The sequence below is a fragment of the Pituophis catenifer genome, unplaced genomic scaffold, assembly GCF_029215685.1.
Source record: "Pituophis catenifer annectens isolate HBS135680 unplaced genomic scaffold, rPitCat1.0.hap2 SCAF_2, whole genome shotgun sequence".
NCBI lineage: Eukaryota > Metazoa > Chordata > Lepidosauria > Squamata > Colubridae > Pituophis > Pituophis catenifer.
Window position 1 is genome coordinate 41800355 of NW_027256882.1, and position 71837 is coordinate 41872191.

General features: G+C 42.4%; 3 protein-coding genes across 3 annotated transcripts; all 3 read left to right on the forward strand.

Annotated features, from left to right (window-relative positions):
* Nucleotides 1–15813: 15813 nt before the first annotated feature.
* LOC139309425 (zinc finger protein 773-like) lies at nt 15814–23457 on the forward strand. Its single transcript, XM_070933491.1, has 6 exons — nt 15814–15874; nt 16469–16949; nt 18281–18407; nt 19036–19161; nt 19956–20081; nt 21405–23457. Exons 2-6 carry the CDS (start codon nt 16488–16490, stop codon nt 22463–22465), a joined length of 1902 nt encoding a protein of 633 aa, XP_070789592.1. The 5' UTR covers nt 15814–15874; nt 16469–16487; the 3' UTR covers nt 22466–23457.
* An 11950-nt stretch (nt 23458–35407) lies between these two features.
* LOC139309426 (zinc finger protein 773-like) lies at nt 35408–45250 on the forward strand. Its single transcript, XM_070933493.1, has 6 exons — nt 35408–35470; nt 36714–37200; nt 38030–38156; nt 40832–40969; nt 42449–42574; nt 44068–45250. Exons 2-6 carry the CDS (start codon nt 36733–36735, stop codon nt 45129–45131), a joined length of 1923 nt encoding a protein of 640 aa, XP_070789594.1. The 5' UTR covers nt 35408–35470; nt 36714–36732; the 3' UTR covers nt 45132–45250.
* A 5009-nt stretch (nt 45251–50259) lies between these two features.
* On the forward strand, nt 50260–57618 carry LOC139312163 (zinc finger protein 737-like). The gene is made up of 5 exons (XM_070936729.1): nt 50260–50329; nt 50980–51415; nt 52290–52416; nt 54345–54482; nt 56072–57618. The coding sequence occupies exons 1-5, from the start codon at nt 50322–50324 to the stop codon at nt 57616–57618; spliced, it is 2256 nt and encodes a 751-aa protein (XP_070792830.1). The 5' UTR covers nt 50260–50321.
* Nucleotides 57619–71837: the final 14219 nt, after the last annotated feature.

Sequence of the window (71837 nt, forward strand, 5' to 3'; positions counted from 1 at the left end):
CCTGATAGCTGGCATCCCCGTGGTAGACTCAAGATACAGTGGATGGGTTGCATCAAGGAGGACATGAAATGCATGGTTATCACCCCTGAAAATGCCCTGGATTGAGCCAAATGGAGATGGATGGACAAGCAGACCCTGCCATAGTGCAGGAATAACGTTAGGAAGAATGAATCTGTTTGGATTTTGGAATGGAACTATTTGCAGGTATTTTACCAACAAGGAAAAAGAAATATATGGAATTATGGCCTGAGACTGCTAGGAAGAGCTGCTCAATGCGAGTTCAGGAGGACTGAGATGAAGTCTAGTGGATGAAGGTAGTGGCCTGCACACCTAAAGGCATGAGAACTAAAACAGCAGTAGTTCATCTTTGGTAGGTGCCTGAAGACTTAGCTATTTCAACAAATGGGCTGATTCAGATTCTTGGGTTTTATTATTTATTATTATTTTATTTTAACTGGTTTTAATTCGGATTTTTATTGTATGTTTTGCTTGTGTTCGCCACCCTGAGTCCTCTGGGAGAAGGGCGGCATATAAATACGTGCAAATAAATAAATAAATAAATAAATAAATAAATAAATAAATAAATAAATTCTGTAATTGCAATTTTATTTTATAATGTTTGGCTTATTTCAATACAATACTTGTTTTGCAGCTGTCTTTCATAGTATTCTTTTTAAATTTGGATACTGTCCTATTTGTAAGCAAATTGCTAGTCTACAAGGACAGATTGCTTATCTGGAGTCTCTAGTCTGTGTTCTCCAGGCAGAAATTAGATATCCAACTCATCCATTCTGTTTTATTGAGCTGCCCTGCTATCAGCCTCCTCTACCATAAAGATCCTGCAGGAGAAAGGCAATATGGGCAACAGTGGGATCTGGCAGGTTGAGAGCTATGAACCATAAATACAAAGCTTTTGGTATCTCCCTATATAATAGATACACTGCTGTTGCTGAACTTAATAGGGATACTAAGGTGGCAGGTCAAGCTGTTTGTGATGATGATGATAATTCAACCGAGCAGGAGATTGTGGTCCGAGAGGAAGTAGTTGTTTTGGATAGGGGAAGGCGTGAATCAGGTATTACACATCAGTCATTTGAGGTGAGCAAGGTATCTAAAAAGAGAAGTCACCTTCTGATTGGTGATTCAATTGTAAGAGATGTCAATTTAGGAAAGGATGTGGAGGTTCTGAAGAGGTCAGGTGTCTGCCTGGTACTACTGCCAGCGGAGAAAAGAGGCACCTTGTTAAGATACTCAAGAATGCTAGTAATGACTATGACTATGATGTTGATGTTGTTGTACATCTTCACACCAATAACCTATCTGAAAAAGATGTGCTTTCTGTGCAGAATGATTTCTGTTATTCTGTTAACAGCTAATCTGTCTCCTGTCCGGACATGGATCATTGAAGGAATGGAAGCCACTTTGAGATCAAGATATCCTGAACACCAACCAACAATTTGTTGACCTCTCACCCAGTCTATGCCAAGCAAGAGAGAGAGAGAGAAGGTTTATACAACTCATGTGTAAAAAGAAGAACCTGCCTTCCTGCTGATGCAAACACTATAGGAACAGACCTGAAAATGCACAATGACATATGGTACGTGGATGGACAACTCAATAAGAGATTTGGCACCACTAGTTATAGATGTATGGTGAGTGTTAATAGAACCCTGGCTCCCCCACAACAATGGCTAATGTTTGTCTTTTGATTTGGTAGACTTCAATAGGAGAAATTGCAGTCACTTCAGGAAGAGTTCTCCAAGCCATTGAAAACTAAACAGCATTGGACTTGGTTAGCCTTTACTGACTAAATTGTCTGCCCGAATTTCTACTGTTGGTTACCATAAACACCAAGACCGGCCTACATTGCCAAAACTAAACAACTGATTGAATTCTTACTAGGACTCAATCTGTGTTAGGGTAAAGGAACAAAGGGTGGGTGGGAAAAGAGGTATTCTTCTATATGTTTGTAATTATTGGTATACTTCAATATTGCATCTACTACTGCAATGCTCTCTACTTGGGGCTGCCCTTGAAGACCACTCGGAGGCTTCAGCTGGTACAGAATGCGGCCGCGCAGGTTGTGATGGGAGGGTCCCGATACTCCCATATTACACCTCTCCTGCGCGACTTGCATTGGTTGCCAGTTGCCCTCCGGGTGAGATTCAAGGTGCTGGTGATGACCTATAAAGCCCTACATGGCTTAGGCCCAGGATATTTGTCGGACCATCTGCTGCCAGCAACAGCTGCCCATCGCCCGGTGCGTTCTCACAGGGAGGGCCTACTCAGGGTGCTGTCAGCTAGACAATGTCAGCTGGTGGCCCCCAGAGGTAGAGTTTCTCTGTGGGCGCGCCCACCCTTTGGAATCAACTCCCCCTGGGGCTCCGGTTGGCCCCTGACCTTCGCACTTTCCGCCGCGAACTAAAGACATGGCTGTTTAAATCGCCCAGCCTGGACTGATGGGGTCTGATTATTTTAATGAGTTTTAACATACGTTTAATTTGTATTTTAATATGTTTTTATCTGGTTTGATTTTAATTGTTGTGAGCCGCCCTGAGTCCTATGGAGATAGGGTGGCATACAAATCGAATTAAATAAATAAATAAATAAATAAATAAATAAATAAATAAATAAATAAATGCCAGGTATCACATATATGTGCAAACAAGACCTCAAGTAAAACTCCAGGGAAAACCTGTGGAAGACTAGATATGGCAGATTGTGAGGGTTGTAATTTATTGGGATAATTGGCCTTGCTTGGAGCCTTTCAAATTATTTTCTTCCCAAAAACATTTCTCACTTAACAGAGGATTGCACAGCTTGAAGCATTCTAGTCAACACTATACTATCCTTTTTTCCCTTCTAACAATGTTAGTAGTGTACAAGTATATTCTTTTCCATATATATATATATATATATATATATATATATATATATATATATATATGTACAACACAAGGATTGCAGGAAGTTTTATATCAAAATATAGTATTTCTTATACTGTCTCCATCTGAGACACTCCCATAAGGGACTGAAAATCAGCATCTCCACTAGATAATTGATGGTCAAGCTGAAACTAAGTTTATCAAGTAAAAGTAGCAAACGGGAAAATCTTTTACTCAAACTTTCTTAAACCCAGACTTAATCCACACGTCAAAGAAGGTCTGAAAACACAAATAGAGTTATATTAAAACTGTCTCCCAGTGGTGTTGCATCTTCACTAAAATAAACATCCTAGATGACCTGTACCTGGAATGCCCACACCCCGCAAGTGTCACCCTAGAACTAGCACATACGCCCCTCCACACCCATCGAGGCCCACACCAAGGACAAGCTCCCTATAAAGGAGATCATTTTTGTATCTCATTTTTTGTAGCCACACACCCCCACAGGCAAATCTCACAGCTGTCATTCTGATTTGTTCATGTGCAATCCCAGGTTGACTTGGAACCCCAAATTATTCTTCTGACAGGAGTTTGGTTGGCAACTGTGGAAACAGTTAGGCCAGGGGTCTCCAAACTTGGTAACTTTAAGATTTGAGGACTTCAACTCCCAGAATTCCTCAGCCAGCAAAGCAAAGCTGGCTGAGGAACTCTGGGACTTGAAGTCCACAAGTCTTAAAGTTGCCAAGTTTGGAGACCCCTGAGTTAGGCAGATAGAAAGGTGTCAAATCCATGATGTTTATTGAATTTGCAACATTTGTATATATTTTAAACATTAAGATTTTTTTCCCCCGTAAGTTTATAAACACCAAATTTCTGCCGACATACAGCTAGGTCAACATGTAAGAATCTTTTAATCCAGCCTCAGGAGAGACAATTATTTTTTAAAAAAATCTTACCTAGGCATTGCATTTTCAGCATCCTGTCTCTTCAGAATAGAGCCTTTTTAAAGAGATTTTTACTATACGATTTATTTGGCCGTCTCCAGGAATGCTACAGGGACTCAGAATTCTCAACCAACCTAGCCATTGCCCCCTATCCCACCCAGTAAATTGAGTACTTGAGTAGTTGTCAAACATCTAGGAGAACAGGTCATGGTTTCTGAGTGTTGTTAATGACATTAGGAGTCTAGAATATTTCAAATGCCCTAAACTTGAAGGTAGTGAAAGCTAGCTTTGCTTTGTAAACTCAGATACATTAATTAATAGGTCTCCTTAGAATTGTAGCATCACTGGAAGCACATTTTTTCTTTGAATCTGAAATATTGTATAGACCATATGTTTAGTAGGAACTCACACAAATGATTGTATCTTCATTTTATTACAAACTTATTCAGAATATTTATTATTACCTGGAGAAATTTGTCTGAGGTTCTATATTAGTGTAGGACTCTAATTAGAAATGGATACACAATGCCCAATGTCCAATTAGATGTCTAATTAGTACTAGTTAAGCTTCAGTAGAAGAATTTGCCCAAGTCTCAAGTCAATAAGTACAAAGTAATTGCATCAGTTATGAATTTCTTCTCTTTAATTCTCTGTAGTGTCTGAACTTCTCAAAAATAAAGTAATTCCCCAAGGACAAAACATTGAATAAAAAAAAGTTAATGGTTAATTGTGTCTCCTTGAAATCAGAAGAGGGCAATCTCAGATCAAGGGCTGTGAGTCCCCTGAAACGTGTGTGTGTGTGTGTGTGTGTGTGTGTGTGTGTGTGTGTGTATGTGTGCATGCGCATGCATGTGTGTCCCAGAGATACCATTGACTACAGTTTATTAAAATTGATGCCATAATATCCTAACCATTCTGAGGTAGAAAACTCCCAAGTCATGCTTTAAATCATGGGTTTTCCAGCAACAACCCCAGCATCCTGGGTGGGGAATTCTGGAAATCTGGAAGTTGAAGTCCACGTATCTTAAAGTTGCTAAGGTTGAGAAACACTGATTTAGAGGCATTCTGTTGGATCCTAATCCTATTGCAACTATCTTAGTGCTCCTAAAGTAGGTCATTGAGATTTCCTAGAAGTATTTTTTTTAATGCCAATCAACTCCTGGTAACTGCTAATCTCTGCAGTCTGTGCGCTCTGCTACACATATACAAAACATGAATATGAAAGACCAATTGCCTTGTTTTGTTTACACTACTTTTTTTCCCAATTGCCTTGCAGTACAATTCCGGTATATTAACAAAGAATATCTAATAATTCCAAAGGGAGGGAGGGATAAAGGTCACCCTAAGTTTAGTGGTCAAGTGGAAATGGCATGCGAATTTTTGGATCACTAAGGAGAAGAAAGGAAATCTTCCTGGAGCTCAGGATCACTGCTGCTAGATTGGTAGTGGAGAAGAAACAGCCATGCAATTTTCCTTCTCTCTGTTTTCCACCTTCCAGTGTCAGAGTCTAGGGGGCTCAGAACCTGAGTTCTCTCAACAGTTCCAGCTGGCCAGAGGACTCTAGTCTTACAGAGGAGCCAACAGAGATAGGCACGGTGCCCATGATGCTACCTGATAAGGGAATTTTTTATCTAAGCTCCAGGTGCATTCTTAAGCATCCATGATCCCTAAAAAGTCTTCCAACATCCCTGTTGTGGTCCACCAGCAGCCCACGGAGCTAGCAGCGGAGTTGGAAAATGAGGAGGCTGGGGAGGACCATGGGCCAGTCCTGGAGTCAGGGGAAGGCCCAGACGAGGGCTCTGCCTCGGAGGCAGAGATGGGGCCAGGGCCATCTGGGAGTGATGTGCGGACTCCAGAGCCTCTAGAATCGGACAACAAAGAGGCAAGAAACAGGAGGAGCCTGTTCCTAGTGCACGCATGCGCAGAGCTGCCAGAAGGCAAGAGCAGCTAAATCAAAAAGGACGACTCGGGAGTAAGGCCAGGAGATGATTGGCCCCTCCCATAAGGCTTAAAAGAGCAGCAAAGACTCTTGGGCTCTTTGTAGGAAAGCAATGTTGCTAAATCTGTTTTCCAGTCGGCGTCTCTTGTTTCTGAACTTCATGGGGCTTTGCCAAGAAAGGCCTTTGGCAGGGTGCCAAAGAAGATAAAGGTTTGTAATAAGCCCGAAGGACTTTTTCTGAAGGACTTGTTTTGGAATTAATTTGGACTAAGCTGGGAATGAAGTAATTCTCAGCTGTTATAATAAAATAGTTTTGTTTAAGACTAATTGTGTCCTGTAATGATTAAGTGAGCCTAGGTCACAACAATCACAAACTTAGCCCTGACACAATAATAAAGTGGTCATTGCATTGGTGTCAAGCCCAGCTTCAGCTCAACACATCGTTATATAGGGGAGCATCAAACCACAGAGAAGCAAGAACGAACCTCTGGGGGAATGGGAGCAAGTAGCATGGAGCACGGGTGATGGTGATGGGTAGTAGGTTGATGGGCACGCTGCAACAGGGAGAGGAGCATTGTGAGAGACCTGACACTGGTGAATGATATCACGGCAGGCAATGCCCGGGAGGTGCTGTGCGGTGCTGACCAGGGCCCACACAGGGTACAAGTGACACAGGACATTGGAGAACAGGGCCCGAGAAAACAATCCAGCCATCATTGCGTGGATGGCAGGAGTACAAGCGCTGCCAGAACAACTGAGCAGGGCCCTATATGGGTTCCAGGGACATGGCCACAACAAACGCTTTGGGGTCCACCACCTATTCAGGCCACCTTTGAAGGGAGCCCTGATAGGGTGGCGCTTTTTCTGAGCCAAATTATAAGCCACATGGACTTGTATGGACGACTCTACCCATCACAATGGGCAATGGTTGTGGCTATCACCACTGTGCTGGCAGGGAAGGCAGCAGACTGGATGGCCAACCTCTACAGCGACCATGCCAGGGAACTGGCAAATGTTGGCTTGTTCTCTATAAATACCCCATATTTTCACATCCTTCACATAACATGATTGTATTTGCAGGTATGATCACCATTCCAATTCCACCCTTGTTCTTTTAATTCTAATCTGAAAGCATTAATATACCCAAACCTCATTAATTTTGAAAAAATCGTATTCTACAAAGATATTTTGAATGAAAAAAGCGAATTGAAAACTAGACAGCAACTACAGAACCAAGGGGTGCAGTTAGATTGGTGGCTCCAGAAACAATCAAGATGTGAGAAAGATGTTAAAACATGCAGTGTAAATAAAGAACCAACAGCACTTGATAAAATATTGATGGGGACAGATGAAAAATTGATAAAGAAAATGTATAATTACTTACCAACATCTAAAATGAAAGAGGAACAGGTCAAAGAACCAATTATTGTATGGGCAAGAAATTTTGGTTATAACATTGAATTAGAGAAATGGCAAAAATTATGGGATAGAATTATAAATTGACTGTGGCCTCGACTTATAAAGAAAATCTATACAAAATGTTTTACAGGTGGCACTTACTCCCAGCAAGACTGGCAAAAATGTTTATCTACAAAATACTGGAAATGTAATCAGTCCCCAGGCACATACTACCACATGTGGTGGATGTGCAGCAAAGCAAGGAAGTATTGGGAGAAATTACATAATTGGCTGGAAGAGATAACTAAACAGAATATAGATTTGAAACCAGAATTATATCTGTTGGGAATAATACCAGAGGGTTACGTTAAAGGGACCACATATTTAGTTTTACGTATACTGACAGCAGCAAGGATTATACTTGCTAAATACTGGAAAAATGAAAACACTCCGCCAGACGGAGAAGTGATTTGGAAAATTTTAGAATGTGCTGAAATTGATATGTTAATTTTTAAAATTAAAGATAAAGAAGATTCAGAATACTACCGGATATGGAACAGTTTTTATGAGTGGCTAGAGAAAATGGGTAGGAATTAGGAAAAAAAGATTATGAATGTCTGTATTAAAAAAGAGATGTTTTAGCCAATGGATGGAAAATGAAAGTAGCTGGAGAAGGTATTGCAGATTGTTCATTTATAAATGAGCAGTTACCAATGTTGTATATACCTAAACTAAAATTCAACTTATTATCTGTACAATCATTATTACAAGCTGGATTTGTAGTAACCATTAAGGGAGATAAATTTTTAATAGAAAAGGAAGGTAAGAGTGTTACTGCAAAGCTAGAAAATGATTTGTTTATATTGAAGGATGATCCAGCAATTGTGGCTAATGCTAACTCGGTTTATGACAATAAGAAGCCACATGATGAATGCATTCATTTGCTTAATCGGCGATTAGGACATATGAATTTTAAGGTGTTGAGAAGGACAGTAGAATTATCTGAGGGGATAAAGTTAAAACCATGTAACAAATACCTCAATTGTAATGCCTGTAATCAGGAGAAGAGCAAGTTAACCCCAGCAAACAGACTAAATGGTTTCTCAACTAAGGAACCATTAGAAGTAGTGTTTGCTGATATAATTGGACCTAAACAACCAAGTTTAGGTGGGGCCTGCTATATATTAAGCATTATTGATGTTTTGATATTGAACTTGTTCCTGTTTTGAAACTCAAGAAGAACTGTATATGAAAATGTTAATTTACCACCAGGCGAATGTTTAATTGGTTGTAAATGGGTTTATAAATTAAAAACTGGAGTTGATGGAACTGTAACCCATAAAGCACGATTAGTTGCTCAGGGATTATATAAACAGTTGTGAGCCAAGGAACAGATTTTATCAATGGCTGGAAGCACGAGGTGGGAGTCGGAACACGAAAAAGTTAGGCTAAGTAGACCCGGAATGAAATATTATTAGAATGAATACGTTGGTCAAAAATAATTGTACAAGACTAGCACTGTGTAAGTAGTATACACGTTATTTGTCTTTTACTTTGGTTTTTATGGCGGATGAAATGCCAGGACAGTCACACTGTGTTTGATATACTTACATGTAAATAATAAAAATATATTTTAAAAAAAATCTAAGGGGCTGATTTGGACAAAACTCAGCAGCACCTTTTCGTGCGGCTGTTGATAAAAATAGGATTGCCAACGTCCAATGGCTGTTATGGCTCAAGAACAAGAACAAGAATAAGAACAACAAGAACAAGAAGAAGAAGGAATGAAACAATTTGGTGGATGGAGATAAAGTACTTAACGGAGCACCTTTGCTCACTAAAGTACAGGGTGCTATAATTGCAGAGGTGCTTTCAGGATTTCATGTATTCATCAGAGTGACCAAAGCAGCACTGCATCATAAGCTCTGCTTGGTTTTTTGAGATACATGTGACTCCCAACAAAGGGACAGAAGGAAACAGGGCAAACCTTGGGTGGGATCACTGCTAATCATCAGCCTTCGCTTGACATGCACACACCACTGATGCCTCTATGATGGCATGTTGCGCATGCGCAATATGGTGGTTCCCCGAAGTGTCAGCTGAGTTCGGGGGATGAAAGGATGAGCGACGGGAAACCGGGGGAGGCCGTTTTTCCATTCTTCGGCCCCCTGCCCGATATGCTGAGCCTCTGGCAGTTCAAATGAGCCGTCTCCGGCAAGAGACGGCTCTCGGAGACCTGGGACTAGTGAGGAGAGGATTGCATCAGCTGGGCGCCGCTGGGAGGGCGGCGTCAGCCTCTGCAATAGCGCCGTGGCCTTAAAGTTCCATCAGCCGGATCGGCGCTACCCAGACGCGGTTTGCTTTGCTCTCGGCGCTACTGGATTGGGGGGGCTGCTACAGGCACTGCAGCTGCTGTAAGATCGTCAGTCCCCCCTGGAGGATCTGCTGAGGCTAGAACAGCGGTGTCATGGGCAGTATGGAGGCCTTGTCGATGGCGGAGAGTGCCATACTGAAGGTGCTGGGAATGACCCAGACGACCATTCTGCTGGGATTACATCTAATTGCCCTTGAAGGGCATGAGGCCGGGAAGATCTGGGCTGTAATAGCCCTGCGAGGACAGGCTATGACTGCGGGGTGAGTGGAGCTGGAGAAGATCTGGGGGGTGGGAGTTTGCCAGAGGGGAAGTGGAACATCTTGCTCTTCCCTGGGGCCTCCCCCCCCCACTTTTGATGGCCCCCCCGGACTACTGCCTGGCTCGGTTTGGCCCACCCTGCCTTTTCATCTTCAGCTGTTTGTTGGGACCTTTGTCATCTTCCTCCTTATTGATCTGCTATCTGATCCCTGGCTTTTCTCCCATCGTGATGTGTTACATCTCATACTTTTACTCCGTATTACTGCCTTTATTGGACTTGGTGTATTGGACAGAGATATGGAGCCTCAGGCTGAAGAGCCATGAGTCCTGGTGGACTGCTGCTGCATTATGTTCCTAAGAACTAGGAACATCAACTAGCTGGGCTGGCTTGAGCTAAATTTTAAATTGATTTTAAATTGGGTTGTTTTAATTTACGGCCAGAATATCTAATTATTTTAATACTGTTTCTTAAATTTTGTATGCTTTGTTTTTACTTAGGCTGTGCACCGCCCTGAGTCCTATTTGGAGAAGGGCGGTATAGAAATTTAAACAAATAAATAAATAAATAAATAAATAAATAAATAAATAAATAAATAAATAAACTGTTCTATGACTCTGCTGGCGGTTGTTCTCCGCCTAGCCGCCGTGAGAGGACGGTTGCGGCCAGTTCCGTTGGACCTATTCACTGCAGCTGTTCGGACTCCTCCACCGCTGTGAGAGAGTGGTGGTTATACCGGCCTGGTTTACTCCTATCTTGACATTATATCTGCCCCTCTTTTTACCATCTTGGTTCCCTGTCGCTGTCTTACATCCAGCTCTTATGTTTATTCTGGCGTACACTTCAGCGACCTTCCTCACTCTGCAAGATGCTCCCCTCTTGCAGACATGGCCTTCGAATTTATTGAAGGCCTATGTCAAGGACGGGTTTTGGAACCCCGAGTGGTGGCATGCCTTGAAGCATGGTCTGAGGGGCTTTTTAATTAAGGCTTTTAATCAAATTTTAAGGGGACCCGGGAGGCGGGTGGTGACCAAAGGAGATGGGGGGGGGGGGAAATCCACTAAGGTCGGAGCCCAGCACAGGGTAACGGTTTGGAGGGTGCAGGATGAGGGATTGGGGAGGGGATGGAGGGCTATCCTAATGAGGGATGTACCATCAGCACGGTCGATGGAAGGGGCAAATATGACCAGGGGCCATATCATGTGTCGGGGGTGCGCACTCGCTGTTTGAGAGCTATTGCATGCCCCAGTCCCCAAGGCTCCTCTCGGATGCTAGGTGGCACAGATACTCAGGATCTGGGCCTTCGGCTGATGCTATGCAACACCAGGTCCATGGTAAATAAGGGCCCCCCGTGGATAAGGCCTCATCCACGATCTCATACAGGAGGGGGGAGCGGACCTGGCGGGTATTACCGAGACCTGGTTGGGCCTGGGGGGAGGGGTCCCCCTGGTTGAGATGTGCCCACCAGGTTTCAAAGCATTCCACCAGCCGAGGGCCCAGGGGAGGGGAGGGGGGGTGGCGGTCATTATTAAAGAAGGTCTCAGACTGCCGGATGTGAATCCCTCTTTGTGAGATGGGGTCATGGGGTTCAGATGGGCCTGTTGCTTATGTACCTGGCTCCCTGCCACATGGCAACGGCCCTGCCCGAACTACATGACATGATAGCCACGGTGGCAGATGATACACCCAGTCATATGGTCATGGGTGATTTCAACTTGCCGTCCGTTGGTGAAATGTCTGAGATGGCTCGGGAGTTCATGGCTTCCATGACGGCCATGGACCTGACCCAGTTAGTTCATGGCCCAACCCACGGGAGAGGGGTCACACTCTGGACTTGATTTTTGTCTCTGGCCAGTGGTTGAGTGGTCTTGTTATAAGGGATATAGACATGGAACCCTTGTCATGGTCAGATCACTCGCTCCTTCGCCTGGACCTTCGAACCGCCATACCCTGCCGCAGGGAGGCAGAGCCAATAAGATGGGTCCGCCCCAGGTGCCTGATGGATCCTGATAGGTTCCAAATGGAGCTTGGGCCACTTCCTGAGGATCTGGCGCATTACTCGGCCGAGGACCTGGTGGCCACCTGGGACCAGGCGGCTGGTGGGGCCTTGGATCGAGTTGTGTCTTTGCAGCCTCTGACCTGGTGTCAATCCCTCACGGCTCCTTGGTTCACTGAGGAGCTGAGGGAGATGAAACGCCAGAAAATATGCCTAGAGAGCGGTTGGAGGGCCAATCTTGCTGAATCTGATCGAACACTGGTAAGGTCGCATATTAAGACCTACCTAGTGGCGATAAAGGCGGCAAAGTTTAATTACTTTTCTGCTCTTATTGTGTCATCAGAGAATCGTCCGACCGTCCTGTTTAGGGTGACCCACTCCCTCCTCCACCCGGGAGCATGGGAGGACCCCCTGGAGGGCAGGGCTGAGGATTTCAGACAATACCTGTATGACAAAATCACTCAGATCCGGGGGGATTTGGACTCTGACTGGATAGATTCAGGCAGGGTGATGAGGAACAGTCCTGAGAACGTTATCTGGGAAGAGTTTGACTCTGTGACTCCTGATGACATGGACAGGATTCTGGGGAGACTTAGTGCAGCCACATGTTTACTGGACCCGTGTTCCTCCTGGTTAGTACTGGCTTCCCGGGAGGTTACACGAGGCTGGCTCCAGGGAATTATCAATGCTTCGTTGAGTGAGGGTTACTTCCCCACTGCCTTGAAAGAGGCAGTGGTAAGGCCTCTCCTCTAGAAGCCTTCCCTGGACCCGGCAGTATTAGCCAACTACCGTCCTGTCTCCAACCTTCGCTTTGTGGCGAAAGTTGTTGAGAGTGTGGTTGCGCGACAGTTTCCACAATTCCTGGAGGAAACGTCTTATCTAGATCTGTTCCAGTCGGGTTTCAGGCCTGGGCACAGCACGGAAACGGCATTTGTCACATTGGTAGATGATCTCTGGAGGGCGCGGGACAAGGGTTGCTCCTCTGTCCTAGCCCTGTTAGATCTCTCAGTGGCTTTTGATACCATCGACCATGGTACCATGCTGCACCGGTTGGAGGAGTTGGGGATGGGGGTCACCGTGTTACGGTGGTTCTCCTCCTTTCTCTCAGACCGGTCGCAGTTCGTGTTGGCAGGGGGGCAGAGGTCGACCTCAAGGCCTCTCATTTGTGGAGTGCTTCAGGGGTCGGTCCTCTCGCCCCTTCTGTTCAACATTTATGTGAAGCTGCTGGGTGAGATCATCTGTGGCTTTTGGGTGAAGTACCATCAGTACGCTGATGACACCCAGCTGTACATCTCCAGCCCAGGCCACCCCAACGATGCCCTTGAAGTGATGTCCCAGTGCTTGGAGGCTGTGCGGATCTGGATGGGGAGGAACAGGCTCAAGCTCAACCCTTCCAAGACTGAGTGGCTGTGGTTCCCGGCATCCTGATATAGTCAGTTGACTCCATCACTGACTATCGGGGGCAAGTCTTTGGCCCCCGCGGAGAGGGCGCGCAATCTGGGAGTCCTCCTAGATATGCAGCTGTCCTTGGAGGAACATCTGATGGCTGTAGCCAGGGGGACCTTCTGTCAGGTTCACCTGATTCGCCAGTTGCGGCCCTTTCTTGATCGGGATTCCCTGTGCACAGTCACTCACGCCCTCGTCACCTCGTGCCTGGACTACTGCAACGCTCTCTACATGGGGCTCCCCTTGAAGAGCACCCGGAGGCTCCAACTGGTCCAGAATGCGGCTGTGCAGGTAATCACGGGAGCCACCTGGCACTCCCACATAACACTGCTCCTGCGTGAGCTGCACTGGCTCCCGGTGGTCTTCCGAGTGCGCTTCAAGGTGTTGGTTACCACCTTTAAAGTGCTCCATGGCATAGGACCTAGTTATCTTTGAGACCGCCTGCTGCTACCGATGACCTCCCACTGACCTGTGCGCTCCCACAGAGAGGGCCTCCTTGGGGTGCCATCAGCCAAACAATGTAGGCTGGTGACTCCCAGGGGGAGGGCCTTTTCTGTGGGGGCACCTACCCACTGGAATCAGCTGCCCCCAGAGATAAGGAGAATCCAAGACCTCTGTGTCTTCCGCCGTGCCCTTAAAACTTTCTTTTTTCAGCAAGCCGGGCTGGCTTAATAAATTTTTTAATTTTTTTTAATTGGTTTGTTATTTTAAATTGGGGCCAAATTAATATATATCTTTTTAATTGTTTTTAATGTTTGTATTGTATATTTTTATCTGGCTGTACACCGCCCCGAGTCTCTCGGGAGAAGGTGCGGTATACAAATTCGAAATAAATAAATAAATAAATAAATAAATAAATAAATAAATTGAGAGCGTGGGAGAGAAATATCGGGCATAGTTTGAACTTTAACGAATGGGAAGAGGCGTGGAATAAAAATTATAAATTAACTAGAGCAGCCACGTACAAGGAAAATCATTATAAAATGTTTCATAGGTGGCATTTAGCACCTGCAAGATTAGCACAGATGTTCCCCAATGTACACCCAAATTGTTGGAAATGCGGTCATGGTCAGGGCACCTTCTTTCATATGTGGTGGACATGCCCAGAAGCAAAAAGATACTGGAGCAAAATTCGGAGATGGTTGAAAGACATACTCAAAGAAGAAATTGATTTGAATCCAGAAATATTTCTCCTGGGAATGGTAAAGAAAGGGCATGGAAAGGAAAAGGTCCACCTCCTAATACACATAACTACAGCTGCCAGACTGGCGTACGCTCAATACTGGAAAAAGAAAGACCTACCACCAGACGACCTTATAATTAGCAAAATATTAGAGTGTGCAGAGATAAGTAAATTAACCCACGAGATAAGTGATGATGAAAATTCAGATTATGATACGGTGTGGGGAAGATGGTACGAATGGATAAATGATAGAATCAAGGAAGGAGTTAAAGGTGCAGAAATTAATTAGAAATGTATAGTATAAATGACACCAGATATTTTTTCATGTATATATGTACAAACACTGCGAATCCGATGTCAAACAAAATTGTTATTATATTTTATCTGTCTTAAAAAAAATCAATAAAGTGTATATAAAAAAAAAATTCGAAATAAATAAATAAATAAATAAATTTTTCAGTCTTAGTCAAACTCTCCGATGTGTGGACTTCAACTCGCAGAATTCTTAAAGTTGCCAAGGTTGAGAAACGCTGCTCTGAAAAATGTTTTATAGGTGGCATTTAACACCAGAGAGATTGGCTAAAATGTATACAAATATGAAACTGGAGTGCTGGAAGTGCAAGCCCAAGGATGGAACATTTTATCACATGTGGTGGCAATGCCCCAAAGCAAAAAAATATTAGGAACAGATAAGGAGATGGAGAACAAATTGAATTCAAAGCTGAACTATTTTTATTAGGAATGATTAACCGAAAGATCAAGAAGCAACTCCAATACATTATTTTACACATAATAACTGCAGCGAGAATTGTCTACGGCTCAATGTTGGAAACTAGATAATACACCAGCCAATGAGATGATTACATACAAGATACTAGAATGTGCTGAGATGCATAGGCTCACGTTAGAAATGAAAGGCAAGGAAGAAGCAGAATTTTATGAGGTGTGGGATAAGTGGTTAGAACAGAGAAACAAAAATATATAGGAATAAATGTAAAATACCTGTAAGAGACACATGACACAGTACTGTTAAAAATGTTTGTTATGTAAATTGAAAATAAAAAATTAAAATTAAAGAGAGACAGAGAAACGCTGCTCTGTGCCAAGGAGATAAAAACCCTTGCCCACCGAAGCAGGACGGGTGGCAAAACTAGGAAACACGTTCGGTTTCTTTGCCCACGAGAGGGCTCTCTGGTCTTTCTTTGCTAGAACCGAAGTACCCGCTAGTTTTTCCTCTTAGCTGCGAACAGCATATGCAAGAGTCCCGTTTTGTTTTCCGGGTTATTGGGAAGTTTCTGTGATTGCTCCGCTTACACGGCTGTCTTATTTCGATGCAAGGACGTCTAAAAGCAGAGACCTCTTCCTCCTTTTTGGCCTTAACCCTAAAGGAAGAATTTTTTCCCTTTGATATTCAGCTTAAAAAAATCTTCTTGACGCGGCTGAATCTGAGCAGGTAGAAAGCTGGTGTGTGTATGTGTGTGTGTGTGTGTGTATGTTGTGCCCGGGTGCCCATCCTTCCGTCCGTCCGCCCACCCGCCTGCAGATCCAGCTTTGTGGGTGTATTGTGCAGCCCCTCCTGGAGTCTCTTCTCAGCAGCAGAGAAATCGGCCGGGTTGCAGGTCAGTTAGAAAACAGGGGGCGGAAAGAGGATTTGAGATGGAGGGATTGACAAGCACAACGCCCGGGGTTCTCTTTTGAGCCCTGGGCTTTGCTGACCAGCTTTTTTCTCCAACCTGGAAAGGAGGAACTGGATGAAGATTTATTTTTTATTATAGAGGGGGGAGGATTCTGCAATGCAAAATCGGTTTCTTTCTCTCTGGGGGGAACATTTTTATAGGCAGGGGAATACTCCAGGCAGCATCTGATAGCAAGCAACCTGACCCTCTTAATAACAGGGAGAATAAGGTAGTAGAACTAGAAGCAAATTGTGGTGACATTTCTCTTTGGAGAGGGCAGAATGAGCCAAAACAGCAAGTGTGTGACTGTTTCTATCAATTATGAAATGTTTTACATGATTTGTGTCTTGCTTGTTTTCTCCTATAACTAGTTGCAAAATTTCCTTTGAGATGGACCCCCAGACACTTCAGCTTTCCCAAGTCCCGGTAGAGGAAGCAATTTCTTGGGATCCACTGGGCGACTGGTGTAGAAGAAGATCCGTTTGGTCTGTCTCCAAGAAAGATCCAGAAGCCCATCGCTTTAGGAAAGAGGAACCAATTGGCATCCCTGAGGAGGTCAAGGTGGACTTGGATGCCCTACTCAAAGACATTGAGGAGCACAACAGGCAGAGGTTTCGTTCTGATGCTCTTCCTTTGGGAGAACGTCCCTGGCAGACTCTGTTCCAGCTGGGAGAGGCCGCTCAGAGATGGCTAAGACCACAGGATCGCACTAAAGGACAGATTGTGGATGTGGTCATCTTGGAGCAGTTTCTGCATGTGCTTCCTTTGGGAATGCAGGCTTGGGTGAGAGCCAGGAAGCCAAGTACCAGCCAGGAGGCAGCTCAGCTGGCTGAAGTTTACCTGGAGCAAAAGGTAAATTCTTTCTAATAAGAAAGGGACACACACACACACAGAGACAGATTCTTGGTCTAATGCTAGGACTTTTGCTGTTCCTCTGACCACAAGCACTAACTAAGTAAGAAGGGGCCTTGGGCAGGTTGGCTTCTGAATTTGTCCTGCAATAGGTTATAAAAGGAGTTGGCAGTAGAATGAGGGAAAGCTAAAACTTCATCTCCTTTAATAACAATTCCCAGCTTTCTAGGAAAGCCTGTTCTTACTTGGAGAGCTACAGATCTAAAATATACCCCAATATCTGGGTTCATACCTTGCTAATTACAAATCCTGGGTTGGTACCTCAGGTTCACGTAATGTCTTATAGTTATATTGTAATTTAATCCAATGGTCTGGTTAACATAATAAATCAGTGGCTGGTTTTCTACAGCTTGCTGAACCACGAATCACAACAACAAATGAAAACTGAGTTGGATCCCAGTCGTAGGACTGTGGTTAAATTTCTAATCTTTGTCCTGCTACTTTTTAGGGGAGACCTTGCTTCAATATTATGCTTAAATATCAACTACCAAAGAGCTTTATATAAACTTAGATAAGGAATTACAAATTCAAGATGCAGCACATATTATTGAATATTTTTGCTAAATGGCATGGTTACCAGTCATCAGAATAGTAGACAGAGAAACTAAATGTTGGAAATGCCATCAAATACCAAGATCTTATTATCATTAGTGGTGGACATGTTTGGAATCTTAATTCTATTGGAACAGAATTAAGATTTGGTTAGAGGAAATAACCGAACAACATATTGATTTAAAACTGGAGCTGTTCCTACTGGGTATCCTACCAGAGAAAATTAGTAAAGAAAATGTATTTTTGATTATTCATATAATAACTGTAGCGAGGATAGTATTTACACAAAGATGGAAAGTAAAGAAAATCCCGTTGGAAGGGGAAGTAATTAAAAAAATTTTAGACTGTTCAGAAATGAAGAGATTAACCTTGATTAAAGAGAGGGAATATACGGAATATTTTAAGATATGGAGGAAATTTTATAATTGGTTAGAAAAGAGAAATAAAGATTTTGATAACGAAATAGGAGAATATTATATTAAATGTATTATACTTGGGGGGAAATATTGTAATAGAGAAATGGAAATTATAAGGGAAGAAATGAAGATAGGAGGAGTAATCAAAAAGAAGAAGTTACTGAAGAAACACCGAGATGACACATGGAATACATTGATGTATTATGTATTTGTTTGTGTAAAAAATTTTTTAAAAAATTTACAAAAAAAAAAAAAACAGTAGACAGAAAAGCATTAATTTATTCCATTTCCTTCCTCTTATAGTGTCCTATGGCATTCCAGGATGTGGCTATATATTTCACCCAAGATGAATGGGACCTTCTAAACGAGGAGCAAAGAATATTGTATTACACCGTCATGCGAGAAAATTCTGAGAACATAACCTCTTTAGGTAAGGTTTCCATTCCTGTAAGATCATGGAATCCTTTCTGAAGCTGTCAACTCCATTTTGTTTATATAATAGTCCTTGTGAGTTTTTATTATTTATTTATTAAGCCAATCTAATAGCCTGGGAGCAAATTACATTTTATTTGGGAATCTTTTATTTTATCTCTAAAGCAGACCTTTGTGTTAGATTGGACTGAGCAAGGTTCCCCGAGGTTTCCATGGCTTTTAGGGTGAACTTTAACCTGATTTTCCCTAAATCTAGCCCAGCATTTCAACTACACTACATTAGTAGACAATTCTAAGCTATTTGGTTTCTTGGTATTCTCTGAGCTTGGTTGTTCTCCCACAAATAACTCAGGTAACCTAGAGGTTCAGTATCATTTTGCACAATGCAGGAAGCAGTACCAAAGAAACAATTAAGAAAGGAACAATGTTCTCATCAGGGCACTATCAAAAAAGAAATTAGATTCCAACTTGTCATCTATCTACCTTTATGAGGTATACCTATATTGGAATTTTGAGCTAGCTAACTTACCCAGCCTGTCCCTGGATAAGACACATTGTGTTAGTTAGCTATAAAGAAAATCAATAATCTTCCTTTTATTTTGTTGTGTTTCTTTCCCTTCCTCTAGAGCTTTTGATTTCGAAACCAGATCAGTCTCTCCAATCTGACTGGGACGAAGAGGCACAGAGGGCCTTCAAAGGGAAAGACTCTATTGTTGAAGGAGTTGTGAACTGGGAGGACATAACTGTGGTCGGTGAGAAAGTCTTTCTGTAACAAAAGAATCCACCTATTTTAAGTCTTATTGGGCTAACATATGTTACTTTTTTTCCAAAGTCAAGCACTTTGAATCACCTGTCTCACATCCAGACACACAGCAGTTGGATGAGACAACATTGATCAGAATGTCCTTTAGTACATAGTTTAGCTCCTATGTTGGTGGCTTTTCCCACCATTAACTTAACTGTTGCCCAGCTGATTTCATTACTTCCCTCTGTCAGGGACCTGGGTTGGCTGTACAAAATCAGAGACGTGTTTCCAAGGGCTCAACATTAACCACTGAACCATTCCCATGGATGCCCTCAGCAGAATCGGGGGTGGGGGGGTGGGGGGGTGTCCATTCTGATTCAGTAGTCTTCTTTGCCCATTTTAATTGGCCCATTACAGCTGCCGTAACACTAAGTCCCAGTAAATCTTAACTCCACCCAATAAGGTAGTCTCTTGGTGTCCACAAACCACAAAAAGTTGCACACACACTTGGACACCTCACCAAAACTGTGACTTAGGTGCATCTGGTAATCAGTAGAAAAGATTTCAGAGAGCCCCATTGAGAGTATAGTGGCCACCAAAACATCCCAGGAGGACTTGAGTGTTCCCCTAAATAAACCCTAGCCAGTTCCAGCATGGCAATATGTTGAATTAAAGCCTGAGAAAAACTGGTCTCCAGTCAAGGTAAAGACTGAATGACTTTTAGACATCTAGTACTAGTCTTTTTTTTTCCCTGCATTGTTTCCAATATTTCCTCTGGCTTCACTTTTTTCTTTATTTTAGAATTGCCACCCCAATATCCATATGACTGCCTGCATAACGGTGAACCTGATGTGATCTTCCAGATCGGAAGAGATGGGATGATTCAGGAGTCTGAGGAAAGGAGTAATCTGAGGCATTCTTCTCCAGGTAAACTGTTAGGATTAGAGTTTGGGGGGGGTTTTTTGAAGCCACCTGGGAAGGTGAGGATGGGAAGAAAGAAGAGGAGAGATGATTCTGTAAGACAGATCCAGGTTCCTTTTGAATGAGTAAAACATAAACCTTCGGGAACCAAACATTCTAAACAATGAAGAACTTTGTTTTCCTGCAGGCCGGGCCTATCTGGCATTCCTGGGGGGCGGTGTGTGTGTGTTAGCCCAGCAGTTTTCCAGTGTTCTTCAAAACATTCCAGTGCCACAGCAGTTCATTTTTCCAATTTATTTTCCATCCTTGTTATTACTTCTGTATCTAGAATGTCAGAGGAAGTAAGGTCTTTAGTACTCTGTTAGTATATCAAATTGTGAGGAAGGTACTTTTATTTTTGATAGTTCCCTTCATGGCTTGGGACCAGGTTTTCTGAGGGACCATCTTTTGCCAGTCACATCCACCCAACCAACTAGAGTGGGGAGGCAAGGTCCTGTCCCCTAAGGAGGTACATCTGGTGGGACCCAGAAGAAGGGCCTTCTCCGTGGTGGCTCCCTTCCTCTGGAACATTATCCCTCCAGAAAGTAGACCAGACCCCACTCTGATGCTTTAGTAAGACCCTGGCCAGCATGCTTGGGGAATTCAGAGTGGGATGGAGCCCATTAAATGGCTTAGTATGTGTGGTTGCTGAGGGGGAGTGTATTTTATTATTTTTATTATTGTTAATTCTTCTACATTGTGTTTTTATTTTCTGTAAGCTGCCTAGAGTCGCTGTAAGTAAGTAGGCAGCTACATAATTTTTCCAAAATAAATAAATAAATGAAAAGGGGTACTAAAAACAGGTGAAGAGAGAATGGTGGTATAACTGAATTAGCCAAGCATTTCAGGCCAAATATTTAAAAACCTGACTGTGGGCCACTGCAAGCTGTTGTAAATGTGAGCCAGTTGCCAAGCAGCCAAAATATAATCATATGACTGTGGTGTAGTGGGGTATTTGTGTGCGTGCATCAGTTGTGATTACGAGGATAGGCCATTATTACCTTTCTTGAAGTCTGTCATAAATTTGAATTGTCATTTAGTGACTGGTCATAGGTTGAGGACTACTGATAGTGAATTAAATAGCCTAGAAATCAAAATGTCATATGTCAGGCCTGAATCCAAATAATGGTATTTTTTCAATAATTAAGGAATGTGAAGGAATAATTCAAAGTTTGTTATTGAAACAGAGTCCGTATTTTTGCCCTTTTTTTGCTTTGCTCACCCACCCCCTTATTTACTTCTTTTGCCTCTGTCTTCAAAACTTTGTTTATATCTTTCTTGTTCTTGCAGAAAACCTGACTACCAGGGAGAAAAAACATCAAGAAGAATTTGGAGCAGAACAGCTTCAGGAGCCAACGCAATGGGATGTGTTATTTGATCCCAAAATTTCTGAACCAATGGAGATCAAATCTAGAAGACAGCAAGGGCTATTCCTGGAGCTCATACAAACTTCTAAGGCTGACAAGAAAATGCCCAGCAGTAGCTCCCAAGTAGGTTCTACTGTATCAAAAAGAAACTATCCCTGTTGTGAATGTGGGAGAAGTTTTGATCGCCGTTCCAACTTAATTAAACATCAGCGAATCCACACGGGAGAAAAGCCTTACCCTTGTACTGAATGTGGGAAATGCTTTGACCAGCAGTCCAATCTAAACGTCCATCTAAGAGTTCATACTGGAGAGAAACCATATGGCTGCCCCGATTGCGGCAAAAGGTTTAGTATCAAATCACATTTACATGGACACTATAGAATACACACGGGGGAGAAGCCTTATGAATGCGAAGACTGTGGGAAGAGTTTCCGTGTGAAATCTTCCCTAAATAAGCACCAGCGAACCCATACAGGAACTGCCAAGCTCTCCAAACCACCTGATATCAAATCAGAGGGTCCCCGGGCAATATTGCCAGAAGTGACACGTGTTTATGCAGCTCCCAAATCAGAAAAAATAATTAAAATTATGAGTAGGAAGCCCCCTATAGAAATCACAGTGTCAAACAAGAATTTTTCTTGTTCCGAGTGTGGGAAAGGTTTTGATCGACCCTCACATCTCATCACGCACCAGAGGATCCACACTGGGGAAAAGCCATATCCATGTATTCAGTGTGGGAAACGTTTTCATCAGCAGTCTAACCTTAATGTCCATTTGCGTCTCCATACTGGAGAGAAGCCTTATGGCTGTCCTGAATGCGGCAAAAGATTCAACATCAAATCCCATCTACATGGACATTACAGGATCCACACAGGTGAGAAACCATTCGAGTGTGAAGACTGTGGGAAGAGCTTCCGGGTGAAATCTTGTCTAAATAAGCACCAGCAAGTTCATACAGGAGAAAAGCAATATAAATGTCTCTGAGAAAAAACCTGGAGTTCTAACCTAATTAAACCATCAGGTCATTTTGGAGACCTGTGCTCTAAACTTGGGAAAAAGTAACTTTTGGAACAGACGAGACTTTATCAAACAAGAAAGAATTCACACAAGAGAAAATCCTTCCGTTTTCCTTCCGCAAGAAATAAGCATATGAAAATCTACAGAGTCTTTGTGGGTGCCTAATCTGTGGGGAAATGTTCAGGAAGATAGTTCTAGCAGTGATTGGAAAGGGTTGGATTTGAACACACAACTGAGGCACTGATCATAGCAGCACAAAAACAGGCACTTAGTACATGATCCATAGAAACAGGGGTCTACTATCTAGACAAATGCAGACTATGCAGAGAGGCCTCAGAGACAGTCCAACACGTGGTGTCTAGATACAACACATAGATGCAGGCAGAAACAGCACACTGAATAGCCCAACAAGATAACTGGCATTGTGTGCAGGAATATATGCATAGTGTATGGGCTACAGCACGTCCAGATGGAAGATTCAACATAAAGTCATGGAAAATAATAGGACTAAGATCCTATGGGACTTCCAGATTGAGACAGATAGGCAGGTACTAGCCAATCAACCAGACATCATGGTAATAGACAAGGATAGAAGACAGCAATGGCGATAGATGTATTGGTACCAAATGACACCAATGTGGAAGGAGGAGTATAAGAAATTGGAGAAATTCCAGGGCCTGAAGGAGGATGTAGAGGAGATGTCAAAAGTCGAAGTGGTCCCAGTGGTGGGAGGAGTGCCTGTGGCTGTGACTCCTACGCTGGGATAATAGCTCCAACAGACCTCAGGAACAACACCAGAGCTCTGTTCAAAAGAGTGCAGGGGTTAGGAATAGTTAACCCTCAAACTCCCAGGCCTCCGGTAGAGGACCCAAGATTGAAGAAAACACATATCGCCATAGGGGTGAGAAGGGAATTTTTTAAAATGTACACTATAATTCATACGGTACAAGCTGTAATCATTCGAAATGCAACAATTGAGAAACATTTCCATGGGGTGTTTTTTTGGACGAGGCTATTCAGTGAATTCCCTAAGGAACAAAAGCAAATGTTTCTATGGGGGTCAGAGCAGGGGTGAAATGCAGCAGGTTCTGACAGGTTCTAGCGAACTGGTAGCGGAAATTTTGAGCAGTTCGGAGAACCGGTAGCAGAAATTTTGAGTAGTTCGGAGAACCGGCAAATACCACCTCTGGTGGGGTGGGAATGGAGATTTTGTAATATCCTTCCCCCAGGAGTGGGGAGGGAATGGGGATTTTGCAGTATCCTTCCCCTGGAGTGGGGTGGGAATGGAGATTTTGCAGTATCCTTCCCCTGCCAGGCCCACCAAGCCACACCCACAGAACCGGTAGTAAAAAAAATTGGATTTCACCACTGGGTCAGAGAGAAGCCGTTTGTGTTTGGAACTTAAATGTCTTAAATTTAGAACAAATGGAGAGCCAGTTTGATATCGTGGCTAAGATGCTGGTCTAGAAACCTGGAGACTGAGTTCTAATCCCTCCTTCTCAACCCAACCAACCTCACAAGGTTATTAGGGAGAAAATAGGCAGAGAAAGGCATGTTGGCATAGCACAAAGTCCGGTGGTTCATTTCACCTGGTGTAATTTAGCTAATAACCACACAGAGGTGGGTGGGAATACATTAAGAACTTTATTTCTACACAGAAGAGCTCACACTTGGGATTAGCGTCACAAAGCAAGCATCCTCTGCATTCCCCTCACAACAGATATTTATATACACTACAGACTGCATCAATTTTGGATTGGTTGGAGCCATTTGCCTTATGACACCCCTTAACTTTTTTGGGTGGGTTCTTCCCTTTCTCTGGACAGATATCCTTAACAGCCTTAGGGGGTGCCTGGTGATTATGCTCATTTTCTCCCTAGAAAGTTCATGCAGCTTCTTCTAGTGTAGGGCAATTAGTTCATGGCTTTTATTGTTTTAGCTTTGACTTTGACTTCCAACTCTTTAGCATAGTACAAGATAACATTACGGCCTCAACTTTTTACTTTTACACATTAGTATGTAATTAGCCATTTATGTAACAAATCTACCTAATTGGCAAAGCTACTTGCAGACCCTCTGCCATAGGGAGGATCTTGTGAGGTGATTCTAGGACTCTCTCTAGCCCAGGAAGTCATATAAACTGAAGGAATGCCAGTTCCTTCTGCTGGTAAATTGAAAAAAAACTACAGTCCAGGGAAAAACCTCTCAGGGATCCTTCCCTGGGCATGTCGTCAGTTGGGTATTTTTTCCACTGGAAGTCAGTGTGTTGTGATTAGGAATATTTGGTATGTTGGTTCCCTTGAGTTATTTAAAAATAATGAAGATGGGATAAAAATAACTTTTTCATTCATGCCCCAAACTGATAGATATTAACCTCCAGAGCCCTTAAATCCTCTGCTGATTAAAAAGCCTTTTTATGATTGGCTTGAAGGAACTTAGTAAACAATAGTCATTCCATGTGAAGTATTGATGCCATGCTAGCTGGTTTTGATTTTCCTTGCAACAAGTGGCATTGCCTTCCAAGATAGGTAGTTCTGCACCTCAGTATAACCTGAAACTAAGTAATAGTTTTCTAAGAAAATCTCAATGGGGAAGAGAGAAACTTTAGGTTAACTCTGTTTATGGCTTCCTACTCGTGCATAACTATTTTACTGAAGCTTGTCTGAAAATAACATGAGATGCTTCAGAAAAAAATGCCCTTGATCTGGTAGCTGTAAGGCAGAAGTTTTTAAGGCTTGCTTTTCAAGGCCCGATGGGAGTCAAAAACAGATTGGATGAAATATGCACAAGTTGGAAAAATAAAATTGTCAGATAAGGAATGTAGCTTTTATTTCATGATACTGCTTTCTTCAGAAACATCAGTTGAAAAAAGAAAGTGCTTTTCCTTCTCTTCCGAGTTTTCATTTCTGTTCTTCCATTTATACATCCAGATGACAGTGAAGGTTCACACAACATAAAACAGCCTGGTTTCACACAGCATACCGGAGTCATGAAGACTATGTTATGTGAACTCAAAAACTGGATTGATTGATTGACCTCACCAATTAAGCCCTAAGAGAATTCATCCTTAAAACAATCCTAGTTTTCTGGAGATAAATTAGCCCATGTGTGAGTGCACACATGCACAATCTAAGTTGAATTATCTAGACAGCTGACCTGGAGGTTAAGTAATATCTCTGCCTTCAGTGGCCAGGTCTTTAAAAGTTTGCCCTATGGGTAGACCTCATATAATAACGATTAGTTCAGTGACCAACCATGGCACTGTCAGGTGCAAAAGACTGAGTCCACACATGAAGGCTCAATTAAAACTATTTATACAAGCTATACACAGAAATCTTCTCAATGAATGGTTAGCATCTGTTTGGAGTTAGTTAAAAGTCATCAGAATTCAGGGGTGGGGGATGGTTAAACTTAGTCCACTTTTGCTATGTAAAGATTCTAGGCTGGTCACTTTTAACTGTTCCCAGCTCTTGCAATTGCTTCTCCTACAGGCACTGAACAAATGGTACTTATGCCCAGTCCCTGAATGTATGGGTGTAGCAGTTCCCCAGGGTCACACAATCAAAATTTTGGTGCTTGGCAGCCTGTGCACACTTAAAACCATAGGGGTACTTCAACTCTTTTTGCTCGCTTATTCTCATCATCTCTGCCCTTTGGCTGCCCTGCACAGTGGCACTCTTTTGTGGTTTCTTCCCACTGCTCACAAGATGTGCCCTATGTAAGGCAGCTACTGCCTATGGCAGACCTTTTTCCTGAGGCTTCAGACGCTGTTCTTCAAATGTCAAGAATGGGGCAAACAATTTGGAAAACTACAGCCTCAGGAAAAATTGTAACAGTAATGGCAGTAAGTAACACTGACTCAGCCTCCTTTGTTAAATCACTTTGCCTTTAATAATCCTTGATTATAATATTTTTCTGGCTTTCTCTCACAGTTGCTGAATGTTCCTCTGAGCAACCTGTCCAAAGGCTTACAACATTCCTTTGCATTAGGATATATTCAGTTAGGCTTTTCGAGCCTACTACGTTTCCACATCAACCTTCTTTAATGATATCTAGAACATCACAGTGTGTTTTCTTCCATACAGTAACTCAAAAGGAGTTGAATATTGTGGAAGTCTGGGAATTTCCCTGTATGCAAACTTATCAGCCACATATCTGCATATAGATATTTTAGTAGTGCTGATTGGAAATTGGTCCCTTTGATCCATCGGGATCTCATTTGATATGCCTTCAGCACTGAAGATCTTGAGACCAACTCCTCTGCTATTTGCTTGGCAATCACATTCCTTAATGGACCAATTTCATGGTACCGAGTGGTGTAGTCACAGACAACCAGGATACCACTCATTGTCTTTACTAGATTGTGGCAAAGGGTCTACAATATCCATGGCTACTTTAGATAAGGAAATAGGGGCTAAAATGTACCCTTTTCCGTAGGTACGTTGTTCTGTTCTCCTTTTAGCTTTAGCAACTGACACACAGGGCAGATCTTGCAATACAGATCTCCACAGATCCCTGGCCAATGCCACCTTATCTAAAATTCTATATCCATCCCTATTCCTACCCATAAATCTGGACCATGGAGTTTCATGGGCTAGCTCCAACATTGCTTTGCGATATCCCTGAGTAGCTACTATTTGTTAATTTTGTTCCTTTGTATAGGGATGAAGCCTTATTCGTTACAACTTCTTTTTGCTGAAATCTGGATGTTGTGTCCTTGTTTCCCTCCTTTTCAGTTGCTACCCAACAATGTTTTAGGGTTTGTTGGCTCTTTCTTTTGCAAAGGTCCCAGGTGAATTTCCCATTTAGGAGTCTCTATCCCTATAGGTTCACCCCTAAAGCTTTGTTTTTCCTAGAACATCTCACTTCTCCTATTAAGTCAAGATAGTTAGGAAGAATCCCGGGTTCCTTCCCTTCCCATTTCAAGCTGCATTCTCTCATCTTTAACCCTTGTAGTTACTCCCACTATCTTAGCTTCTTTCTTGACTCCTTTTCTCCAGGTCCAATCTTCAGTAAATGGAAAGTCTGTTCTCATTAGGTTATGTGGCATGTTAGGGATTATGCCTACAATTTTTTGTATGTTCCTTTCCCTGTGCCTGTTCTTTGGCTTTAACCAATGTGGCTATCTCAGTCTGCTAAAACACTTATATAAGAGGCTTTTTCTCCATAAAATCCTACCTTTTTGTTATTAAATGAGGATGCAACAAGGTTTGTCTACTCCCCAGTATCTACTAAACTTTTCACACTGGCCCCGTTATTTTTTGTTGAGATCCTAATTTTTCTTCTCCCAGAAACACTTGTACTATCACAGTCATTCTTTTTTTTTTCCCCCTCTGGCTTTTACGGACTTTGGATAAATGGCCATTTTCCCCACAGGTGTTAACAGCTACGGGTCTCTGACCTCCCAATGCTTTCCCTTTGATTTGGGTAAGAGCTAAAGGCTTCTTTCTTCTTTTACCTTTCTCTCTTCCATCTCCTTAAAGTTCTTATTTTCTGGAACAAGCTTTCTTATTCTCCTTCCTCTGCACCTTCCTTTCTAATATCCTCATATTTCTACCCTGCCATATTTTCCTCAGCTAGTTCAACATTCCTTTGATCTGACTCAGTTGTGTTCCTGCACCCAAGACCTCAGTATGGTAGAAAGTATACGTGGAAACTGTACTAAAATTACTTCCTCTACCACTTTTTCCTTGTTTCTTTCATCTGGCCTCAACCACTTTCCTGCCCAGGTCTTCCCACCTTGACAGCAATTCACAAATCCCTTCATGTTTGTTGTAGGTGTAGCTCCTAAAACTCTGCCTATAGGTGTAGGGAGTGGCATATCTGTGTAAAATTGCTTCTTTAACTTGAGAGTAATCCACTACTTCTCATGCTGGAAAACTACTATAAGGTATCAAAGCCTTTCCTATTAAACAGGGGGCTAGTCTGGCCACCCCATTCACTCTCAGGCCACTTGCAAGAGGTAGCCATTCTTTCAAACATTTTAAAATAGTCTTATGTATTCCTCTCACAACTTGCGCATTGTGGTGTCTTTGGGACCACCTCTATACTCTATGCCTTCTGAAAGTTGAATATACTCCTTCTGGTGACTGTATTTCATATAGTAGATAACCAGCCCTTAAAACTCTTCTTTTATTTCCTTTTTACTCCTTTCTCAATTCCAGGCAATCTTTCCTCTCCCCGCTCAACCCCAGAGCAACTCTTCCTCTAATTGCAGCCTTTCCTCTTGTTACAGCCTTATCAGTTACCACTAATTTAGGCTAGACTCCCATTTTTAACTAAGTTAGTAGCCTCCTCTAAGGGAGAAGCCGTCCCTCCTTTTTCCATGTTGGTACGTTTGGTGTAAGCTCTGGTACGAGGTTTGCTTTCCTCAGCCAGGATTGTTGGCTAATTTCTACAAGGTCTGGGCTTTGCAAGGACCAAGCTCTCTCCTTTTTACAGCCCCCTTTTCAACCAAGGCTTGTTTTTTTCATAGAATGCACTAAATTGCTTGAGTTTAAGCCACCTCTACCTGTGTGGCTGCCCCTTTGTATTGGATATTCCCTTTTTTTGGATATCCACCTTGCTTTATGGATATCCCACTTCATGAATATCCTACTGGCACCGTTTTGTCAAAAGGGTTCTTTTACATATACCCAAATCAATGGGTTGCAAAAAATGCCAGAAAGCCAACACGACCCTACCTAGACATACACCCACAAGCACTTAAAGGTTGCTACTCACTGTTTACTACCTTTTCCCAATTCTACTACAACTCCCATTTCTCCACTAGCTTTGTTAATCCTACTTCTGGAGAAGAGTAACTCTCCCCACAGGCTGCTTCATGCCGTTTTAGATTCCCAAACGAACACAAACCACTTTTCCCCTCTCTCACTCCCACACCACCACGCCAATACGCTACAGGCAGCTGCCTCTCTGCTCAGCTTTTATAGCCATAATTGCTGGGCTGACTAGGGAGAGGTCTTAAAGGGACAGGGCACCAGCAGCCCAAATGCTGACTATTTTGCAAGCAGCTGCTCTTCTCACATTCAGCAAACGCACAAGCTGTGATCTGGTGAAATATTTATTTGTTTGTTTGTCTGTTTGTCAAGAACATATTTGGTAATAAGTATAAGCATGGATTGGATACATAAAATAGATACAAATAGAAGAAATATTAGGACAGGGACGGTAGGCACTCTGGTGCTCTTATGCACGCCCCTTACAGACCTCTTAGGAATGGGGTGAGGTCAACGGTAGATACCTAGGTTAACATTTTGGGGGTTTTGGGATGAAACCACAGAGTCAGGTAGTGCATTCCAGGCATTGACCACTCTGTTGCTGAAGTCATATTTTCTGCGATTTTTTTTTTTATTGAAAAAGTTTTAAAACAAACACATTTTCCCCACAACCCCCCCCTCCCAACCCCCCCGACTTCCCAGAGCATAACATAAGGTATTTCTATTGATCTTTAACAATAATCTAAATTGCATAACCAATCATTAAACTAACACCCCTATAAAAAAATTTCTTAACCCCCCATATATAAAATCCTATTTCTTAAACATTATTTATTTATTTGTTTGTTTGTTTAAATTTCTATACCGCCCTTCTCCAATGTAGGACTCAGGGCGGTGAACAGCCAAAGTAAAAACAAGACATACATACAAAGCATACAAAATCTAAAACTGTTTAAAATAATTAAATAATTTTGGCCGTCAATTAAAACATTCCAATTTAAAATCCGTTTAAAATTTGACTCAAGCCAGCCCAGCTAGTTGAAATAAATGGGTTTTCAGGGCCCGACGAAAAATCCGGAGGTCTGTTATTGTACGTAGCTCTGGGGGGAGGTTGTTCCAGAGGGCGGGCGCCGCCACAGAGAAGGCTCTCCCCCTGGGGGTCGCCAGCCGACATTGTCTGGCGGACGGCACCCTGAGGAGGCCCACTCTGTGGGAGCGTACTGGCCGGTGGGAGGCTATTGGTGGCAGAAGGCGGTCTCGTAAGTACCCCGGCCCTAAGCCATGGAGCGCTTTAAAGGTGGTCACCAACACCTTGAAGCGCACCCGGAAGACCACCGGGAGCCAGTGCAGCTCGCGCAGGAGAGGTGTCACGTGGGAGCGCCTCGTCGCCCCCAAAATCCCCCGTGCGGCCGCGTTCTGGACCAGCTGGAGCCTCCGGGTGCACCTCAGGGGGAGCCCCATGTAGAGAGCGTTGCAGTAGTCCAGGCGGGAAGTGACGAGTGCCTGAGTGACTGTGCGTAGGGAGTCCCGATCTAGAAAGGGGCGCAACTGGCGTATCAGGCGGACCTGATAAAAAGCCCCCCTGGCCACGGCCGCCAAATGATCTTCTAACGACAGCCGTGCGTCCAGGAGGACGCCCAAGTTACGAGCCCTCTCCGTGGGGGCGAGTGATTCGCCCCCAATAGCCAGCGATGGCGTCAGCTGGCTATATTGGGACGCCGGAAGCCACAGCCACTCGGTCTTGGAGGGGTTGAGTTGGAGCCTGTTTCTCCCCATCCAGGCCCGCACGGCCTCCAGGCACTGGGACATCACTTTAAGGGCATCATTGGGGTGGCTTGGGGTGGAGATGTACAGCTGGGTGTCATCAGCGTACTGATGGAACTCCACCCCGAAGCCACGGATGATCTCACCCAGCGGCTTTACATAAATGTTGAACAGAAGGGGCGAGAGGACCGACCCTTGTGGCACCCCACAAGCAAGGTGCCTCGGGGTCGACCGCTGCCCCCCTGTCAACACAGATTGCGACCGGTCAGAGAGGTAGGAGGAGAACCACCGCAAAACGGTGCCTCCCACCCCCAACCCCGCCAACCGGTGCAACATGATACCATGGTCGATGGTATCAAAAGCCGCTGAGAGGTCTAACAGGACCAGGATAGAGGAGCAACCCCTATCCCGGGCCCTCCAGAGATCATCCACCAATGCGACCAATGCCGTTTCCGTGCTGTGCCCAGGCCGGAAGCCGGACTGGAGCGGGTCTAGATAGACAGCTTCATCCAGGTACCGGGGAAGCTGTTGCGCCACCACACTCTCAACAACCTTCGCAATGAAGCGAAGGTTGGAGACTGGACGATAGTTAGCCAAAACAGCCGGATCCAGAGAAGGCTTCTTGAGGAGGGGCCTCACCACCGCTTCTTTCAAAGCAGCCGGCAGGACCCCCTCACCCAAAGAAGCGTTAACAATCTTCTGGAGCCAGCCTCGTGTCACCTCCCGGGAAGCCAGTACCAACCAGGAGGGACACGGGTCCAATAAACATGTGGTCGCGTTCAGCCGCCCCAGGACCCTGTCCATGTCCTCGGGAGCCACAGGATCGAACTCCCCCCAGATAACACTCTCAAGACCTGTCTCAGTCATCCCGTCTGGACATACCCAGTCAGAGGCCAGCCCTTCCCGAATCTGAGCGATTTTGTCATACAGATACTGCACAAAATCCTCAGCTCGACCCTGCAAGGGGTCATCCCGCACTTCCAGATGGAGGAGGGAGCGGGTCACCCTAAACAGGGCGGCTGGGTGATTATCTGATGACGCGATAAGAGCGGCAAAATAGCTAGTTTTCGCCGCTTTTATCGCCACTAGGTAGGTCTTAATATGAGACCTCACCAGTGTTCGGTCAGGTTCGGAGCGGCTGGTCCTCCAACTACTCTCCAGGCGTCTTTTCCGGCGCTTCATCTCCCTAAGCTCCTCGGAAAACCAAGGAGCTAGGTGAGTTCAGTGCCGGGTCAGAGGCCGCAAAGGCACGACTCGGTCCAAGGCCCCGGCAGCCGCACTATCCCAGGCGGCCACCAGGTCTTCAGCCGAGTCATGAGCCAGAATCTCAGGAAATGGCCCAAGCTCCATCTGGAACCTATCAGGGTCCATCAGGCGCCTGGGGCGGAACCACCTGGTCGGTCCCGCCTCCCTGCGGCAGGGTGCAGCGGTTAGAAAGTCCAGTCGAAGGAGCGAGTGGTCAGACCATGACAAGGGTTCGATGGCTATATCCCCTATATCAAGGCCACTCAACCACTGACCAGAGACAAAAACTAAGTCCAGGGTGTGTCCTCCTGTGTGAGTGGGGTCATGAATTAACTGAGTAAGGTCCATGGCCGTCATGGAAGCCATGAACTCTCGAGCCACCTCAGACGTTTCACCGATAGATGGCAGGTTGAAATCCCCCATGATGGCAAGTCTGGGGGTGTCCACCGCCACCTCGGCTATAACGTTAAGGAGCTCGGGCAGGGCTGTTGCCACGTGGCAGGGAGCCAGGTACGTGACCAACAGGCCCATCTGTACTCCACGACCCCACTTCACAAAGAGGGACTCACATCCGGCTATCTGTGGAACAGTGGTCTCCCTTGGATCCAGACCTTCCTTTATAATAACCGCCACCCCCCCCCGCCCCTGCCCTGAGCCCTCGGCTGATGAAATGCACGGAAGCCTGGTGGGCATATATCCACGAGGGGGACTCCCCCCTCTTGGCCCAACCAGGTCTCCGTAATGCCCGCCAGGTCCGCCTCCCCCTCCTGAATAAGATCGTGAATGAGGGGGGCTTTATTAACAACGGACCTGGCGTTGCACAACATCAGCCGGAGGCTCTGGCCGATACTTCTAATATCACTTATATAACGCTTATACAAATAAAAGAAATCATTCATAAGCTATTTGATATTTTTTGGTCTGATACTTATTTTGTATATAATCAATCCATCTTCTCCAGTCCTGTATGTACCTTTCTTGTGTGTGATCCTTCAGATATGCTGAGATTTTAGCCATTTCAGCTAAATTAGTTACTTTCAATATCCAATCATCAATAGTAGGCAAAAAGTCTTTCTTCCAGTATTGTGCTACCAACAATCTTGCTGCTGTTATCAAGTTCAAAATCAATTTAGTCTCTGCAACTGTACAGTCCGTAGTTATACCCAGTAAAAACAACTGTGGAGTAAATTTCAGTCTCTTTTTTAGAATATTCTGCATCACCCACCAAATCTTTATCCAAAATGCTTTGATTTTTCTACAAGTCCACCATATATGATAATAAGTTGCATCATCACAGTCACATCTCCAACATTTAGCTTGCACATTAGAATACATACATGATAATTTTTTAGGATCTAAATGCCATCTATAAAACATTTTATAAAAATTTTCTCTTAAATTTTGTGCTTGTGTAAATTTCACATTTCTAATCCAAATCTTTTCCCAAGTTTCCATCATTACTGGCTCTTGAAAATTTTGGGGGTTTTGGGATGAAACCACAGAGTCAGGTAGTGCATTCCAGGCATTGACCACTCTGTTGCTGAAGTCATATTTTCTGCGATTGAGTTTGGTGCGGTTTACCTTAAGTTTGTATCTATTGTGTGCTCCTGTATTGTTGTGGGTTGAAGCTGAAGTAGTCATTGACGGGTAGGACATTGTAGCAGATGATTTTATGAGCTATGCTTAGGTCATACCGAAGGCGGCGTAGTTCTAAGTTTTCTAAGCCCAGAATTTCAAGTCTGGTGGCATAAGGTATTTTGTTGCGAGCAGAGGAGTGGAGGACTCTTCTTGTGAAATATTTCTGGACACGTTCAGTTGTATTAATGTCCGATATGCAGTGCGGGTTCCAGACAGATGAGCTGTATTCGGGAATAGGTGGGCAAAATTAGGCAAGAATTGGGATTATATTCATTAAAAGGCACAAAACTTTCCAGAGCCCTAGAAATGATCCTGAGAACAATTAGCATAAGGGGTCTCTTAAGGAAGTGGCCCTTGGTTATTCCTTTTTTTTTTTAATAATCTTTATTTACATTTTACCATTAAAAAACAACAAGAGAACGACATAATATATAAATGACAAACAAAACATACAAAACAAGACAACAAAAACCTACAATGCTAGCATATCTATAAACAGTACCTTGATAACCTAGTACTTGGCACTGTATATTTATATTATAATCTGGAGAAGACAGAGCATTTTAGACTGTGCGGAAGCAGATAAATTGACCAAAAAATTACAAGATAGAGATCAAACACAAGTATGTTTATCCTGGGAAAAATTTTATAAATGGCTTGAGAAAAGGAAAATATAACCCAAATTAGAAGAGGAACTATATGTATTGAGAAACTTATATTATACGAGTAAAGTGAGGTCGGATAGACCTAATTGTTTTATAAAGATATGTAAGATGCTCTGCTCTTGGTTATTCCAATTTCAGCCTGTTCTGTAAATCATGGCATAATATAGATGGAAAGCAGCTGCCAAGCGATCCTTCCTTTATTCCACACCAAAAAGAAACAATTTGGTGAATGGACACTTCCTCCCTGAAACTCAGGGTGCTCTAAGCCAGAGGTGTCCACAGGATGCATTCATCCGAATGACCAAAACAGCATTGCACCCTAAGCTCTGCTCTTTTTTTAGATGGTGACTCCCAACAATGGAACAGGAGGAGACAGGATGATGCTTGGATGGGATCCCTGCTGTGCATTTGCCTTCATATGACACGCACAAAACCACTGACCAGTGCCTCCATGCCAGCGTTTCTTCAATCTTAGCAAAACTATCACATATGTAGACTTCAACTCCCAGAATTTTTAAAAAGTTGCCAAGGTTGAGAAACGCCACTCTGTGTGCCAAGCCAATAAGGACCTCTTGCCCACTGAAAGGTGACGGGTGGAAAGCAGTTTACTGTATCTAAAACAGAGGTAAAAATTAGGAAACTTTTCTTTCCTCTGCCCACGAGAGGGCTCTCGGGTTTTTCTTTGCTAGTCCTGAACTACCGGCTAGCTTTTTTTCCCTCTTCGCTGTGAACGGCATGAGAGATTTCTGTTTTGTTTTCCGGGTTATTGGGAAGTTGCTGAGATTGATTTGCTCCATGGCCGTCCTGTTTCGGTGGAAAGAGATCTAGAAGAGAAAAAAAACTCTTATTTTGGGGGGGGCTTAACCCCCAAGGAAGAATTATTTTCCTTCTCTAGATATTCGGCTAAAAAGGCTTCTTGACACAAGGCTGAATCTGAGCAGGTAGAAAACAGGGTGTGGTGGGGTGTCCCCATCCTTCCGTCCGCCCATCCACCCTCCTGGAGGTCCATCTTTGTGCAGTCGTTCATAGCCTCATGGAGTCTTTTCTCAGCAGCAGAGAAAGTGGCCGGGTTGAAGGGCAGTCAGAAAAGAGGAGGCGGAAAGAGGATTAAGATGGATGGATTGGCAAGCAAAACAGAGTTCCCCCCCCTCCCCCGGTCCAACATGCAAAGGGAAGAGCTGGATGAAGATTTATTTCTGAGTATATGGGCGGGGAGGGGTGGGGGGAGAGAGAAATTTCTGCTATGCAAAATCGGTCTCTTCTCTATGCAGAGAAAATCTGAAAAGCAGATGAACTCCAGGCAGGATTGGATGGCAATCAACCTGGTCCTCTTATTTAAAGGGAAAACCATCGTTAGTAGAATTAGAAGCAGATTGTGGTGATGTTTCTGTGTGGAGAGCAGAAGTGGGTTTCAGCAGGTTCTGACCAGTTCTGGAGAACCGGTAGCGGAAATTTTGAGTAGTTTGGAGAACTGGTAGTAAAAATTCTGACTGGCCCCCGCCTCCACTTATTCTCTGCCTCCTGAGTCCCAGCTGATCCAGAGGAAATGGGGATTTTGCAGTAACCTTTCCCTGGAGTGGGGTGGGAATGGAGATTTTACAGTATCCTTCCCCTGGAGTGGGGTGGGAATGGAGATTTTACAGTATCCTTCCCCTGCCACGCCCACCAAGCCACACCCACCAAGCCACACCCACAGAACCGGTAGTAAAAAATTTTGAAACCCACCACTGGTGGAGAGGGGAAGAATAGCCAAAGAAGCCAGTGTGTGTGTGTCTGTGTGTTTGTGTGTTTCTCTCTGACCACTCCACTATGTCACTTACAAAGTATGTGGTTTTGGTTTGAGCTCCGAGCTTGGCAATTTGGTTGCAAACATTTCGTTACCATTCGAGGATACATCGTCGGTGTGTTTTGAAATGTCAAAACAATTCAAAACGCACCGACGTCTCCTCGGATGTGACTTGAAATGTTTGCAGCCAAATTGCCAAGCTCGGAGCTCAAACCAACAGCCTACCAACCCGAGCTACTAATATTCAAACACATTTCAACTTTTGAAGTGTTTTACATGCCTTGTGCCTTGCTTTTGCTGTTCTTGGATGCAGTTTTTCATTCCCTTTGCTATTTTTGTTTTCAGTATGGTTCACTGCCCAATAAGTGAGATGTATTTTCCTTTTCTCCTAAAACTAGTTACAAGATTTCCTTTGAGATGGACCCCCATACGTTTCGCCTTTCCCAAGTCCCAGTAGAGGAAGCAATTTCTTGGGTTCCAGTGAATCTACTGGGTGGCTGGTATAGAAGATCTGCTTGGTCAACATCCATGAAAGATCCAGAAGCCCATCACTTTGGGAAAGAGGAACCAATTGGCATCCCTGAGGAGGTCAAGGTGGATGTGGATGCCCTACTCAAAGACATTGAGGAGCACAACAGGCAGAGGTTTCGTTCCGATGCTCTTCCTTTGGGAGAACGTCCCTGGCAGACTCTGTTCCAGGTGGGAGAGGCCGCTCAGAGATGGCTAAGACCACAGGATCGCACTAAAGGACAGATTGTGGATGTAGTCATCTTGGAGCAGTTTCTGCATGTGCTTCCTTTGGGAATGCAGTCTTGGGTGAGAGCCAGGAAGCCAAGTACCAGCCAGGAGGCAGCTCAGCTGGCTGAAGCTTACCTGGAGCAACAGGTATCCTTGCTAATAAGAAAGGGACACATACACACACCAATTCTTGGTCTAATGCTAGGATTGTTACTGTTCCTCTGACCACAAGTACCGACTAAAACAAGAAGGGTTCTCCAGTGGATTCTGAACCCACCTGAAATTGTCCTGCAATAAGTTATAAATGGAGTGGGCAGTAGAAAGATGGAAGGTTAAAAATTTCATCCCTCTTGATAACAACTCTTAGCTTTCTAGGAAAGCCTGTTCTTACTTGGAGATCTACAGATCTAAAATATAAGTCAATATCTTGGTTCACACCCTGCTGATTTACAAACTCTGGGTTGGTATCCCAGATTCAATAACATCTTATAGCCATACCATATTATGATTCAACCTGTGACCTGTTAAAAAACTCACTAATTGGGCTGCTATAGCTAAATGGAATGGTCAGTAGTCCAGGGGTGAAATCCAACAGGTTCTGACAGGTTCTGGAGAACCGGTGGTGGAAATTTTGAGCAGGTCTGAGAACCAGTAGCGGAAATTTTGAGTAATTCAGAGAACCAGCAAATACCACCTCTGGCTGGTCCCAGAGTGGGATGGAAGGGAGATTTTGCAATATTGTTCCCCCAAGAGTGGGGAGGGAATGGGGATTTTGCAGTATGCTTCCCCTGGAGTGGGATGGGAATGGATATTTTGAATTGTCCTTCCCCTGCCACACCCACCAAGCCACACCACGCCCACCAAGCCACTCCCACAGAACCGGTAGTAAAAAAAAATAGATTTCACCACTGCAATTGTCATTGGAAAAGTAGACAGATCAAATGCATTAATCTATTCAATTTTCTTCCTCTTCTAGTGGCCTGTGGCCTTTGAGGAAGTGGCTGTATACTTCACCCCAGAGGAGTGGGACCTTCTGGATGAGGAACAAAGAATTTTGTATTACACAGTCATGCAAGAGAATTTTGAGAACGTGACCTCCTTAGGTAAGGTTCCCGTTCCTGTAAGGCCATACAAACCTTTCTGAAGGTGTCAGTCCCAAACAAAGAATCAGCCTAGGTGTAACAGGCAAATTGCATGTTTTTGTAAAGTCATCTTCCTTACTTTTAAGGTTTTTAGGAAAGCTCTGTTGAACCCTCTCCTTATCCCCAAGGGCTGTTCCTGCCTCATGCTACATAGTCTACATGAAACTCATCATATTTCTGAAAATTAAGACTTGCCATTGACTACCCAACATTGGCCAAGGAGGCAAGCAGTTGAAATCTATAATGCTCTGGACTATCTCTACCAACAATGGCTTGAAATATTAGCATAGGTTGATCAGAAAGAGGTGGATCAGTGGTGGTATTCTACCAGTTCGCACTGGTTCTGACGAACCGTTAGCTCCGTCTTTCAGCCGTGAGCAAACCGGTTCGGTCCGATTTTGAAGTGGGCCCGTCCACCTGCCTGCCCCTGTGTTATATTTCCGTTTTCCGAAGCCCAGCTGATTGGTGTGGGAGAGTGGATTTCTGTGCCTCAGCTGTTTTCCTTGCCAACAGCAGTGCGGCAGGTGAGTTTTCTGCAAACTGTGCAAGCGTGCGTAGCGAACCGGTTGTTAAACCGGTAGGATCCCACCCCTCAGATGGCTGTCCAGAACACAAATAAAATTTGCCATTGTTGTACAAATAAAAGTATCCTTGACTTATAACTACAGGGGTGCTTGGGATTTTGGTTGTAAGTCATTGCACTTGTAAATAAAGGCACCACATGATTAAACTTTGTCAAGTAAGTCACTTTAGTTGTTAAGCAAATCATGTGGTTTTTAAGCAAATAGTGTCATCATTAAAGGTTATTAAAGTGTGTACCTGCAGCAGTTATAACTTTAAGGGCGAGTCATTACCTTTCTTGAAGTCTGTCATAACTGTTGTTAAAGAACCAGTCATAAATTGAGGACTACCTGTAATAATGGATTAAATATCCCAGAAATGAAAATGTCTGTTGTATCACATTTCATGCTTAATTTCAAATAGTGGTATTTTTTCCATAGTGAATGCTAAGGAATATGTCTAAGATTTACATCATGGCATGGGCCCGGGGTACTTGCAAGACCACCTCCTACCAGCCTCCCACCGCCCAGTGCGCTCACATAGGACTGCCCTCCTCCGGGTGCCATTGGCCAGACAATGTCGGCCATTGGCCCCCAGGATGAGGGCGTTCTCTGTGGTCGCACCGACCCTCTGGAATGGGTTACCCACCAGGCTCCTGATGGTCCCCGACCTCCGCACTTTCTGCGCTGACCTAAAGACATGGCTTTTTCAGCAAATTCCCCGATCTGCCACGAGGTTTTAATTGTCTGGGGATTTTAAATTGGCTTGTTTTAGCACTATTTTATTGTTATGCTGTTTCTGTTCTGTGAGCCGCCCCGAGTCCTACGGGAGAAGGGCGGCATATAAATTTGATAAAATAAATAAATAAATAAGATTTGAGGAAAGGAAACCTGGCTTCAGTTAGATCCTTGAAGAAGACCATAGGTTTATTCATCTCCAGTTAAAAAGTGTTCAGCAGCTGAGAATAGCATAGTCCTCTTTAGGAGAATCTGGGATGCCTTCTAACCAATTAAGGTATTTTCTAATTTGTGTGTTCTTAGATTTCTATCATAGGTTACTCAGGAACCTGTTTTGTCCCTACAACAAAAATAATCCTGTGTGGTAGATTCAGCTGAGAGACAAGGACAAATGCAAGGTTTCCTGAAGTTTCCATAGCTTGGGGTGGACTTTAATGTGATTCTTCCCAAATCTAGTCCAACACTTCAACCATACTATTGGATACAGTGGTGGGTTTCAACTGTTGTTACCACCAGTTCGCTTCGCGCATGCGATTTGTGCGTGATTTGCCGAACTTGCGCTTTGTGCAAACGCATTTAATTTCAGAACAGCTGAGACACGGCAATCTACTCTGCCGCGCCCATCAGCTGAACTAAAAATGAACGAATATAGGTAGGTATAGCGCAGGGGCAGGCGGGAGGGCCCAACTGACGGTCGGAGCAAACCGGTTCACACTCACCTCACCATCTCTGCTACCGGCTCGCCCGAACCAGGGAGAACTGGTAGCAACCCACTACTGATTGAACCTTACTATTTGGTTCTTGGTGTTCTCTGAGCTTGATTGTTCTCCCACAAACATCTCTGAGACAATCAACAGGCTCAGTATCATTGTTGTGCAGCATAGGAAATGGTACCAGAGAAACAATGAAGAAAGAAATTACACCGTGATCAAGACACAATCAAAAGAGAAAGTGAACTCCAACCAACTGCCTATAAACAACCAGCAGACTTCTCACTTTCATGCACTGATGATGTTGCCTGGTAAATGAAATGTGTGCAGAAGGACATCCAAGATAACAGAACCCCTGCATGTTGCAAAGTGCCAGATGTTAGTCACATGACCCCAGGAACACTGTGATGGTTGTAACACTCATTGTGAAGTTATTTTTTTTCCTCAGTGCTTTTAAGTTCCAATGGTCACTGAACGAGGCAATCGTTAAGTGAGGTCTTTTTGCATTGGAATTCTGAGGTAAATAATTACCCAGCCTTGCCCAGGATAATACACTTCATCGTTAGATAGCTATAAAGAAAATCAATAATCTTCCTCTCTTTTGTTGTGTTTCTTTTCCTTGCTCCAGAGCTTTTGGTTTCCAAACCAGATCCAAGGCTCCAGACGGTGTGGGAAGAAGGATTACAAATGGCTGATCTCCAGATATTCAAAGAAAAAGACTCTATTGTTGAAGGAATTGTGAATTGGGAGGACATAACGGTGGTTGGTGAGAAGGCCTTTCTTTCTCTGACAAAAAAACCCTTTTATATGCTTTATTGGGTTATATAATTTACTTTTATTTACAATTTACTGGCTAGGTGGCTCAATGGCTAAGTCTCTGAGCTTGTCGATCAGAAAGGTCGGCAGTTCGGCGGTTCAAATCCCTAGTATAGGTCTCCTGCATGAGCAGGGGGTTGGATTAGATGACCTCCAAGGTCCCTTCCAACTCTGTTACTGTTATACCTCTCCTGTCTGCCACCCAGACTCAAGTCAGTTGGAATATACAACATCTAATTAATCAGAATGTCTACCGTGTTAGATTGTATTCCTTTAGTACCTGGGTTTTAACTCATGTGCAGGATGACATATTCCTTTCCTTTCCTTAACATACCGTATTTTTCGGAGTATAAGACACACCTTTTTCCCCCCTAAAAGGGGGTGAAAATTTAGGTGTGTCTTATACACCGAATGTAGCCCTGCCCACCCACTGGCCCCCACCCTTTGGCCTCTGCCTCGCAGCAGTTACCTCCTTGCAAGGAAACAGCAAGAAAAAACAGCTCCTTTCAGCTTCAGCACAGCCTAATTAGCACAAGTTGATTGGATGGCCTCCCAAGTCTCAGCCGATTTGCTCTCAGCTGTTTTGTGCAGGGCTCTGCTGCTTGCTGCAAAGAGGTAAATTTCTGGAGCAGATTTTTTTTCCCCTTGTGCTAATCAAGCTATGCTGAAAACGAAACTGAAAGTAAAGCAGGCTGTTTGCTGTATGCTGCAGCGGGGGCAAAATTACTCAAAGGCAGAGGGAGATTTCTTTTTCTTCTTTTCCTCACCAAAAAAGGTAGGTTCGTCTTATACTCAGGTGCGTCTTATACTCCAAAAAATAGGGTAGTTGTAACTGTTACCTTGCCGATTTCATTACCTCCCACTGACAAGCAGCTGGCTTGGCTGTAGGATATCAGAGATGTGTTTCTGAGGGCTCATGTTAACCACTCAGCCACTCCAGTGGATGCCCTCAGCATTCACTGAGCCCTTCAGTAAGAGCCCTTCCAATTCATCAGCCCTCCTGACATCAAAGCCTGTTTTAATTGGCCCACTGCTATTGCAGTAGCTGTAAATTCCACTTAAGACACATCCAATAGTATTGTTTCGTTGTGTCTGCAAAGCCACATAAAGTTCCACATATTTGGATCACCAAAAATGTTATTGAGGTGTACCTGGTAATCAGTGGGACAAGATCTTACGTGGAGACACCCATTGAGAGTATGATGGACAGCACAACAACCAAGGAGGACTTGGGTGTTGTCCCTAAATCAACCCTAGCTAGTTCCAACATGGTAATATGTTGAATTATAGCCTGCCAAAAACCACCTGAGTGGTTACTACTCAAGGTAAAGCTTAAGATCTTGATGGCTTTGAGACAGTTTAAAAAACTGTCTATTTTCCTGCATTAGTTTTGATGTTTTCTCTGGTTTCACTTCTTTCCTTAATTCAGAATTGCCAACCCAATATCCATATGAGACTTTCCATAATGGTAAATCTGACACGGCCTTCCATATGAGAGGAGATGGAACAATTCAGAAGTCTGAGGAAAAGAGTAATCTGAGGCATTCTTTTCCAGGTGAGATGTTAGAGCAACTCTATTTTTGAAACAAACCTGTGAAGGTGCAGGTTCCAGGAAAGAAGAGGAAAGATGGTCCAGCTTCCTTCTATGTTATGAATGAGCAAAACATAAACCTTCTGGGTACAGATCATTTATCCGTGGTGGCGCAGTGGTTAGAATGCAGTACTGCAGGCTACTTCTGCTGATTGCCGGCTGCCAGGAGTTCGGCAGTTCAATTCTCACCGGCTCAAAGTTGACTCGGCCTTCCATTCTTCCGAGGTCAGTAAAATGAGGGCCCAGATTGTTGGGGGCAATATGCTGGCTCTGTACACCGCTTAAAAAGGGCTATAAAGCACTGTGAAGCAGTATATAAATCTAGGTGCTATTGCTATTATCAAAATTCCTGAAAGGAATGTTTCTCTATTAGACAGTTGATGGGATTCTTACCCCAATAGCCTGCTTATCAGATCCTTGTCCTACTTCATTGATTAAAGCCACCTGGGAGGTGACATACATTTAAGTCCATGAAGTGCTTTAACTTACTTCAGGGAGGAGGTAGTACATGCCATTCCTGAAGATGTCATCTCTGGACTGAACTCTTCTGGATCATTTTCATCCAATCTCCAACCTCCTTTTTTTGAGAAAGTTGTTGGTTGCACCTGAAGAAGCACTGATCATGCTAGTGGAAGCTAATCAGGCTTCAATGGGGAGAAACTGTTTTAAGCTCAGCCTTAGCAAAACTGAGTAGTTGTGAGTTTTTCAACCACCTGTAGTTCCGGCTTTGTCATTACAAGTCCTCCCACAAGTGAATGGACACACCCTTCAGAACTTCCTAGGAGATACTTTGAACCAGGGGTGAAATCCAGTAGGTTCTGACAGGTTCTAAAGAACCGGTAGTGGAAATTTTGAGTAGTTCGGAGACCCGGCAAATACCACCTCTAGCTGGCCCCGGGGTGGGGTGGGAATGGAGATTTTGCAATATCCTTCCCCCAGGAGTGGGGAGGAATTGGGGATTTTGCAGTATCCTTCCCCTGGAGTGGGGTGGGAATGGAGATTTTGCAGTATCCTTCCCCTGCCACACCCACAGAACCGGTACTAAAAAAATTTGGATTTCACCACTGCTTTGAACCATTATTGGCCATCCTTTCCTATTCTTGTCTCTTAGATATTTTGGAACTATAGTTGTCAACTTCTCATGCACCCAAGGCCACTGGTCTGGAGTGAGCTGGAAAGTCAAGTTAGAAAAAGTTATTTCCTTTCATATCTTGGCAGCTTCTGCAGACCTTGCTCTTTTTTTTAATGGTTGCCAGAAAAATTATCTGTGCCAATGTCATTTGTTGTCCTTATGTTGCCAGCAAGCATAATTTTGCATCACAGATTAACTATCAGAATCTTCCTATTGAAACCAAGACTGTATTTTTGCCCTTTTCTTGCTTTGCTCCCCCACCCCCTTATTTACTTCTTTTGCCTCTGTCTTCAAAACTTTGTTTATATCTTTCTTGTTCTTGCAGAAAGCCTGACTACCAGGGAAAAAAAACATCAAGAAGAATTTGAAGCAGAACGACTTCAGGAGCCAACGCAATGGGATGTGTTATTTGATCCCAAAATTTCTGAACCAATGGAGATCAAATCTAGAAGACAGCAAGGGCTATTCCTGGAGCTCATACAAACTTCTAAGGCTGACAAGAAAATGCCCAGCAGTAGCTCCCAAGTAGGTTCTACTGTATCAAAAAGGAACTATCCCTGTTCGGAATGTGGGAGAAGTTTTGATCGCCGTTCCAACTTAATTAAACATCAGAGAATCCACACGGGAGAAAAGCCTTACCCTTGTACTGAATGTGGGAAATGCTTTGACCAGCAGTCCAATCTAAATGTCCATCTGAGAGTTCATACTGGAGAGAAACCATATGGCTGCCCCGATTGTGGCAAAAGGTTTAGTATCAAATCACATTTACATGGACACTATAGAATACACACTGGGGAGAAGCCTTATGAATGTGAAGACTGTGGGAAGAGCTTCCGTGTGAAATCTTCCCTAAATAAGCACCAGCGAACCCATACAGGAGCTGCCAAGCTCTCCAAACCACCTGATATCAAATCAGAGGGTCCCCGGGCAATATTGCCAGATGTGACACGTGTGTATGCAGCTCCCAAATCAGAAAAAATAATTAAAATTATGAGTAGGAAGCCCCCTATAGAAATCACAGCGTCAAACAAGAATTTTTCCTGTTCCGAGTGTGGGAAAGGCTTTGATCGGCCTTCGCATCTCATTACACACCAGAGGATCCACACTGGGGAAAAGCCATATCTATGTATTCAGTGCGGGAAACGTTTTCATCAGCAGTCTAACCTTAATGTCCATTTGCGTCTCCATACTGGAGAGAAACCTTACGGCTGTCCTGAATGCGGCAAAAGATTCAACATCAAATCCCATCTACATGGACATTACAGGATCCACACAGGTGAGAAGCCATTTGAGTGTGAAGACTGTGGGAAGAGCTTCCGGGTGAAATCTTGTCTAAATAAGCACCAGCAAATCCATACAGGAGAAAAGCCATATAAATGTCTCTCCTGAGAAGAAAATCTGACCTAATTATACACAGCTCACTCACTCTGGGGAGAAAAATTGCCTATGATTTGAACTTGGGAAAATAACTTTTGCAACAGATAAAATCTTATTAAGCATGAAAGAATTCATACAGGACAAAATCCTTGCCTATGTTCCTTTTGGACAAAATAAGCATCCATAAATCCATATGGAAGACAGGTATGGGGGGGGGGGGGCTATCTGTGGGATAATGTTCAGGAATGATTCACAGCAGAACACACAGAGACACATATACATACACCATATATTTAGTTATATGGTTATTTTTCAGTGAATTCCCTAAGGAACTCAACTCTTGCAAATGCTTTTATTGAATCAGAGGGAAGCAGTGTGCATTTGGAACTTAAATATTTTGCCCTGAGACCATGGAAATGACCAACTTAAACTGTCCTGAAGTCCCTTGTTATTTAAAATGCCTTCTTTAGGGCTGGCCAAAGGAAGTTAGTAAACAGCAGATATTCCATATGAAGAGGTTTATGCCAGGCTGGCTGGCTTCAATTTTCCTAGGAACATGGCATTACCTTCCAGATAGGTAGTTCTGCACCTCATTGTAACCTGAAACTTAGTAAGAGCTATTAATGTTCTCTAAGAAATCAATTTGGACTATTAGAAAACCTTTAAGTTAATTACATATTTTGTTTCCCACTCATGCATGGGTATTTACCACCTTTAAAGCGCTCCATGGCATTGGACCTGGATACTTTCAAGACCGTCTTCTGCCACCAGTAGCCTCCCACCAGCCAGTTCGCTCCCACAGAGAGGGTCTCCTCAGGGCCAAATTATGTCGGCTGGCGACACCCAGGGGGGGGCTTCTCTGTGGGAGCCCCTGCCCTTTGGAATGATCTGCCCCCAGAAATTCGTAAAATCTCTGATCTCCGTGTGCTTCACTGTGCCCTCAAAACCATTTTGTTCCGCCAGGCTGGACTATCAATGTAAAGATTTTAATTGGTTTTAAATGGGATTTTAAATTTGGGGTTTTATAAATTGGGCCTATTATTTAATAATTTTAATTATTTTTAAATTTTGTCTGTCTTTGTGTTTTTAATTAGGCTGTACACCGCCCTGAGTCCTTCGGGAGAAGGGCGGTATAGAAATAAAATAAATAAATAAATAAATATTTCACTGAAGCTTGTCTGGAAATGACATGAGATGCTTCAGAAAAATATGTCTTCGATCTGGTAACTATAAGGCAGAAGCATTTAAGACTTGCTTTTCAAATCTAGTGGGACTCAAAAGGGGTTGATGAAATGTGCAGAGGTTGGAAAAATCGAACATTAGCATATAAAGTATGTACCTTCCATGTCATGATACTGCTTTCTTCAGAAATATCATTTGAAAAAAAAAAGTGCTTTTCTTTCTTGGGTTTCTTTCATTTCTGTTCCAGTCCATTTATGCACCTAATGACTGTAACACCCTGGTTTGTACAACATAGTTAACTAAGTTCTGAAGGGCTGTGTGTTATGTGAACAGAACAAATAAGTTGATTGACCCCATAAGAGACTTCATTTTCAAGCCAAATTGCCCTAGGTTTCTGGACATAAAGTAGCCTGTGCACAAGAGTGTGTGCTTGCACAAACACACACACACATACACAAGCTGTATTGCCTAAACAGATGACCTGGAAGTTAAGTAATACTGTAACTCTGCCTTTCATGGCAAAATCTTAGAATTGAAATGAACATTCTAGGCATTCCATCTTTGTGGCTCTTGGCTTTCACTATGAGAGCCACACAGAAGTGAAAAGGGGGAGGAGAACTTAGTGGATAAATGATCCAAGCCCCTAATTTTGTCCATAGTGGATTGGGGATGGTTATGCCAGGGCAGGATCTCCCCTCCATCAAAACAGAAGTCCAGGAAGTCCTGGCTTCTCTGCCTTTTTGGCAGCAAGTGAGAGGACTGTTGATGTAACTGTTAGACAGTTGGTGTGGCCCCAATGGTACATGAAAAGGTGGTAGGTAATTGGGTGAGATGCCAATCAGCAGGATTGTATGAAAATGGACCCCAGGTCCTACCAATCTTTGCGCAGTTGAGGCATGCTTGTCTTTGTAATAATCCAGTGGGGAGTATCCACAATTATTTCTATTTTCTTGTTCTACAGCATTTGTCAGTGTAACTCTGCTTTTTCATTCTTATTTTTTTAATGACAACTTTTCAAGATCAGATAAAGTTGTAAGAAACAACTTGCCCAAGAATAATCAACTGCCATTTTTTTTAATGCCTAACAAAGCCAGTTAAATCTGGGTTTCCCACTCATCATCTGCAAATATTGTGGGTCTCTGATGTGGAATAAAGACCCATTAAGATATCTCTTGTCCTGAAAGAAGATCTTTTTGCCATACAAGTAGTCCTCATTTAACCATCTTTCGTTCAGTGACCCTTCAAAGTTACAGCACCATTGAACAAATGGTACTTGAATCCAGTCCCTGAAGTTATGTCTTCTGCAACAACCCCATGGTCACTTGATGAAAATTTGGGCACTTGGCAGCCCACCTACACTTAGGACTGTAGGAGCACTTCAATTTCCCCCCTCCCCACTGCCTACCTATTGCCTCCCACCATTATTTCTATCCTTTTGATGGCTTCTTCCTGCTGCTGTTGCTGAAGTGCAGCCAGCCTAGTGATGTGCAAGGCAGCTGTTGTCATGCCTGGCCTTGTTCCTGAGACCGCATGCACCATTCTCCAAAAAAATTTGAGAACTTGTCTTCATTTGGAAAACAGCACATGCAACCTCAGGAAAAAGACTTACCATGGACAGCAGGTGCCTCATGTAGGAAAGAAGGTCAGCTGCACGGGGCAGGTCTGGCACAAGGTATGTCAGCTGGGATTCAGCAGTGGGGTGGGTGGCTGCAACATGGACTCAAGGTGGCACTCCTTGGGGGCAGTGGTGGCACCTGCAGTACTGAGGCTGAGAAAGAGGTCTGGGGGCAGCTGAAATTACTGAAAGTCCTAGGCCTCTTATGATGGAATTGCGCAGCTGGTGTTCAAATGAAGTCCGAGACACTGACACAAACATGTAGTTTTATTTATATTTATATTTATTTATTTATTTATTTATTTTGTCGAGTACATATTAGATAATATATATAAGTATAAGCATGAATTGAATACATAAAATGAATACAATTAATGGGAACATTAGGACAGGGACGGTAGGCACATGGTGCTCTTATGCACGCCCCTTACAGACCTCTTAGGAATGGGGTGAGGTCAACAGTAGACAGTTTTAGGTTAAAGTTTTGGGGGTTTTGAGATGAGACCACAGAGTCTGGTAGTGCATTCCAGGTATTGACCACTCTGCTGTTAAAGTCATATTTTCTGCAATTGAGTTTGGAGCGGTTCACTTTAAGTTTGTATCTATTCTGTGCTCGTGTATTCTTGTGGTTGAAGCTGAAGTAGTCATTGACAGGTAGGACATTGTAGCAGATGATTTTATGAGCTATGCTTAGGTCATACCGAAGGCGGCGTAGTTCTAAATTTTCTAAACCCAGAATTTCAAGTCTGGTGGCATAGGGCATTTTGTTATGAGCAGAGGACTCTTCTTGTGAAATATTTCTGGACGTGCTCAATTGTACTAATGTCCAATATGCAGTGCGGGTTCCATATGTATTTTAATATAGTTATATAAATAACTATATTTTGCATCTATATATACACCAAAGATAGGCAAACAGGAGCATCATAAATCACAGAGCACACAGGCACACAAGGGAAAAAAGGCGGGAAAAGGGGGAAATTTTCTCTCCACACCCACAGCAACCAATCACAGTGCAGATTGCCTCACACAGGAGCTACCGCTAGCACTCTTCAACCAATCAGTTATAACTCTGTGTCCTGGCTCATTGCACAACCCCACTGCTCCAGCTACTAAATTTAAGTGTCTTAACACTCAACCCCAGCACTGCCATCATTCGAGAGGAGGCAGTCCCTTAACCTTAGTGAGGCTTGAAACTGGAAAGGACCAAGCCAAGAATGGCTTGGATTGGAGGGCTGGATCCTCCCCTAATGACATTTGGTTAGTGATGGCAAAGAGGACTGCCGGGATTTCCATCGCTAAGCAATGTGGTTATGTGATGCTATGTTTTATAACTGCATTGCTTATCTGTGGAAATTCTAGTCCCGATTGTCATTGTTAACCAAGGACAACCTGTATACCTGTAACAGTTGTGTTATATGGATGTCTCAACGTTTGTTTGTTTTTTTGGATGCCTTGCTAATTGGTTAGAGTTTGTTTTTGTCTAGGAGATTGTGCTAAACTCTAGAATGCTCATTTTAAAAAAAGAAAGAGCAATAAATTAAAACTTTTCCAACAGATTTAGTCCTGGGATACTAATGCAATGATCACCTTGTTGGTTACATCCAAACTGTTAACTGGCAACACAGAATAAAGGCAAGCAAAACCAAAGAACGATTAACATATTCATTAAAAGGCACACCAGAAACCATACTGTGAATAATTAGCACGAACAGTTCCCAAGAAAGGGGCCTTTGGTTATTCCAGCATCAGCCTGTTCTGTAAATCATGGCATAACAATAGAGACGGAAAGCTGCTGCCAAGTGATCCCTCCTTTATTCCACACCTCGAAGGAAACAATTTGGTGAATGGAGATTTCCCCCCTGAAATATAGGGTGCTCTAAACCAGAGATGTCTGCAGGATTTGATGCACATTCATCCGAAAGAGCAAAGCAGCATCGCGCTTTTAGGTGCAAATATGACTCCCAATAAAAGGACAGAAGGAGACGGGGCGAAGCTTGGATTGGGATCATTGCTGTTCAGCTGCCTTCGTTTGACATGCACACACCATTGATGCTTCCATGCCAGTGTTTCTCAATCTTAGCAAAACTCTCAAATGTGGGGACTTCAATTCACGGATTTTTATAAAACCGCTCTGCTCGCTGAAGAATGACGGGTGGCAGCTTACTGTCCCTCAGCAGAGGCAAAACAAGGAAACGTTTCTTTCCTCTGCCCACGAGAGGGCTCTCCCTTTTTTCTCTTTGCTAGAGCCGAAATACCAGCTAGCTCGGAGGAAAGAGTCCTGTTTTGTTTTTCCGGGTTATTGGGAAGTTGCTGTGATCGTTCCGCTGGCTACATGGCCGTCCTATTTCAATGCAAGAAGGTCTAGCAGAGAAAAAAAAAATCTCTCTCTCCTTTTTGGCTTAATGCTAAAGTAAGAATTGTTTTCCTTCTCCAGCAGCCGGATATTCGGCTAAAAAGGCTTCTTGACACAGGGCTGAACCTGGGCAGGTAGAAAGCAGGTGGGTCCCCATCCTTCCGTCCGCCCATCCACCTCTTTGTGGATTTGCCCATCCTGCAGTGCAGGTCCATCTATGTGTAAGTCGTTCCCAGCAGCAGAGAGTCTCTTTTGAGCCCCGGCTTTGCTGACCAGTTTTTGTCTCCAACCTGGAAAGAGAGAACTGAAGGAAGATTTATTTCTGAGTATTGGGATGGGATGGGGTGGGGGAATCTGCGATGCAAAATCCGTCTCTTCTCTATGCAGAGAAAAATCTTAAAAGCAAGTGAACTCCAAGCAGCATTAAGGGTCCTATTATTTGCAGAGAAGCCATCTTAGTAAAATTAAAAGCAGATTGTGGTGATATTTCTCTGTGGAGAGGGGACAGAATATCCCAAAAGCAGTTAAGTGTGTGCCTGTGTGTCTCCCTACTCACCCCATTTTGTCACTTGTGAAGTATTTTACATGCCTTGTGTCTTGCTTTTGTAGTTCTTGGGTGAAGTTTTTCGTTCCCTTTGTTATTTTTGTTTTCAGTATGGTTCACTGCCCAATAAGTGAGATGTGTTTTGCTTTTCTCCTAAAACTAGTTGCAAGATTTCCTTTGAGATGGACCCCCATATGTTTCGCCTTTCCCAAGTCCCAGCAGAAGAACTAGTTGTTTTGGCCCCAGTGGATCAGCTCAGTGCCTTTTCTAGGAGAAGATGCATATGGTCAGCCTCCATGAAAGCTTCAGTAGAAGTGACTACTCTGCTCATGGACATTGAAGAGTACAACAGACAGATGTTTCGTTCCGATGCTCGTCCTTTGGGAGAACGTCCCTGGCAGACTCTGTTCCAGCTGGGAGAGGCTGCTCAGAGATGGCTAAGACCACGGGACCGCACCAAAGGACAAATTGTGGATGTGGTCATCTTGGAGCAGTTTCTGCATGTGCTTCCTTTGGGAATGCAAGCTTGGGTGAGAGCCAGGAAGCCAAGTACCAGCCAGGAGGCAGCTCAGCTGGCTGAAGCTTATCTGGAGCAACAGGTATCCTTGTTAATAAGAAAGGGAACCCTTGATTCATAGCCTAATGCTAGGAATGTTGTTCCTCTAACCACAAGCACTGGCCAAGCAAGAAGGCATCTCCAGTAGGCTGGATTCTAAACCCACCTGAATTTGTCCTGCAATAGGTTATAAATGGAGTGGGCCAGGTTCTACTTACCTTTACTACCGGTTTGCAATGGGAGCACGCACACACATGCTCAGATCTGCATGCGCAGATTGTCCATGATGACATCCGGGTGGGTGGGCAGAGCCTCCCACCGCTTTTACTATCGGTTCGCAAGAATCAGACAGAACCGGGAGCAACCCACCACTGGAGTGGGCAGTAGAAAGACGGAATACTAAAAATTTCATCTCCCTTGAGATAGTTCCCAACTTTCTAGGAAAGCCTGCTGTTACTTGGAGAACTACAGGTTTAACATAAAGACATTATCCCAGTAGCTAGGCTCACACAAGTTGTAATGACAAATTCTGGGTTAGAATCCCAGTAATATTATTACGCCATTTTAGGACAACTCAATCACCTAATAAGGCAGTGGCTGGATTTCTATAGCTTGCTGAATTACAATCACAACCAAAAGTCTAAACAGTGAGTTGTGTTTCAGTTGTAGGAGTACAGTTAAACCTCTAACCTCCCTCCTCCTGCCTTAATGTGAGTTAGGCAGGCCCTTCTTCAACATTGTGTTTGGAATTCGACCACCTCGGAGCTTAATATAAACTTAATATAAACTTGAATCAGGAATTACAAATTCAAGATATAAAGCAGACATAATTACTGAATATTTTTGCTAAATGAAATACCAGCCATCAGAATAGTAGATCAAATGCATTGTTTTGTTCAATTGTCTTCCTCTTGTAGTGCCCTGTGGCTTTCCAAGATGTCGCTGTATATTTCACCCCAGAGGAGTGGGACCTTTTGGATAACGAACAAAGAATTTTGTATTACACGGTCATGCAAGAGAATTCTGAGAACGTGACCTCCTTAGGTAAGGTTCCCGTTCCTGTAAGGCCATACAAACCTTCCTGAATGTGTCAGTCCCAAACAAAGAATCAGCCTAGGTGTAACAGGCAAATTGCATGTTTTTGTAAAGTCATCTTCCTTACTTTTAAGGTTTTTAGGAAAGCTCTGTTGAACCCTCTCCATATCCCCAAGGGCTGTTCCTGCCTCATGCTACATAGTCTAAATGAAACCCATCATTTCTGAAAATTAAGATTTGCCATTGACAATCCAGCATTGGCCAAGGAGACCAGCAGTTGAAATTTATGATGCCTGTGAAACATTGTTTTTATATATAATAACTGCACTGAGATTATTATATGCGCAATGAGTGAAAGATTTGACTTACCCACTATGGATGGTAAAGATGATGACAGCCTTGGTTAGAGAAAACCTATTAAGTTTAATGCTGATTGGAAACCCCTTTACTGACTTTTTGCATGAAACAGGAAAGAATTGGAAATAATTATAATTATTATATAAATGATTATATAATAATTATATATTTGATGATTATTTAAAAAATAGTTGATACTAAAATTGTAATTGAGAGAATAAGAGGTTAAATTACATTTTTAAAACTGCTTTAAAAGAAAATGAAAAATCACTTCTTTATAATTTTCTTTCATTTTATCCGTACTTCTGGCTTTGTCTTTTTCTTATCTCTTTCCTTCTTTCCTCTTCTTTTATTCTAAATCTTCATTTTTGTTAGTTCTTACCTTCTTTAAAACTTTAATAAAGATCTTTTTTTTAAAAGGACTACCTCAGCCAACAGTGGCTGGAAATTAGCATAGACACTGAAAGGGAGAGGATGTCAGGAACACAAATAGTGAATTAAATAACCTAAAAAAGAAAATGTCATAGATTTCTATCCCAGAAGCTAAAGCTTACTTGGGTCTCTCTATTTTATCAACAACCCTGTATGGTAGTTTGAGCTCAGAGAGAAGGACGGATGCTAGGTCACTGGGAGTTTCCATGGCACAGGTAGATTTTAACTTGGTTCTCCCCAAGTCTAATCCATTACTTTTACTACACTATACTAGTAGACAATTCTAACCTATTCAGTTCTTCGTGTTGTCTGAGGTTGGTTGATTTCTTACAAATATCCCTGAGGGAACCAACAGACTTGGTATCATTGTTGCATACTGCAGGAAGCAGCACCAGAGAAACAATTAAGAAAGAAAAAAATACCCTGATCGAGGCACAATCAAGAAAGCAACTTAACCCCAACCAAGTTTCTATAAACAACCAGCATATACCACGCACTCATGCACTGATGATGATATCTTGCCTGGCAAATAAAATGCCTGCAGAAAAACAACCAAGTTAAGAGGTCCAAGAAATAAACAGTTCAACGATGAGCCACACATCTTCACTACTATAAGTAGTTCTTGCTTAGTGACAATTATTGGGACCGGCAAGTCTGTCACTAAGCAGCATAGTCACTAAGCATAACACATGACCGTGATGAATTTAGGACTTCAATTCTCATTCGGTCATTAAGCAAGTAACCATAAGTTATAAAGCAACATCATGTGGCCATGATCTGTCAGTTTCTGCATTGACTCTGCTTGTTGGAACCTGGTTGTGAAGTGCACAAATAGTGATCACATGACTCTGGGATACTGCAATGATTATAAATACTGTCCACTTGGCGAAGTTCCTGAATGGTTATGGTGATGACACTGCAACGGTCATAAATGTGAGGACTTACATAAAATGTAAGTTATTTTTTTCAAATGCCAATGCCAAAGTGGCATTGTCACTTTGAATAGTTGAACTGGGCATTAAGGGAGGTGTTGAAATTTTAAGCTAACTAAATAACCAGCTGGACCCAAGATATTTTATTGTGTTAAATGGCTATAAAAGAATCAATAATCCTCTTCTCTTTTATTGTGTTTCTTTCCCTTGCTCTAGAGCTCTTAATTTCCAAACCAGATCCATATCTCCAGCTTGACTGGGGAGAAGTATCACAGATGGCTGATCTCCAGACAGTGAAAGGAAAAGACACTATTGATCAAGGGATTGTAAATTGTGAGGACGTAACTGCGGTTGGTAAGAAGGTCTTTCTTTTTTTTTGACAAAAGAATCCTTTGGTTACATTTTATTGGATCATACAATTTATTTATTTTTTAATTCAAACATTTTAAATCTGTCTACTGCCCAGACCCAGGGCGGTTGGGAGATACATCTAATTGATCAGAATATCTTCAAATACATAGGTTTTAGCTCATGTATGTGATGACATATTCCTTTTCTTCCATTAACATACAGTACTGCCCAAAATTGTGGAAGCCTTTTGGGAAAAGTGTACAGTATTTTTGAGGTTTGATGGCTAATAACACCACTCTCATCACTCCAAATAACACTGTCCCATTGTTCCTCTGTTCAGGTAGCATGGGTTTTAGCCTTTGTTTGAGAGATAAAAGTGGCTTTTTTCATGGAATTCTAGATTTTAGGCCAAATTCCTGCAGTCTGCGCCGAACAGTCCTTGCACTCAACTTCACATTGCATTGCGCCATTTCATCTTGTATACACCCAGATGATTTTCTTCTGTCGTGTGGGCACAGTCTCTTAATTCTTCTATCATCACTTGCTGTTGTGCACCTTTTCCTGCCTTTACCAGTGTGGTTTTGGAGTGACTGAGTCTCCTTATACTTCTTCAAAAACTTAGAAATGGTTAAGTTTTGGTTAAGTTTTCACCAATTTTTCTTCTAATTTCTTCATAACTGTAGCATTGTTCACTTAATAATACTATTTTACATCGCTTTCTGGGCGAACAGTCAACTCTTTGCACCATTACTTTAATTTTATTACATTCTACAAGCTCACTAAATGAAAGAACACAGAAAAACCCCAACCAACTTGATAGCAATCACATAACACACTGACAAATATCCTCCTCTCAGCTTCAATACATGACATCAGTAACTGAATTCTACTGTGAACTGATTGGCTCATTGCCAAAACAAAATGATACCTGATTGGCTCTCGAAACACTCATGCTCATTGGCTCCAATAAGATGAAAGAAAGCTACCTGATATCAACCTAAGCAAGTTGTGCTTCCTTTTTCTGGTTATTTGGCTGTAATGTTTCATAGAATACAGATAATTGAACAAACTTGGTTGCATTACATTCTTGATTAAATTATCTTTCCATTGATATATAATTTTATGGTACTACTCTAAAAAAAAGTGGTGTTATTAGCCACCAAACCTCAAAAACACACTTTTCCCAAAAGGTTTCCACAATTTTGGCCACTACTGTAGTTGTAACTGTTGCCCTGCCAATTTCATTACCTTCCACTTTCAACCACCTGAATTGGCTGTAATAAATCAGAGAATGTCTCTGAGGGTTAACCACTCAGCCATCCTAATGAACACCTTCAGCAGAATCAGGGGGACATTCAGTAATAGCCATTCCAATTCATCAGCCCCCTGCCAAAGCCTGTTTTAATTGGCCCATTGTGGCTTCAGTAACTCTAAGTCCCAGTAAGTCTAAACTCCACCCAATAAGCTTGTCTTTTCCAGGTGGCCATCACATAATGTACATCTTTAGAGCTTGATGCTTTTAGATTTACAGAAGAAATCTATTTTCCTGCAGTGTTTCCAGTATTTCCTCTGCATCCTTATTGTTCTTGCAGAAAATGTGGATACAAGAAAGAATCCTCATCAAGAGAAGCTTGGAGCGGAGCAATTTCATGAACCATTGCAGTGGGATGTTTCCTTCGATCCTAAACATTCTGAAAAAATGGGGATCAAATCCAGAAGGCGACAGGAGTTATCACCGGAGTTATTACAACTTTCCAAGGCTAACAAGAAAATGCCTAGAAGTAACTCCCGATTAGCTACTATTGCAACAAGAAAAAAATATGGATGTTATGAGTGTGGAAAAAGGTTTGATCAGCCGTCACATGTTATTAAACACCAGAGGATCCACACAGGAGAAAGGCTATATCCATGTAATGAATGTGGGAAACGTTTTAATAAGCAGTCTAATCTTAATGTCCATTTACGGCTCCATCGTGGAGAGAAACCTTATAGCTGCCCTGATTGTGGCAAAAGATTCAATGCCAAATATCATTTACGTGTACACCACAGGATACACACAGGGGAGAAGCCTTATGTATGTGAAGACTGTGGGAAAAGATTCCCTGTTAAAGCTTCCCTAAATAAGCACCAACGAATCCATTCAGGAAACCCCAACCCGGTCATACCATCTGAGATCAAATCAGAAGGCAATACCCAGGCAGTATTACCAGAAGTGATACAGGTGTGCACAGTTCCTGATACAGAAAAAATAGTTAAAATTATCAGTACCAATTCCCCAATAGAGATAGCAGTGTCAAACAGGAATTATGTCTGTTTTGAATGTGGAAAACGTTTTGAGCGGCCTTTACACCTTACTAAACACCTGAGGATTCACAAAGGAGAAAGGACATATCCATGTATTGAATGCGGGAAACGTTTTAATAAGCAATCTAACCTTACTGTCCATTTACGTCTCCATACTGGAGAGAAACCTTATGGCTGTCCTGAATGTGGCAAAAGGTTTTGTACTAAATCTCATTTACTTGGACACTATAGGATGCACACAGGGGAGAAGCCATATGAATGTGAAGTCTGTGGGAAGAGATTCCCTGTTAAAGCTTCCGTAAATAAGCACCGCCGAATCCATATAGGAGACCCCAAGCTGTCCAAACCAATTGAGATCAAATCAAAAGGCAATACTCAGGCAATATTACCAGAGGTGACACATGCAATTCCTGTACCAGAAAACTTCATCGAAAATATAAGTAAGAAGCCCCCAATAGGAATTACAGTGTCAGATAGGAATTTTGTCTGGTGTGAGTCTGGGAAAAGTTTTGATCAATCTTCACACCTTACTACACACCAGAGGATCCACACAGGAGAAAAGCTATATCCATGTAATGAATGTGGGAAATGTTTTAATAAGCAGTCTAATCTTAATGTCCATTTACGTCTTCATACTGGAGAGAAACCTTATGGCTGTCCTGATTGTGGCCAAAAATTCAACATGAAATCCCATCTACAAGGACACTATAGGATCCACACAGGTGAGAAGCCATTTCAGTGTGAAGACTGTGGGAAGAGCTTCCGGGTAAAATCTTGTCTAACTAGGCATCAGCAAATCCATACAGGAGAAAAGCCATATAAATGTCTTTCCTGAGGAAAAAAAAATCAGCTAATTAAACACCAGCTGTTTCACTCTGGGAAGAAAAATTGTATGTGCTTTGAATGTCAGAATACTTTTTGCAACAGATCAGATTTTATTAAGCATGAAAGAATTCACACATGAAAAAAACCCTTGTCTATGTTGTTATAAGCACTGGAAATGCACTGGGAAATATTTCCATGCAATTTTTATATGATTATTTTCCAGGAATTCACTAATAACTCTCTTGCAAATGCTTTTATGGAGTCAGAGGGAAGCAGTGTGCATTTGGAACTTAATTTTTGTGTCCATCTTCTATAAGAACTGCAGGCCTCTTGTTTAAAATGCATTTTTTAGGATTGGCCTGAAGGAGCTTCATAAACAGTAGACATTCCATGCAAAAGCATTGATATCATGCTGGATGGCTTTGATTTTCCTAGGAATAAATGGCACTATCTTCCAGATAAGTATTTCTGCACTCCAGGATAATCTGAAACTAAGTAATAGTTATTGCTGTTCTCTAAGAAAACCTCATTTGGGACTATGACAAACCCTTAGATTAATTTTGCATTTGTTTCCCACTCAAGCATGGCTATTTTATGGAAGCTTGTCTTGAAATGAATGAGACACTTCATAAAAAAATATTCTAAATCCAGTAGCGGTAAGGCAGAAGAAGCATTTAAGACTTTCCTTTTTGCTCAGCGGGATTCAAAATGAGATGTATGAAATTTGCACAGGTTGGACAAAAATCAAAAACTGACAGATAGAAATGTAGCTTCCACTTCAAGATGCTGCTTCGGGAACATCAGTCGAAAAAGAAAGTCCCCTTCTTCCTGAGTTTTGATTTCACCCAACATGCTTAACTGAGTCATGAGAGGTAGAGTGTTGTGTGAACAGAAAAACTGGTATGATTGGCGCCCACCCATTAGCCCTAAGAAAGTTTATTTTTAAATCAAGCAGTTCTAGTTTTCTGGAAATCAAGTAGCGCATGCGTGAATGCACAGAACACACATTGTTTAAGCTGGATTGTCTACGCAGCTGACCTGAAGGTTAAATAATATGTCTATCTTCCGTAGCCTAGCGCTAGAGTCAACTTACAAGACACGAACATTCTAGGCATTCCATCTTAGTGGTTCTTTTGGCTTTTACCACCAGAGTCACATAGAAACACTGAAAAAGAGACAGAACATAGTAGATATTTTCAGGCCCCTAATGTTGTCCATGGTGGATTGGTGGTGATGATGCCAGTGCAAGATCTCCCCTCCAGCAAAACAGAAGCCCAGGAATCCTGGCCTTTTTGGCAGCAGCTGGGAAGACTTGATTTAGATGTAGTGGCCAGAAAGCTGGTGCGCCCCAAGCAATGAATGGAATGGAGGAAAGTAACTGGGTGAAGGACACCAGTCAGCAGGGTTGTCTGAAAATGATCACCAGTTTCCACCAAGTCTTGCACTGTTGAGGCTCGCGTACTTTTGTAGAAGTCCAATGGAGAATATTAACAATTATTTCCATTTTCTTGTTCTACAGTCATTCTGATTTTTTTTTTAAGTGACAACTTTTCAAGATCAGGTAAAGTTGTAAGAAACGATTTGCCCCAAAATAATCAACTGTCATTTTTTTTTTAATGCACATTGAAGCCAGTTAAACCTGGTTTTTCCACTATCTCCTGCAATACTGTTTGTTGCTAAGTGCTGCTGTTCAAGGTAGGCTAGATGTGGGGGTGATAAAGAATTGTTACTCTTTTATTCTGGGTGGGGTGGGGAATGTGACATACTGGCAGAATAATTAGGCATTTTCTGAATATTTGATCCACTGAGCCCCAAAGGAATGATGCCATTCCTGAAATCAATAGTAAACTGCATGCAAGGTACATGTTTTAAGAATAAAAGAATAAAATATTGTAGTTGCTCCAGCAGTTCTCTGTACGCAGCCTTTCCTGAATGTGCTTCTTACCTGTAGGTTCTTTAGCTGACTTCAGATTGTTGGAAAACATCTTGCTAAATGTTCAAGGCTTCTAGTCCAGTGATTTGCCTCAAGAGAGCCTGCTCCTTGAAGTGGGCATAGTAAAAAGAGAGATTAAGATACAGATAGCTATAAACACTGGCTAGAGTTTGCTCTCTTGTGCGGCTAGTCCCTACAACCTTGGTCTGAAACACCCTGTTTTTACCTTCAGAAAGCCTTTAAAAACCTGGATTTTTTTTTTCTAGGCTTGAGGGCCTGGATATTGGCAGAAGCCAGCTTGCATTCTTGCCCTGGGCTGATGTGGTTTATTCTTTGTCTGGCATCCGTTGGTTCTTGTTGTTTTTCTATTATTTTTATATGTATGTTTCAGACGTTTTGTTGGTTAGTCACCCAGAGCTATTTGATAAAAGAAATCTATATAATAAACTAATAAACAAGCTAACTCTTGGAGATGATTTTCAATTGACTCTGAACTTTGACTAACTCATAACCTTTGAGATATGAAAAGTCTTTGACGCACTTTGCATCAGGTTTTAGAATATGGAGCAACAATCCTGTCTTTTAGGATGCCTAATCTACCATTGCTGGGAATCATAGGTACAGAATAATACTATGGAATGGAATTATGGAATGTGGGAAAGACCTTGGGAGACAAGGAGAGGCTGCCTATGGAATGGCCAGATAAGAGGGATCTTAGACTACAGCTGGATACTGAGTAGAGCAAGAGACTCAGAAAGGACCCTCCTCCCTAGTTTCTCAGGCTATAAAGGAAATGTTGGGAGGACTGTACTTTCATATTTGTAAGCTTCTGTTAACGTAGCTTTTCTGCTTGTGCTTCCTGTGTGGTCTGCCTGTTAAGGCTGACATCATGCGCCAACCATTCTCCAGCTGCAGGCTATGCTCTCTCTTATCTGACTATTCCCTCGGCTGCATTTCTTTGCCCCGTCTTCCAAGGTCTGTCACATAATGTACTTTAGCTCTTGATGCTTTCAGGCTTACAGAAGAAATCTATTTTCCTGCAGTGTTTCTAGTATTTCCTCTGCTTCATTTCTTTCTTTAATTTAGAATTGTCACCCCCATATCCATATGACAGCTTTCATAACAGGGAATTTGACAGAAGAGAGCAGAGGGAAGGATTCTGCAGTCTGAGGAAGAGTAATCTCAGGCATTTTTGTCCAGGTGAAGTGTTCGGTCAACTCTTTTTGAAGTAAATTTAGGAGGCTCAGAATCCGTGAAGATATGATTGGGAGCTATGCTGTCTCTTTATCTGACTATTCCCTAGACTGCATTTCTTTATCCCATCTTCCAAGGTCTTTCCTGTATACCATTGCATACCAGCAGCATGTCTCATGAAATTATAAGTCCTAAAGCAGAGAAGGACTTGTACATTAATACTGCAGTCCCAAACATTTCTGGCTCCATGGACTGGCAGCAGCAGTTGTGGCTGGGGAGGAGATGGTTTCACAAGCACAGCCTAGTTCTCATGCATGTGCAAATGAAGCTTTGCACACTTGGCCACCCCTTGTCCCAATGGGCTGCAGCCCCAAGTTTTGGGGACCCCTGTATTAATGCACCTGAATGCCTCCCATTCTGCGGTTTCAAAACTGAGGTATAAGAAGATCCTGAATATGAAATTCCTTTGTTGCACTAGGTGTTTTGAGCTGGCTGAGCATGTCCTTGTCTGGTGCCTGCTACATAAAGGCACACATTAATTAGTTCCCCACAATGGAACATCATCCCCCCTGAAATTAGATTGGCTTGGGTCCCTGAGTGTGAAATAGAGCCCATTTTTTGAATCGATAATTATCTGGCTGCTATGTATCTTATTTGTATTTTTGATATTGTGTATTTTATGTATTTTACTTTATTTTATTGTAAACCCCCTAGTGTCATATAAAAGTGAGATGGTTGGCTACATACATTGAGTGGATGGATGGATGGATGGATGGATGGATGGATGGATGGATGGATGGATGAATGAGCAAGGCCAACAGGGCATGCTGATCAGGCACATTTGCAAATTGAACTGATTGACTATATTTCTTCAATAACATCCAAAATGCTTCTTTGTGTGTGTGTGTGTTTTGTGCTTGTGTTTATAAAACCCATCCGGAATTGATTAGGAAAAAAAGATTTAGCAACTTTGCTAAATTTTCAGGTGCTATTATATAAACTTCTATTTATTGCAATCAACACTAAACTGATAATCTCTTATTTTAGATGTATAGTTTATTTCTACAAAAACTATTTTATAACCTTGTACCATAGTATTTATATTTTCTCACATACAGTTTATGTTAGTATTATTATGAAGGTGTAATATTTTACAATATTAAGCTACAATATTAATCTTCAGTTATTGTTCAAATGGATGTAATTGTTATATCCTCATGGTTTTATGTTATCTTATGCTGGCCTGTGACCAAAATAAAGACTCTCGTTATTGTTGAAATCATTCTAGTACAGCCTTCCTGATGATCTATATTGGTCTAGAGACTCTAGATCATTAAGAGTTTGGTTAAACCAGATTTAGGAAATAGATTTAGTTCATGTTAATTTAAAGGAACAAAGGTGCCAATTCTGTTCATTGCAAAAGAATAACCAATAGCTATTAATGGCATTTCTTGGTTCAAAACTTCCTAAATTATATTTCCTCATGTGAATGTCTCCAGATGTATACACAATTCCCATCTCTTTCTTTTGGGGAAGAAATTGTTGTGCAACAAAGAGGGCAAATATGTGTGATGGGTCTCATTTTGCATGCTTGCTTTTATCTGCACAAAATATTATATATATATTATGTTTCTTGTTCATGAAAGGCAAAGAAGTAAGAGTTAGGAACATCTATATGTATTTGTTTACTACTATTACTGCTGCTGCTACAGTAAGAACATCAATTAGAAGTAGGGCTACTAGATAAACCCTCTAACTTCTTTTTTTCAAAATTCTCTTAACCTGTCTGTTCTATCCTTTCCTATTGGTCAATGGACACGTGTGATGTCACAGCCCTCTTTAGTCTCCTATGTGGGAGAGGGAGAGCTCACAATACTTATTATGAAGTGTTGGGCTTTTCGGGTACTACTGTTAACTCTCAAGATAAAGCATTGTTCTAGCTGACCAATCAAAGGGCAAAGGACTGGTCCCTCATTTGAATACAAGTCAGTATATCACAGAAAAGGGAGAGACATTAGTGAGGCACTTATCACTACAAACTTCAGGTGAGCATAAGCACAGAAGATTGAAACAATGGCTATTGTCCAAGCCCAAAAAAAGTTACAACCTCAGAAGAAATTGAGACAGAAACAGAAGAGGAAACAAGGAAGAAATCGGCAACGAAGGAACTTGGCAATCAGTCAAATCAGGAAATGTGAGAGTTTTGAGGCTAAGATTTTGCCACCTCTTTTCCTTTCCCAACGAAAGATGCCTCTGTCAATGAAGGGGAATAAAAAGGCAGTCTTTGCACAACGATACCTCCTGGCAACACAAGACGGGGAGCAACAGTGCTACCTCAGCAATTACGTGTCCTCCCAAGCCAGCATGGGCATCAGTGAGGTGTATCCAGCAATTGTGTGGCAATGCAAACCCCCTGTGGTGAAATGGCCAGTGACAGTGAGACATCAGCAGCAAAGTGCCCTCACCACCCACTTGTGCCAAGATGACCCACAAAGATATGTCTTCAGCAGTGCCGTACCCTCGCCAGTTATCTGTGGCAAGATGGGGACCAAACTCTGCACTCTCACCACTAAAGATCTTCAGTACGAAGTGAATGAGATGATATCCAGGCAGTTGATACCATGCTTGTTTGCCAGTGACCCTAGCATCTCTCCTTATTAGCAGAGTCATCACGTCCTTCCTCCCTGGCTGGCCTAAATTAGTCTCTGAAGGAGAGAAGGAAGAGTACAAGTGGCCAGCCTGAGAAAAATCCCATCTTTCACCCAATGGAAGACCATCTAAGGTACCTCCCAAACCCAATCATTTTATGACAACAATCTTGCCACCTACAATAGTCAAGGAATATAGCAGATCTTCACACAGAATGGCCTTGAGAAGGAAAATCAGCCAAGCAGAGGACACAGTTTTCATTAGAAAAAGATCTTACTCCTCAGGGTGTTGTACTTCCAAACATTCATATTGTGACTGAAGAATTTCCCTTCAGAAACAGCAAAAGCAACTAGTTATTGACATACAAATAAAATGGGATTTAGAATGAGTGACACCTGTTTAACAGTGTTATGTATCTTGAGCATGTTTATTGCAAAATTTGGGGGTTTGCATACGTTGTTTATGGTTCTAGCACCTTTCCCCAAATTCACATCTTCTCAAGCATTCTAGATGACTGACACATGTGAGTTTTGCCCCTTAAATTTACAAACATACATGTACAGCACATAGTACTACGCTCTAACTTTCTACCATGAATTAACTTTGTGCTAGTGGTCATTTGTTCCGATTACAATAAAAGTGAAAAGGGTTGATATTCTGTCTTTTTCATATTAGCAGGTGTAACAAGCCAGGGGAGGAAATCCATTATTCCAAGATGACAGATACACATACTGAAGAGAAAAATAGTGTGTTTTACTGCATATAAAAATGCCATGCTCTTTATTTAGCAAGATCTGGGTTATAATAAATTCTGCAATGGCAATTCACTTTTGGTACCAATAACCACCTTGAGTTGCCATGGGCGAATATAAATTCAATATAAATTCAATAAATAAATATTTAAATAGTTAACCTCCAATTACCTCAGAATTAGCCTTGTAATTTTCCCCTCCCAATAACAGGATTTTGAGTCGATTTCCCCATGAATTTTTAATCCCCGGTTATGCAACAATTTCCTGGTGAACAAGTTCTCTCTTTGTATTCCGGCAAACCATTTATCCCAAATGATATAATTGTTTCGAAGTGAACTTTTAATCCCAATGACACGTCCACTAGCTGATTTTGGCATGAAAATGTCTTGTGGAAAATTACTTCAAATGCATTCCATACCTCGATCTACATTAGTGTGGCATACAAGATATAGATTGTAGTTTAGAGGCACCACCCCAGAAAAAGTAACATGAGTATAAAAATTACAGTTAAGAAGATATATAACAATTATAATGGCCTTGAGCCCAGAAGTCAATGAGAAACTGTTCTGGAACCCAGAGTCCCATGGAAAACTTAGAAATACAGAAGAGAAGAACCTTAAACTCAGACTTAGAATAACTTTGTCACTTTGAGTGTGTAAGAAGTTAGCACCCACCCCTTTCCTAGAGGAATGAAATATTTTGGGAAATATTAAAAAGGCAGAATATTATGTTTCCCTGGATGAGAAATGGAGAAGCATGTTTTAAAGACGAAGCAGCTCCCATCTTCCTACCCGCACCCTTTGTCAAGAGGCCAGGGCAGAAACTCAATCTTTGTCAATGGACCATCATCTGCAACACAATAGGACCCATCTAGCAACAGAAACTCACCACATGGCACCTGGGAAGATTACATCAGCCAGCAAGGCTAGCTAAGACCCCCACCCCCTGGGAGTCTGAAAACCAATCAGGATATTCTTTCTGGGCCCCAGGAAGTTCAAAGCCAGAGAGGGCATAAAACCTGGGGACTCGCTGTGTCTCGCCCCTTTTCTGTTCAGGAACTCAAACCATGTGATCCTGTCCACCATTAAACCATCTTTCCATGCAGTCTCCCTGTTTCCAGTGTCTTTTTCCCCACTTGGAGCTGAACCTAGAAGGATATTTCTTCCTACAAGTGTACACTAATCGGCATACATTAAAATGAAATTTCATTGTGTACAAGGGTCTCAAAGGGTCTCCACCTCTAATATACATTACATAAACATGACTAAATAAATAAATAAACAAATACAAAATTATGCATATACCCACATATATGACATGGAGAAACAACACAGTCTAGTTCAGATGTATACATGTACATGACGTGAGAAACAAATCCTGCGAGCTTACCAAACAGATGGCATAAGGAACAAAGCTGTTACAGAATCTGGAAGTCCTGCTAGAAATATTTTGAAACCTCCTCCCAGAGGGGAGCAACAGAAACAGACTGTTAAGTGGGTGTGTGGGGTCTCCAACTATCCTTTGAACTCTAAGCATATAGCACTTATAAACAGTATCCTGAATAACGGGAAGCGAGCTTCCTATAATATTCTCAGCTGTCCTTACCACTCTCTGTATGGACTTTCTATCTGAGGCACTGCTGCCACCAAACCAAACAGTGATGCAGTTTGCTGAAACGCTCTCAGTCGTGCCTCTATAAAAAAGTGGCCAGGACAGAAGGAGAAAGATACGCTCTCCTGAGGTTCTCCTGAGGTTCAGAACCATGTTGATTGCAACAATCATTGGGTTCCTGCTTTATAAAAAAGAGGGATCCTGAACAAAGGAAAAGCAAAGATTTTTACAGTTGACAGCTATAAGGCATGAAATTTCAGGGATCAGATTTGCTGAAACAAAGATGAGCACCACCCCCTAGAGTCAGGAACGACTAGCACATATATGCGAGGGGAACCTTTACCCTTTACCTTTTTTAAGGAAGCTAGGCAGGCCCTTGTTAGTATCTCAGTTAATTCTATTATTAGGCAAAATGGTCCTTTCAGGAGGGCAGCATTGTGAAGGAGAAGGAATGTTGAGGCAATCAAGCTGATCGAGGATGAAAGACTGGGATTCCTCTAGGTTGCAACTCCCTTGTAGGTGCTGCCCTTGGGCTATTCTCTGAGTGGGTTGAGGAGACTTATTTTGATGGGTTTACAGGAGGGTTTTATCTGGAAGCAGGGAGGACCAATTTGAATCTGACAGGACTAGACAAAAACAGAAGCTCAGTTTGACCCTGCTCATGTCCAAAAAGCAGGGAGGAAAAAGGGTGAAACCTCCATGTTATTTGGTACATTTATTTTCTCCAGAACACAGTGATAGCACACTGAATTCAGAGAGGAACAAAGGAAAGTTTCGAGTACAAGAGAAGGTTGCCACTTTATGCAAAGAAGGTGTGCTTTAACATATACATCAGTCGTGGTTTTACCAAGGCCTGGCAAGCAGCAATACAAATAGGAGAAATTTAGAGGGCATGCTAGAACAATCTTCATTTGGAAAAGTCATTGCTGGGTTCTCTTGCTTTTACTCCCTGTTGCTACCAGAATTGCTGCAAGCAAGGGGTTATAGAAGGGCCTATGGAAAACACCCCGCCCCACTTTCCTTCAAACTGGAGCAGTTTTTCCAACCAGACTGGCCTGCCAGAATCTTCCTAGTGCAGTGGCCTTTGGGTTTATTATAGAAGGGGTCTGTTAATTACAATCAGCATTTTTTGAACCTTTGGCTCTATAAAACCTCAGACTCTGGAGCTAAAGAAATAATAGGAAGATTTTGAGAAACTGAGTGGTAAGGAGTCACCTAGTTTACACTGCATCCAAGGACACAATGGGAAAAAATGTTCCAAACAATCAAATTGAATATTATAGTAACGATTGATTGGTTGATTGATTGATTGATTGATTGACTGACTGATTGACGGATGAATGGATGGATGATGTGCCATCAAGTCAGTATTGACTCTTAGTGTAGACTTAGATAGACTTTCTCAATAACAATTTGTACCTAACTTGGTCTGTCAGGTCTTCTAATGTTGTACCTATCACTGCTGTAATTGAGATGATCCATCTTGCTGCTGGTCATCCTCTTCTCTTTCCTTCCGTCTTTCCCAGAATTACAGCCTTCTCCAGGAAGCTAAGTCTTTGAATCATGTGTCTGAAGTCAAATAATTGGAGCCTGGTCATTTGTGCCTCAAGTGAGAACTGGTTTGATTTGTTCGATGAAGCAATTGTTTGTTTTCTTGGCTGTCCACAATATTTTCAGGAGTCTTTCCAGCACCAAAGTTCAAAATTGTCAATATCCTGCTTCTTCAAAGTTCGAATTTTCACTTCCATAGAGTGCTACAGGGAATGCCATGGTCTGCACAATTCTGATCTATATAGTTTAGTGACATTATAGGTTTTTTAAAAAAAAAATCCTTGGCAATCAATTTGTTCATCAGTTTACACCAGTTTTGCAATAAAAATCAGTGCAAGAGACTTGAGGAAATAACAGTAATAATTTAGCAATTATTAGTAATGATTTATTTAGCAATAAATAGCCTTTATTGCTAAAAAAAAATCTGCCCAACATCAAAAGATTCCTGTGCCCGTACTTTAGGTGAGATGCATCTCTTAAACTTGAATGTGCATCATTTTCTTTCTTTACCAGTCTAGCAGAGGATTTCAGTACTGTTCCATCCAGTACTGAATTGATTACAGCTTACTTTTCACCTATCCCAAATCAGAGAAGACCTGCAGCCTAGTCACAAGGAGCCATACCATTTCCCCAGCCATTATCTGCCCGTCTACTCTCTTTTTCCTAGTCAAAGGTCCTTTAAGCCCTTATTTTCTCCTCCAACTTCAGTCTTGGAATCAGAGCATCTACCAGTCTGACCAGTGCAGACACAAACAACCATATTCCAGATACTGGCCATCCAAATAAAGACCTGCTACAGTGCTCAGAACTGTCTTCACTGTGCCTATTGTAACAAGCTAGAGAAGGGGGGAAATCCTTCTAGCGAGTTTGGATTGTTGTGGTTGTGATCTGCCCAGAGTTGTGTTTTTAATGAGTGATCATCCAAATCTTTTAAGCAAACTGGTCCCAAGAGAACAGATATGCTTAGATAAGAAGAGAAAAAGTGGACTTTATTGCAAATAAAATCATTGTGCCTTTTGTTTGGCAAGGAGGCCCAGAATATTTGCCAAAAAAGGTACTGTACAGGCATGATGCTAAACTCTGGAGCACATAGCTCTCGTTTTGCCACTGTGGTATGCGCCACCATGGTATGAAGTGGTTAGAGTACAGTACTGCAGGCTATTTCTGCTGCCTGCTGGCTGCCTGCAATTTGGCAGTTCAAATCTCACCAGGCTCAAGGTTGACTCAACCTGTCATCCTTCAGAGGTCGGTAAAATGAGGACCCAGATTGTTGGGGGCAATATGCTGACTCTGTAAACTGCTTAGAGAGGGCTGTATACTGCTTTACAGTACTTGTCTACGTGCTATTTATATTGCTATTGCTATTTCCCCAAACATTTGATTAGGACTTTGTAGGTTACACATGCTAAGATTATAGGACCCCACATCGTGCTTCTCTCTTACAGTCACTAATTACAAGACAAAACTGCTATCTTATCATGCAAAATCTATCATTATTTATGCCAGTATTTGAATATGCTGCTTCCAAGCACTCCAGAATTTCCCCTTCCAATGAAGGGGATTAAATTACCAAGTGAGCTTTTAACCCTAAATGACCTTATCAAGATTGCTAACTGAGTGTTTTATCACAGTGTTTTCTGGAAAATTCCCTCAATGCTACAGCAAGGAACTTAAGTAATAATCGTTTGTGGAAAGCAAGGAAGGTGACCTTGATGGAAATATGCAGGAACTACTACATGGGCAAAAGGAACATATTTCAAATCTAAAGCAACAAGATAACATTTGGCAATGGCTCAGGCAGACACCTCCTTAATTCACTGAAATATACTGCTCAAAAAAATAAAGGAAACACAAGCAGAAGACATCCGAGATCTGAATGAATGAAATAGCCTTATTAAATACTTTGTTTTTTACATACAGTAGTTTATATGCTGCTCAAACAACTAAAGGGAACACAAAACTACTGTATGTAACGAACAAAGTATTTAATAAGGCTATTTCATTCATTCAGATCTCGGATGTCTTCTGCTTGTACAAATACAAATCAAATAAACTAAAAAATAAACTTGTGTTCCCTTTATTTTTTTGAGCAGTGTATAAGTAGGTACAGCACAATCAGACTTGCAATATTCTATTACAGCCAGTCTCCATAACTAAAAAATATAGTTGATTTCTTGGTCTGGTCTACCTAATGGGGATGACAGTGGTTCTTCAAGCTGTCACTGTTCTCCAAATAAGTAATTCATCACATTTTATGATCTGGGTAAAAAGTGTTTATTCAATGAACAAAGAAGCATCCACTCCATTTTCTCAAACCCTGTAGAAATTAGATTTAATGCAGGGGAGCTGACTTTCACTGGGATTCATTATGTCATGCACAGACCAGGATCTGCTTTCTTCCAATGAATGCAAGACAAGAGAGGGGAAAAAACCCAACCAATTTTTTATTACACAGAAAGACTATGGTTTAACAGCAGTTAGATTCTGAAATGACATTCTATCAAATTTATTCTTCCTGTTTAATCCAAATTTTATGTCATCACCTCACCCACCTTCGCAGGTAGCAAAGAGAAACGGCTCACAGAGGCATATTATGAGGAGATGCTATCTGCTCAGGTACTATGGTTACATCTCAAAACAGAGTATTGTTCTAGCCAACCAATCAGAAGGCCAAGAGCTAGTCCCTCATTTGAATGCAAGCCGTTATATCATAACAAATGTAAAGGAGATACAGAGGCATTCATCACCAAGACACAGGAGTGAACATAGACAATTGAAACCATGGCTGCTACCTACAACCAGAAGAAGAAGAAGCAGCCTCAGCGAAGAAAGAAACGGCAGCCAAGGAAGCCGCAAAAAAAGCAACGTCAGAGCAACTTGAACACAAAGCCAGTGAAACATCCTTCCAAAACCTTTGTGCCAAAGGTGCTGCAAAATCTGTGCCAAGGAAAAGCATCCCAGCTGGCTAAGGCCAATGAGAATGCAATCTTTACCCAGCGCTGTATCCTCACAACCCAAGATGGGCAGAAGCAATGTTTCCTCAGCAACTATATGTCCTCACAAGCCACCGTGGGCCCCAGCGCTGGGACCCCAGCAGTGATATGGCCTGGCAAGGCATCCATGACAAGTTGGCCAGCAACAATGTGTACTCCGCAACACAGTTCCCTCAACAACCAGTTGTGGCAAGCTGGGCAGCAATGCATCCTCGGCAATACAGTGCCTTCTCCAGCTCTCTGTGGCAAGATGGGTAACAATGTCTGCACTCTCAGCTCCAAGGATCTCCAATACGAAGGAAACGAGATGGTGCCCCGTCAGTTGATACCATGTGTGTTTGCCAATGATCCCAATGCCTCTCCTTTTTAACCGCATGTGGATCCCTGGCTGGTCTATATAAGAGAAGAATCGGCCAGCCTGATCTTCCCATCATCCACCCTGCACCTAGGGAACCAAGAAGTCTAGCATCTGGAAAAAAAATAATGACTTTGCCCACTTCTTAAAGACTTAAACAACGTAGCCAGCCTTAAGATTTTACAAACTGCTCAATCACCAGAGGAATCCTACTTTTCACTAGAAGAAAAATCCTATTGTTTCAAAGGATGTTGGATTTTCCATCTTACCCAGCATGTAAGAAAGCTTCCTTCAAGAGGAGATAAAACAATTAAACAATTAAACTAAACAAAAACTAATAAAGTGGGATTTAGAACCAATACCTTCAATATCTTAGCAGTTTCTTCTGCATTTGTCGTTCAGTATGCAATGCAAAAGCATTGTATGTTAGAATTTTGATACTTTATTTCCTACCTGCCTACGCATGAAACATATAAGATAGCTAGCAATTATAAAGAGCCAACGTTTATAAATACAATTAACATTGCTATTATAGTCTCTAAAATTTAAAAAGGTTTTTTTTTCCCCCAAGCCTCCGTCTCAGCTAAGGCACTTTCTGCTAAATATATCTAAAAGTTGGATCTAAAGTTCTAAGAAACGGATGATTCGTACTGATAGGATAATATATTTTAGCAAGTCATTGTCCTCTTCTCCTTGTAGATGTTGGTAAATAAAGGGTTTATAATCCATTCCTTAAACTATTGTTCTTGGGTAATTGTTCCGCATATTATCCATGTGCAACAATAATTACAAAAGAAAATAATTGTGTAACTACATCATATATTTTTACATATTTGTCACAGCTGAGAACCAGTATAAGTTTCCTTGCAATGAAAAAGCTGCTTCCCTCTGCAGAATACCCCTTCTAACACCTAATGCCCTGGCTAGACCTCTTCCCCAAATATTCTAGAGAACCAAGGCAGCAACAAAGGTGGTGCTGAAGCTGGAAAGAATAAACATTTAAACACTGTTTTCTCTCCACCCAATCAATGCAGTTGTGAAATTAATTGCATTATGGGTAAGGGTGCCCAACAGTTTAGTCATTTTGAAAGGGACTATCACTACAGGTGCCAACATCACTAAACATGACTGATTCCTCAAAGCTAAGCAGGCAAGAATTTAATTACAAGTAGTCCACAAATTTAGCCATCA

Coding starts and splice junctions, on each gene's coding strand:
- LOC139309425 (XM_070933491.1), top strand. CDS start 16,488: ATGGACCCCCAGACACTTCAGCTTTCCCAAGTCCCGGTAGAGGAAGCA. Junction 16,950..18,280: donor AAGTTTACCTGGAGCAAAAG/GTAAATTCTTTC, acceptor TTCCTCTTATAG/TGTCCTATGGCATTCCAGGA. Junction 18,408..19,035: donor TGAGAACATAACCTCTTTAG/GTAAGGTTTCCA, acceptor CCCTTCCTCTAG/AGCTTTTGATTTCGAAACCA.
- LOC139309426 (XM_070933493.1), top strand. CDS start 36,733: ATGGACCCCCATACGTTTCGCCTTTCCCAAGTCCCAGTAGAGGAAGCA. Junction 37,201..38,029: donor AAGCTTACCTGGAGCAACAG/GTATCCTTGCTA, acceptor TTCCTCTTCTAG/TGGCCTGTGGCCTTTGAGGA. Junction 42,575..44,067: donor TCTGAGGCATTCTTTTCCAG/GTGAGATGTTAG, acceptor TTGTTCTTGCAG/AAAGCCTGACTACCAGGGAA.
- LOC139312163 (XM_070936729.1), top strand. Junction 52,417..54,344: donor TGAGAACGTGACCTCCTTAG/GTAAGGTTCCCG, acceptor CCCTTGCTCTAG/AGCTCTTAATTTCCAAACCA. Junction 54,483..56,071: donor TGAGGACGTAACTGCGGTTG/GTAAGAAGGTCT, acceptor TTGTTCTTGCAG/AAAATGTGGATACAAGAAAG.